At 38.0% G+C, this 58,216-nt stretch overlaps 1 protein-coding gene across 1 annotated transcript; it reads right to left on the bottom strand.

Annotated features, from left to right (window-relative positions):
* Positions 1-19,439: 19,439 nt before the first annotated feature.
* On the bottom strand, positions 19,440-57,528 carry LOC104073230 (chitinase domain-containing protein 1-like; the record flags this gene model as incomplete). Its single annotated transcript, XM_009572930.1, has 5 exons — positions 19,440-19,599; positions 21,970-22,071; positions 46,623-46,715; positions 55,920-55,981; positions 57,422-57,528. Coding segments are annotated over 5 exons (524 nt in total), but the record flags the coding sequence as incomplete, so codon positions are not given.
* Between the last annotated feature and the right edge of the window lie 688 nt (positions 57,529-58,216).

The following is a 58,216-nucleotide window of genomic DNA, read 5'->3' as shown; positions in this document are numbered from 1 at the left end:
CCCAATACGGACACCTGAGGGACACCACTCATCACTGATCTCGATCTGGCATTGAGCCGTTGATCACTACTCTCTGGATGCAACCATCTAGCCAATTCTTTATCCACCAAAAAGTCCATCAAATCCATCTCTCTCCAATTTAGAGAGAATGATGTTGTGGGGGACTGGGTCAAAGGCCTTACAGAAGTCCAGATAGACGACATCCATAGCTCTTCCCATGTCGACTGGTGTAGTCACTCCCTCATAGAAGGCCACTAGGTTGGTCAGCCAAGACTTAACCTTGGTGAAGCCATGCTGGCTGTCTTGAATCACCTCCCCGTCCTCCATGTGCCTTAGCACAGCTTCTAGGAGGATCTGTTCCATGATCTTCCCAGACAGGTCGGTACTTCCCAGGGTCCTCCTTTCTACCCTTTTTAAAAATGGGTGCAATGTTTCCCTTTCCCCAGTCACCGGGGACTTGACCTGACTGCCATGACTTTTCAAGTATCATGGAGAGTGGCTTGGCAACTACATCAGCCAGTTCCCTCAGGACCCCTGGGATGCATCTCGTCGGGTCCCATAGACTTACGTATGTTCAGGTTCCTCAGGTGGTCTTGAATCTGATCTTCTCTTACAGTGGGAGGGACCCTGTTCCCCCAGTCCCTTCCTTGAGGTCCATCCACTGGAGAGGTGTGGGAAGAGAGATTGCCAGTGAAGACTGAGGCAAAAAAAGTTGTTGAGTACTTCAGCCTTCTCCTTGTCCGTTGTTACCAGTTTGCCAGTCATGTTCACCAAGGAGGGCAGATTTTCTTTGACCTTCCTTTTCTGGCTGACATACCTATAGAAGCCCTTCTTATTATTCTTTGCATCCCTTGCCAAGTTCAGCTCCAGCCTCACCTTGGCCTTCCTGATCCCATCCCTACACAACCGAGCAACTCTTCCCAGGATACCTGTCCCTGCTTCCACTGCCTGTGCATTTCCGTCTTGCCCTTTAGTTTGACCAGCAGGTCTTGACTCATCCATGCTGGTATCTTGTATCCTTTCCTCATTTCTTACACGTGGGGATCGAGAGCTCTTGTGTGCTATGGAAAGTGTCCTTAAAGATCTACCAGCTCTGTTCTGCTCCCTTGTCCTTGAGGGCAGTTTCCCAGGGGGTCCTATTGGCTAAATCCTTGAACAGCTGGAAGTTTGCTTTCCTAAAATTCAGGGTCCTGACTTTACTCTTTGCCTGACTCATAGCCCTCAGGACTGCAAACTCCACCAGTGCATGACCACTGCAGCCCAGGCTGCCTCCGGTCTTGACGTCACCAATTACCTCACTTGCGTTGGTCACCAACAGGTCCAGTAACGCACCCCCTCTGGCAGGGCTGTCTATTACCTGGTTTAAGAAGTTATCCTCAATGCACTCCAGGAGTCTCCTGGATTGCCTACAGTTCGCTGTGCTACTTTTCCAGCAGATGTCAGGGTAAGAGCCTGTAAGCATGATGCCTCCTGTAGCTGGAGTAAGAAGGCTTCATCAATAGGCTCCCCTTGACCAGGTGGCTTGTAGTAAACACCAATGACAAGGTTCCCTGTTTTGCCTCCGTCTCTGATTCTTACCCATAAGCTTTCAACCTGCTCATGGCTATTCAGAGACAGCTCTTCATAATCTATCCATTTCTTGACATAGAGGGCAATGCCTCTGCCTCTCCTTCCTCGTCTGTCCCTTCTGAACGGCTTGCAGTCATTGACAGCAGTCATGGGATTCATCCCACTAAGTTCCAGTAATGGCAAGTAGGTCGTAGCTTTCTAGCAGCACAGTGGCTTCCAACTCCTCCTGTTTGTTGCCCATGCTGCGTGCATTGGTGCAGAGGCACTTCAGCTGGGCTGTTGGCGGAGTCACCTTTTTAGAGGACCACACCATAATTCCTTTGAGGTATTTCACCGGTGTTTCCCTGTTGGCTCCTATTACCTCAGGAGCCCTTGGTTCATCTCCATAAGTCTTCAAGAGTGCTCCAGTGTACCCAGCATGTCGCAGAGCAACAGGCTGAGGGCCCTCGCTAGCAACCCGTCTCTCTAACCTCGGCGTGTTGTCCCACAGCTTGTCCCCCTCCCCCTTCAAGTCTGGTTTAAAGCTCTGTCCATCAGCCCTGCTAGCTCATGAGCAAAGACCCTCTTCCCCCTTTGAGAAAGGTGAATCCCATCTGACACCAGCAGGCCTGGTGCCGTGTAGACTATCCCATTACCGAAAACCCCAAAACTGTGGTGGTGACACCAGCCACGGAGCCATGTATTAATAGACTGGGTCTGTCTGTTTCTTCCAATATCGCTGCTCACAACTGGAAGGATAGAGGAAAAAACTACCTGTGCTCCTGATTCCCTTACCAACTGTCCCAAGGCCCTTAAGTCTCTTTTGATTGCCCTTGGACTATGTGTTGCGGCTTTATCACCACCCACATGGAAAACCAATAATGGGTAATAGTCTGAGGGCTGTACCAGGCTAGGAAGTTTTTTCTGGCTGTTCCTGTTTCTATCTCAGGGAGGGCAGAACATGGTTCCACCAGTCTAACTCTTTCTCACTTCCTTACTAATGACCCTGTGTTCAACTCTTATGTACTTTGAAATAGCAGCCAAATAGCCTAATAATAGTGGCTGATAAGCATAGCTCTGCATAACAAAGTGCAATGTCTTTGAAAATACTGTTTTCCATTTCAAGCAATGACATTAAATGATTCAAAAACATTATTTCATGCTTCTTCTAATAACCACACAAAATGGAAATTTTTTTTTTTGCTCACAGTAGCAGATGAATACACATGAAAATGTATTGCTAGTAAAGGGTCATTTGCTACTTGTTTTATGGATTTTAACTGGCATTCGCATCAAGCGTGAGCAGAAGCTATATAATATGACTGATGCAGAATAAATTCCATCTTATTCAAATTATTTTGCAGTGCTTATTCTCATTAGAGGAGAAAGCTCCTTAGGTCAAAAGGCAATGGAAAAGATCTTTCATTCCACCTCGTATTCTGAACTCTACCTGGAATTAAACACATGCTTTAATATCTGGACGCATTTGGATCTGCTCAAATAGGATTTAATATCCTTCTATAAATAGCAAGTTCTGTCTAAGTTAAGACATTACTGGTACAGAGATAACTCTTGCAAGTGTTATTATATTTATAGCTAAAATATATACCATATTCTATACATGCAACACTCTCTATATACATATGTATAAAATGTAATAATGAAATAACATTTTTATACTGCAAGTACTTGTATTTCCACTATGATAAAAGCTTTTTTATCAAACAGTTCTGTCTGGATTAATAAAATTTCTGCTAATTCTAAAGGAAAAAGCACCTAACAAGTTACCATATCAATTAAATGGAACGGAGCCAAATGAAGAACCTACTATTCTGGAATAAATAATGTTAATTCTTTTACGGTAACTGGCCTTTTGGGATTTCTAGTAGGCTGAATCTAGCATACTGTGGGATTTTAGCATCGACATGTTTCTAATGAGAGGTTAATGAATCTAATCTCTCATACCATGGTAAAACACAAAACTGGGATTCAGGGAGCCAGTTCTGACAGTGTTTGGCTGTGTTCCAGTAGAGTTCACTTATTCATGAAGAAGTTTCCATCAGATGCTCCACTTCTTACTGAAACATCAAGTGAGTTGGAAAAGAAAGGTCCCTGTGGTGTAGAAGGAACTGTCAGCAACCCAAGGAAAAGGCCAAATTAAAATTAAAATTCATTAACCTTAGCATCTCAGTTTTGAAAGGAAGAAGGAAAAAAGAAAAAAAGAAGGGTGAATACAGTAGCCTGAGACAAACAGAATTACCACTTTTTACCTGTTTCCCAGAAAACTACCTACTACATCAATAGCCTTAGTTCTCCGAGAACAGTATCTTTGATAAATAGAAATGATGTAACCTAGCTAAGTACCATTCTTCACTGACAACTCCCTTCATCTACCTGGCATTTGAATGTGACAAGAATATCTTTTTCAGTCTTCCTTTTCTTGTTTTTTTTTTTTCCCCCAAAAAACCTCTACTTTTTCCAAATTCTTTCCTTAAGGAATGTAAAATCCAGTAACAGTTTGCAGTCCTGTAAGGTAGGGACCTTGTGGGAAAAAAACATGAAAAAAAGTTGAAGATTACTTAGGGTTAATGAAGCATCTATACAGGACCAAAACCACTAAGGGTGAGACAGTGCCTTTTTAATTTGTACTGTGCTTATGGAGTGCACATCTGGGTTCCCTACATGCTGTTGCAGTGCAAATAAAGTATGATAGAGGTCTGGCAAAAAATCTTTTGCTCTATTCAGAAATTATTTTTTTAAGTTTTTGGTGGGATTTGAAGATGAAAGACATAAGGAGAAAAGCAAGACTTAGTGCTTGTTGAGAGAAAAATTAAATAAGACCAGCACTACCAATGCAAGAGAAAAACAAAAAGCAGGCATAAACTTAAAATGTTTCCTCTGAAATATACCGATTATTAGATATCTACCTAATATTACATCTGTATCTAACAAATACATCTACATCTATGAAATAAGCTATTTTAAAGACGTAGTTCCCAAACATGAGAGTAATAGTACATTAACAACAAGCTTTATAATTTCAAATCAGCTTTGTAAAATAACATGGCTTGTTTTGAGCAGGATTGTTAATACTGAACAAAATTTTATTTTTATTTACTGTTGAAACTTTCATGTGGATAAACTACTTCTGCTCGGCTTGAGTACCAGGAAGAGCTGACAGAAGTAACATAAGGACTCTCTTCCTCAGGAGACAGAACAAGTTAGTGATAGCCATTGAAAGATGAAGTCTGTATCTGATAAGCAGCTAATAAAGGAGGTTTCTGAGGTCAAGACAAATAACTTGGAATCTCCTCAAAGTCATTTCAAAGTAGGTGAAAATATTATAACATCCCCAGACTACCCTTGAACATATAGTTTTGCGACAATCTTCTCCTGCTACTGCAAAGAGGACACTATAAAATGACCTTCCTTGTTCAGCTATAATGGAGGAAAATGCTGCCAATTAATATTGTGAAGGAAGAGAAAGTATCAGATGTCAACATTTTCAAAATCCAAACCAAGATCCCTCGTTGCTCAATAATCCAGGATTATTCTTAATAAAGGCCAAAAAAACCTCACAATAAAGCAACACATTTGCCAAACTCTAAAGTTATTTCTTTCTTTTAAAGGCTATAAAAATTGGTCAAAAAAGCTCCCCTTCAGCAGGCTATCAAATAAGCCAGAATATTCTATGACTTCCCTTTATTTATTCTCTCCCAGTAGCTCTGGCAACCATAAAGAGAAGGGAACAGAGGACAGAATTGTTATCTACTGGAGGGCTGGAGAAAGGCTGAGTTCTCTGGCTCATTTCATGAGATGATTCTTGCACGGTCACTTGCACGATAAAAATTATCTACCTGAACCACTGTTAGTATGAAACATGTTTAGGAAGCAAAAGTTCAGTTTATTTCCCATGAGAGTGAATTTCTCTCCCTCCGCCCCCCCACAACTTTACAGCAATCCTGGGTGGAGGTTTTGCTTGTTTAATAGACTCCACATTTGCCATTTTTTCTCCCTGTGAAAAACCCATCCTCCAGACAAATTGTCTGCAGAGAAAAGGCAAAGCGACTCCATTCATGAAGATTATATATATATGCGTATATATTATATATATGCTATATGCATATAGCAATAACCTAAGACAAACAACTAGCAGGAGTCTGAAGGTGCAGGATACAAGGCAATAAGTGAGGGTAACAGGAAGAGCCTTTAAGAGAAATCAGAGGAATTGGGAGTGAAGAACAACAGGAGAGAATGCCTAGGACTCATTAAATAACTGATTAAATGTATATGATTAAAGTAATTCAAGAAACTGGAAAACATGAAAAGCTATTACTGGGTAAGGCAAACCACATCTTTGCTTTCAGTGAAGAGATCAGATGTTCCTCCTAACACCTCAAAAAAAAACCCCAAACAAAACACAAGCATAGCCCAGTTAAGGTCTCCAGCTGACACCCAAATATTTCTTATACTATCACCGCCCAGTGTTCTTGAATTTTGCATTACCTATATTCACCTACATTGCTCTGAACAATGTACCACAGTCTTTTTATGTTAAGTGATACCTTTCCAATTTTGGATACAGAATCGCTACAAAAGCACAAACTGCATATTGAAATTAATTCCAAGTTGTTTCATCTATACTAAAAACCTCAATATTTGCCAAAATTCAAATGCAGATCTCTTACCAGCATTACTCCTAGAACTGAAATACATACACGTTTGCTTTTCTGATAGTTCAAATAAAGGGGAAGAGGTTAAATAAACTGCTAAGGTTTCACAGTGAAGTCAAGAGCAGAACTGAGAAAGAAAATGAAAAAGAGCAGTTTTAGTTCTATTAAAAATTCTGCCTTTTCACCATCATATTCCTTTCCTTTCCCTTCAGAAACATAACCTTGAATTTCATCTTGCTAGCCAGAAGAACAAGGGTCTCTCTCCACAGGTGCCTGACTGTTTTGAATAAGCTTTTCCTATAATTTGCTTTCCAAACTCCAGAACGGTTCTAGTCTTATATTACAGTTTGCTTTGGAGAGGATGGGGGGCTTTGTTCCCCCCTGGCATAGCACCACTAGTTACCAGGCACGTTGACTGGAAATACAGATTTAGCAAAAATACAGACAAAGGAAAGGAAAACATTTACACAGCACTGTTCTCCTCAGATACCATGCTGGCAGTAGGCAGCGGTCAAAGATGGGAGCCTCAGTCTGACAGTCCCAGCAAAAAAACATTCTGAAGGTGGAAAGTCTTATGTCACAAGGTCAGGTTGTTTAAATGACAGCTTCAACTTAGAATAATAAAAGCTGTATTTAAACATAAATAGAAACTGTTCAATGGAGGTGCAAAGGGCAAGGCAGGTCATCTATTAAAAAGCATAGCTTCAGGCAAAGGGATTCGAAAGTTCTGGTCAAAGGTCACAAATGCATCCCTTAAATTAGATGGCTACTTCAGGACAAACTGACTATTTGAAGCTGTTCATTTTTGTTAAAATAGTGGAACAATAATTCCAGATAAAGATTCCATTGATCAATGATTGCTTTATTATTCTACTGAACTTGAAAACACAACTACAGAATAGTAGTACATTGCAATGATTAAAATGGCAAAACACTAAAGGAAAGAGAACAAGGGAGACAGGACATTTTGTGCCATTGCACTAGAGCATTGTAACATGGTCATCCACATGGTCATCCACAATGTACATTACACCTAATATCCTAATACTAAAACTACTTGGGTTTTATGCATCCTTAAAAAGATAATCGTATTAAATGCTCCAACCTTTAACAGCTATGAAAGAGATTACATACAGAGAATCATTCCTCCACATACTGAAATGAGCAGCTTTATAAAGAAGTTAAAATTGGAATTTGAGCATTTTGCAGTAAATAAGTATATAATTCTATCACTTACGCCACAATTTTATATTTTTTATGTCTTTCTTCAATGCCCAGCACCTGCATAGAAACAGTCAACTTTTTTTTTTTTAAATATGACTTGGACTTACTTCTGCAAGGATTTTTTTCCCATATTTCTATAAATATTGCTAGTTCAACTTACCTATTACTGGCTACCAGAGAATACAATTAGAACGCGGAAAGTAAAATCAGCTTTAAAACTGACGTAATAATATTGAATAAATAAATATACCAGCATTTTCCACATTATGCACTTATATAAATGAGGGAAGGTTAATTTCAAACGCCTTCTCTCTCCCACTATTCTTCTTGCCTTTATGTCTGATTTTGTGCTGGCTGAGGACCCATTTTCATGAACCAGTAGTTTTTCAATGGATGTGGATTATCTGAGCTGCCGGCTTTATGTGTAAAATATGCTAAAATAGATAAATGTTAAAATGTGTTTCTCGTTCCTAATAACAACCAAAACAAAGATTTCAAGCTGAAAAATTTAATGTGAAAATGAGCTCTGAAAATAAACTACTTATCCTGTGAACAAGAAGTTTTTATTGCATAAATCAGCAGCTTTTTAAACATTTTCAGCTCAAGAAACATCCTATTACTAAAATTCAGATACCAAAGAAATTAAAGCTGCCAAAATATTTTAATTACAGAGATTTCCAAACTCATGCAAGGAGGAGCAGAGACATTTAAACAGCAGATAAATAAATGTCAGAATCCAAGAAAGATTCAGAACAGTGGTTGAAATATAAACAGCCAAGCAGAAAATACGACCTAGATTAGCTAGTACTACTCTAGTGGTCTGTGAGCGCGTTTTGGAATATAGGATACTTAGGAGGTAAGAAAAAAAAGATTGTGGAAACAACCCATTCTTAAAATTTTAAATGCTCTATAGGTGTCAGAGTGAATTACACTAGACTGCTTCAGTGGTTTTTCTACACAGAATGTACAGAAATAACAGTGTTAAAACTCCAAAGATAACTTCCCATCAGATCCATGCGAACAGAAACATTCTAATTTCAAATGAGAAGCTGTCAACACGTAGCAGAGCAGAGAGGGTGATCTTAACTTGTGTCCATTGATAAGAAGGGAATTCTAGTAACTGCAGTGAACTTGGAGAAAGTGAATGGAAAAGAAATTATTTAGAATGTAATTCTGAACAGCACATGTCAAAATATGCACATTAATTTCATTGGAAACAAATGGTTCCATGTCACCTCTAGAAAACAAAATTTCTTCCATGCTTCAAAACTACCACTATTTTTGAAGACATTTCCTTACTGCAGCTAAAAGATCACTTCTTTTCCTATTCAAATACAAGATTACTGAGGAGTCCTTCAGAACAAATTGTTTCACCTGTTGCCACAGACTCCCTACTGCTTGAATCTATCTACTGATGCACTTAAGATTTTAAGTTTATGTTCCTACTACACTCCTATTTATACATCTCTTTCTCACGGTACTATAAAACAGATTCTAACAAAATATTACTTATCCTGGAAGATCTTACATAGTAATGCACGCCATCACTCCTTTATTATGCACATTGATAATGACCATTTCACAAAAGACTAACGGCAAATGGTTTATTTGCAAATTATCCGTGTTTTACTTTAGGCAAGCTCATGATTCAATATCAGATTTTTGCTTTAAAAACCCACAGATTCTCAATTATTCTTAATACATTTGCTAAATAAATGCTCCCAGTCAACTATAGGGTTCCAGGCATATCTTAGGCTTAATATTCCCTTTATGGATTTTCTCAAGGAAGACTCTAGGGGTAAGGGGCAGGAAGAAAACTCTTCATTTTTGAAGAGGTTTTCATATCTGATTGAAATTTATTGCTGGGGCTCTCTGTAAGCTTGACATATTACCACCGGTAAGGTACAGGGCTTTTTTTTTTTTTTTTAATCTGGGGAGAGGCTAAATTTACTTTACACTTATCAAGCACCTCAGTTTCTCCTGACTTAAATTTTAATTGATTTTCTTAAGACAAAGCTGGCTTTGGTTGACAGTTTCCATCACCAGACTGATCAGTTTTCTTTCATGATTAGATTTGCGTGGAAGAATAAGAAGAACAGCTAAAACATTCTTTAGTAGAATTGTTTCTAAATCAGAAAAAGTATCACAAAGATACTTGGCTATGCTTTTAAATGGAAGCACCGTGTCTGCTGCCCTTATCGACTCTTAGTTCTAAAAATCTTGTAATTGGCATCTTCAAGTAAGGCTTACGGAGACACTGACACTTAAGATTTAAACCTTTGCAACATGATATCCACTTTACACATACAGATGCTTATAGTATTGGTTTCCAGGGTCAAATGTAAGAGCAATTACAAATGACAGACAATTTACCATTCATCTTTAACTATTCTATCCATTCCCCGTCTTCTAATTAATTTTCCCAAAGATACGTCCATCAGCAAAAAGAGAATTGTTCAGGAGGCCTTCAATATGCAAACTCAAGAACAGAAACAAAACCAGGGTAAACTAAACACTTCAGAACGCCGGACTCAGCTAAGACAATGTCAAAAAAAAAAAAAGAAAAATTGTTGAAAACAGTGCAATCCCAATACAGAAGAAACTAGATTTTTAATTTGTAAGTAAGCAGGAATCAAGGTGATATGAGACACCCACATCATATTTATAACTCAAAATTTCTGTCTTAACTGCAGAGACACTATGCTCCCCATGATGTTTTCATTGTGTATTCACTGGGTAATGAGGGCTCAGCAATGCCAGTTTGCAATGATCATATTAGTTTCCCAGGTTTGGTACATAAAGGTCTCCCTAAGGATGCACGTCTCATCGATTTCTCTCCATATGCTCATAATCCACAAATGCTAAAATCTAGGACCAGTTCTATAGATTATTATTCCCAATGGCAATCACAACTTCACTTGCACTGTCAATACCAAAATATATTCCACTTCTATACTGAGTTTTCTCAAACTGTCTAGTGCCTTATTACTATAAAATATAGAATCCAATGAAATGTAACTATATCTAAATCCATTAAAACTAATTCAAAGCAGTGCAAGAATATGGAAAGTGACAGCTTCATTGACTTTTACCTTTCCACGTTTATGGCTCCAAGTGATCAGCATATTAAGCACAGACCTCTAACCCACAACTACTCCTCAGCTGGAAACACCTTAAGAAAATAAGTTACTGGGACTCAAAGCCCAGGACTCACGGAAATTTTGCTTTCACTCAAACAGGAAAAAATTAATCTTGTAAAACACTGATGTCTCTAAATTTTGGTAAATACAAGGAAACTCTAATGATACAACAACCTCCTCTGGGTTTTAACCATTATAGTAAATAATTTTATATTCAAGATTGCAAGCACCACCTGCCATCTACACCACCACCCTATTTGAGGTTGGCAGTAGGACTATCCCCAATCTCACAGACACTGGGTCACAGAACTTACAGACTCCACTGTAACTCTCTCGCCTGATCAACGTCCTCACTTACAAACAGGGAAGTGCACATACCTGCTCTAAGCCTGGCAATACAGCTACCTTGAACTTTATACGAAATACCATTCTAGAGGAATTTTCTTTCCCTTCCCCAACCTTAAGGGCAGGTAAATAACAAAAGGCAGAAGCTACTTGCAAAAGATTTACAAAGATGTGGTATATGGAGAGATTTTTAGTTTTTCAGAGACAGTTTCTTTCTAAAATAGGGTAACAAAACCAACGTTTGATTTAAACACGGAAATGACATACAAAAAACGATCAGAAAGAGGTAAATATTTAGGATATATAGATATATTTTGGGCATAATCCTGTAAATTTCATTGAGTTTCCAAATAACTAATTTGTAATAATTTTCATAATACCGTATTTTTTTCCTGAAAGTAGATTAAGTATCAGAGTCTGCCTTGATTTCCATTTTAGCCATGAACAACACTACGTTCCAGTAACATTCTGAAATGCAGCTGTCCTATTTTTAGAGCACAAAATCCAAACCTATTTTAGCTAAAATTCATTACTCAAGATTTCTAGATCCATTTTCCTAAAATAGGTATGAACTAATTTAAGGGGGGAAACCCCAGCTCCCTTTACTTCCTGGTGTTAATAATATGCTGAAATATCTCATGAAAATGTAAAGAAAAAATTTATTGGACTTTATACTGCTACTGAATGTTATCAGCAGAAACGTCATTCAACCACCTGCTGTATAACTCTTAAGTGTAAGCAAGCTGTTTGCACAAATCAAAAGCTATTAACGCTGTGGAACATATTTGCACTTCTATTACTTCAAAGACTCTGTAGCTATACGCTCCATTACTATTTTCTGTAAGTATTACTTCAAGGCTTCAAACCTATTCCTAAGTCTTACCTACATCCACGCTGGCTCTTGACTCGGTTATCAAGTCCTTCGATCAGGAATTAGATCACTCTGCATACTTCATTGCTGTGATTGCTACTTTCCTCTAGAGTTGTAATAAACATGCACGTTTATTCTTGCCCTCTGAAACGACCATGCACAAAAAACAGCCCTGAGAAATGTTAAAAGATTTTTACAGAAATTTTTCACTGCCTTATGCAAAGAGTAATCAATGTGTTTTGTAACTTAAGTTTTTTTTTTTTTTTTTAATTGTACTGTTTAAAAGCATCGTGTGGAAAGGAGGCATTTAGATTGTATGATTCTGCCTACATCAAACCTAGTTCACATCAGGATTGAGCTTTTAAAGAAAAACTAACACCATACTTTAGTCTGCATCATGGAGCAGTCTCAGAGTGCATGAAACAGATGCTTTTTTTTTTGATGAAACAACAGCAGAAGAGGCACTCTAACTGCTAATGAGTTTCAGTCCATAGGACCAGACTAGAGTCATCCCAAAGAAAAAAGCCCAAAGACTCATTGTGTAAGCACTGGGTCCCCAGCACCACTTTTGTGCCAGCCTGCTTGACAGCATACACGTAGCCAAGTAATGAAGACATTACTTTAGCAGATCAGAAAAAAAAGCAAAGAACTCTGCTTTATCAGGATTTACCCTAAGTTTCAGAGCTTGCTAAATAAAGCTTTGAAAGTGGTGCTCTTTAGCAAATGAAGGAGTATATAATTGTCTTCTTATAAATTCAACAAACTGAAATTATATTTGAGTTACCAAGAAAGTTCAATCCAACTTTTAAATCTATACTGATGACATTCATATTAGTTTCAACAGGCCTATAAAAAGTCGTACCTTGGTTTTAATTCTGACTGCTTCCCCAACAATCATGGCAATTCAATTCACTGAATGGATTAATGTTAAAATTAGGTAATGAGGATTGCAAAATCAGTTTAAGATTAGAAAAATTCCAAGCTGCTTTCTGTTAAGACTTAAAAGAAAAGCCTGTCTGTTAAAAAACCAAGCATACACTGCACATCAAACAATGCCCCTCCTTCAACAAAATACAAATTATCTCATTACTGTCAATTTTCTAGTAAAGAGAATAGACAATCAGAGTCTGGCTCTATTTAAGTTGCAAGATAAACAAGCCCTGTCCTACAGTATCTGTATTCAGAAACATGCATTCCATTATTTTTCAAGTCAGCCCAATTTTTCAGTCAGACAACACACTAATCAACAAAAAAGTAGTCCACCTCGTCTTAGACATAAAATAGTTGGGGGGGGGGGCGCAAAAAAAAGTTGGGGGGGGGGGGGCGCGGGGAGGGCAACAGCCTAAAAAACCAAAACAAAAACAGAAACAAAGAAACACTCCAAAACCCCAGGATGTATTTTTCTCAGGAAAAGGTAAAAAACTCTTCCAAATTAGAAATAAGAGAAAAATACCCCGCTGCCTGGAGCCAACACTTTAGTCCATGCATCCCTGTCACTGGTGGCTAGGTCCCAGGGTGACTGATAAACTTCATCCAGGCTGCTGTCTTTTGGCTCAAAAAGAGGACGACTTCATGCCTTCAGAATCAGAAGCATCCCAGAGGAATCTATACTGCACACGATCCAAGAAGTCAGCACAGCGCACTTAGCCAGCTCTAGGCTAACTCATATACACGAAGCATTTTCAGGAGGCCCTTTTCACACTCATCCCCAATTGATTTGCAATGGAACCGAACACAATGAGTATCTTGTGAGGGACAGTCAACACCAGGCAAAAATTAATCATTATCCTTTCAGCACTGAGGATGGGGCAATGGGAGCTAAGGGACTGATAATGAAGGAATCTGGATACACACATAGCGTTACCTGTTCTATGTTGTTTGTTAATAACCATATATTCGAAGAGATTCCGTCAGGGCTAGTAGTGGTTTTAGATCCACCACTAGTGATCTCACTAGCCCAAATAAGGCTTCCAAAGCAATGAGTTTCTTTCACTTTACTTTACATTGGGTGCAGACACTCACATGCAAATCTATGAACATGAGTAAATTTAACTTACAGTAAAGGTTTCTGGCTCTTCCCTTTGTTTTAAACCACAGAAGTGTTTTTTCCCAATTCCATCATGCTATCTTCTAATGGTTAGAGTACAACAATGAGACAGTAAAGAACTATGTCATTATTATTTTGTCAACGTGACTGCCTAAATATTGCCTGTAGCAAACTTACTATTAAAAAAGATCCTGAGAGACAGAGAAGAGCACATTTCACAGCAATATGCCCACCATTTAAAATGTACATCACAACTGACTACATTTTTTTTTAAAACAGATGCACTGAAATATACACACTCACCCACAGCCAGTATGCTATTTTACAACTGAACTGCAGAACCAATCATTTGCCTAATAAACACAAGCCACCTTTCCCTCATTTCAAAAGAAATAAGGAATGTGTTTTACATAAAAAACAGTTGTAACAGCTTTTGTATTTAACATCATATTTACAACTTGGACAAGCTGAAATATGATAATAATTTTACTTCATAAGATGTTCTATCTACTTTATATGAATTAACTAGTCTTTCACTTTCAGCTAACAGCTCATGCTCACCTTCCATTCCTAAAGGGAGGGAGGGACAGATACACCATGGAAGCCACACATAACAGAATATCCCAGAGGGAATTTAACAGAAAAAACCTCTTGAAACACTCCTGAATTATTTAGACATTTGTAATATAGAAGCAACTTCTTTCTGATTCCAGGCCCAATTGTAACTTCCTCCTATCACTGCCATGATTTTATGATCTGACCCAGCAGTACAATTTAAGAAGAAAGCTTAACAGTTTCTCCAATGAAGTGGAGAGGTGGACAGATCAAGAGGATATTCGATCCTACACAACTAATTGGTCCATTGGTTTATTTGAAATATTAGTATCTCCCCAGTGTTACATAAACTATGGGCAAAATGGATTAAATCAGGAGACAGAATCCTGGTATGCAGGGAAGTAATGGAAATCCCGGGAGAATTACAGCATGAACAGAAATGTTGTAAAAGCCTTGAAGCTTGAAGAGCAAAAGCATCTATTGCACAAATTTTTTTGCTACCTTCTGTAAGACAAAAATCACAAGTCACTGCTGGCCCAAATCTTCTTAAATTGCTGCTAATAAAGACACCGCCATGGTAATTCAGGGGAAAAAGCTCACATCGAACTGTTTCTAAGTACTACTTTTTATTACCTGCTATTTACAAAATGGCAGGCAGCCAAGAAAATTCTCAGTAGAACTCTACATCCTCACATAGCTTGCAAATCATCTTCTTTTCTATCTCTGAATAGCACAATGCATTGTCAAATTAGTTTCTCCCTTGCTTCAACTGGCAATTTATTATATCAATCTTCTTAAGTGTTTAAAAATTAACATAAAAATCCCTATTCAGATTCCTTTAAATAAAAGGTAAGCACACACAGCATTGTCTCACAACAATGGAGTTATTCACATATCTATTTTCAACAGCTACATTTGGAACAAAAGCAGCTTGGATGCAGAATATATTGAAAAGTTATATACAGCCAGGTGGAACATCAGAGATGTATCTTCCCTCTTTCAGCACTACACAAAAAAAAAAGGACAAAATGTCTTTAACACATTAAATTTAGCAGGGATGTGCTCAAAAAAGGCGGCTGATTTATTAAACGTAAGTGGCACCATAGCCACATGATAGCCTTTGATTTACACTGCTTTTAATTCACAGCTAGCAATGAAGTTTATCAGTTCCTTTTAGCCCAGGTCATAAAGGCGACAGATTTTAGATGGCATAAAATGGAAAACACCACTGCACTGCTGCCTAACCTCCCATGAGAAGGCAAAAGAAAACAATGAGTATTACTGCAACTGAAATATAATGTGCCAATGATTAAGAGAGATTGTGAAGAGCAGCTAGCTAAAGGCAAAAAAAGTACATCGGAAGTAAGAAGCTCGTGAGATTGAGGGGCTTGCTGACCTACTACAGGTCTCAAAAAGGACTCAAAGGTAAAGATTCTGCAGAAAGGCTAAACAATTTCTTAAGCTTCAGGGTATACTGAAAAATTATTTACCCAAGACATACACTATTGAGGTGAAGAAGAAACACTGTCAGGTTGCGGTACCAATAGAGGACATGCTGGAACAAACATCATTAGAGCAGCAAGTCAGCAACACCAGATCGTTATGTTCTGACAGGATTTTAATACAGTGGTAAGTTTTAATGACTGCATCTTAGCAGTTCAGACACCTGATTCTTGACAGCCAGAGGGCAGAAAACATTGCCAGAAGCACTAGAGGTGATTTGGGGAATCACAGGCACAACACCCTTATTTCAGGCTTAGTATTTCATACAAATTATGTCAGAACGAAATATATACAGGAATGTAGCTTCCCTGCAGCTAAACAACAATGGTACTTCATTGATTAAAGCACGAGAATATGCTACAATCTCTGAGATTGACTCAATGAATTAACAAGTAATACTTGTGACCGAACTGCAAGACGAACACATTGTTACTGCAGATATAAGCTATAGTTCATACTGTAACAACACCCAAAGACAAACTACATTGTGCTGTAAAAGAAAAATCGTTTTCATTTCATTTAATCCTGATATATATACCTACACCAGCACACACATATACATATTACTTTTTATGGCATGTATGAAGGAAAAAGGTATTACATGGAAAGGTTGCATATCTTTTCAGCAGAATGGTAACCAAGTACTTCTACCTTTAGATTACATTCTGCAATTAAAAAACACTGCCAGATAATATTTTATGCAAATAGTAATTCTATTGCAAGTTATTTTATGAACTTCTGGACTGAAAAAATATTCAGTGAATGAAATCTACCTATGTTCAGAGCCTCTTTCCATCACATAATTCCTATCCTAAAGAAAAACACAAACATGAGACCAGCAAAGGTTTCTGCACTCTGCATGTAATCCTACGTATAAGATACAGTAATAATCAATTTAAGGGCATATTACATTTACATCAAACAACTTGAGAATATACAGTTTGCCACTGAAGCTTACAATTCTCCAGCTCTCTTATTAAAGATTATCAGATTCCGATGAATATGCTTCAACAAGACAGTGTGCACCTTACAGTGTGCCAAGGAGCACTGGCATGTTGGAGACCCGTATTGCATGTACACATGCAATGAATTTCAGATGCAAAAACCTGAAGAGAAACCTACAACAAAAAAGTTGATACCCACCATGCTGCACTTAACTGAATAGATTTTTAATTTTAATACCAGTACTTTACCTTAACATCACTATCACTACAACATATGGAGGGTGCCTTAAAGGAGCCATGACTCAAACCTTCAACACTTTTTACAGGTCATGACTAACACTGGATTACAACCACCAAGAAACTGGAAGCTCAAATTCACTAAGGAGCCAAGGTGAGAAAAATAAATACAAGCCATCCACTTCTACGCTGGACACAGCTTCTAAGCAGCCTTTTTATGTAGTATGAAGCAGATACAAAAATGAGAAGGAATAGGATCAGCCTCAGCCATGTGTCTTATTAGAGAACAGAAAAAACATGATGTAGCCAGAGTATTAATAAAGGAATAGGACGGAACCTTTTTGGAGGGAGGGGGGAAGAGCATCTCTGAACAAGCTGTGCCCATTCTGGGATTCAATTGGATGCGATAGTGAAAGTTTTCAAAGACTCACAGATGCTAGAAACTAGGACTTCCTTACAAACAGCCTGTTACCAATTAAGTGGCAGAAAGCTTATTTTACACCAATAACCTTTTTTCTGTTTTCTTATGTCAGAAGCTTGGCCTATTTTGAATCTGGTTTACCTTGAACCTATTTTACTATTACTTTACTACACATGACATATACAGCAAAGACTAATACATAACTGTGCATGCTCAAAAATATATTTCTGCAAAAATAAACTTAACCATTGACCGACACTTAATAGGTAAAGTGAAAATTAATGTGTTTTATGTATAAACTCAAAGTCTCTTAAAGACTTTGTCCAGAACCTTGCTTCTCGTAGATATCTGAAAAATTACAATATCATGGTCTGTCAATGAAGAATATGTTAACAGGACCATTCTCTGTATAAAACATACTGTCCCATACTGTGCGCCAGTGCCCTACATACAGGTAGACATAGCCTCTTTCGGTAAAAGTTAGATTAATCATACATGACTGTTAGCTAGGATATTTTTGCCATTAATTAAAAAGCAACATGAATTAATACTATAACATAGTCCAGAAGAATCTATAAAAAGTAAAAGTAGATGCCATCCTCGTGTGCAGTATGTTTTCAAGTGGAAACTTCATTCCAAAAGTTGCAGTTCAGAAAAAAGCAAGATCCTTTTATTCTGCTAGAGAGTGCTATACTCCTATCTGCAAAAGGAACTGTAAATATTACAGTGAAGCCACATTAATCGTGCTGAGCTTGTATAATTAGGCTTGTAAATGAACAATGCTTTGATTATTGAGTATTTTTCCTGCCTAACCATTACAACTAACTTCACAGAACCCATATTCTGATATACTCACTATATACCTTTCACTGTAGACAATGGCTTTATTTTCCCCACCTTGTAGTCATTTTCTGTTATTCAGCCAGATTCAGACACAATTCAGCACTAGGAGAAGACTGTGTCTACCAAGGTGAAGCAGGAAGACAGCAGAGGCGAGTGCAATGATCACAAAGTGTTTGTGTAACTGAAGGCATGGACATAAAAAATTCAGGCCTTTACCTTATACAATCCACCTCAGATAGTATTTCAATGCCTAACAAGCAATCTGTAACTATATTGAAATGTCCTGGTGTAATGAATTTAGTAACCTGTGAAAGTGAGAACAGTCATCTCTTGTGCTTTAGGTTTGTTTCCACTTGGCTTGGTTCTATTTTATAAATTAATAACAAACTTCTGAACAAACCTGATTTTCCTGCCAAATTCACACTGTTTTTCTTGCTTTTTCTTCTGGCTTGATGTACTATACCCTGACAGTATTTCTACAAAGCTCACTGTTATTATAGGTGGTTATTACCAAAAACTAAAACAAACATTTTCCTCTGAGAATCAATATAAAATTTCAGGCTGGCCTTGGAATACTTCCCTTTATCTTGTTATAGATTTTTGTCTCCAGGTGAGCTTATTGCAGCTTTTTCTACTCAAAAGAAACTTGGTGGCATATTGCTCTTTGAAACCAGTATCAAATTTCAAAGTAACAGCTAACAACTTCAGCAGCTGAGAGAAAGAATCTTTAGGTCAACTGCATGAACCCCCAAAATGACACAGAGCATAAGAGAATACTGCAGAACATTTTAACACAAAGATGGCAAACTGCATGTACAAACATGAATAGAGGAAAGAGGGAAAACTACACAAATCATTTTTCCACAGGAGTTCTGACAAGATAACTGTGCCATCTATCTGCACTTCTGTACAGGGAAGAGAAGTTACAGGTCTTGCTCTAACTGGTGAGCTACTATTTCATGTGCAGATTTATCACTTTTGCCATTTCTATGTTACTAACACATCCATATTTCTAAACAAGAATACTTGTGAATTTCTGAGTTTTGCAAGAATATATCATACATAAGTACTTACTATCCAGAGAAGTCTTACCTGCTACCAAGGATTGGCTCCCCAGAAGCTCCCAAAGCAGAATAGTCCATGCCATAGAAGTTCAGCCCTAGAAGTATTTTATTCCTCCATTTTGAATCAGGATCCAGCACTTGAACACAGGCTCGTACCCAGGGAAGAGGGGAATTTGGACCAGGTCTGTCAAGTTAGTAAAAATCAAACAGGTTGTCAGAAAAAGTACACATTCATTCTCAGCCTTCTCTTTTTGACTAGTGTAATTGTAAAGAGCAAACTATGGCACACAAAAATCAGTCAAGGTTAACCTACAATCCTATGAAGGTTTAATGCACATTCTTCAGTGGCTTGAAGTACTGATGCACAAAATATGCTTGCCCCACTCTTGACTTTGTGATTCATTTCTAAGGTGAAGGGACACAAAACTTCTTACAGTGGGTAAGAAAAGGTTTCCACCTAACACATTGTCTTTGTCACTGGGCCTGGCACAATGCCCACACAATAATTCAAAACTCTGTACGACTTCACTTGTTTTCCAATACCACCCTCAATGTTTTTACTGTAAACCGGCACAACATACTGGGACAAAATCCACCATTTACTTACAGAAAGAACTATAAAAATCAGTGACTGGTAAGCAAGACAGGTTTCAATGATTGTTTAACACTTATTTATGGATAAAACCCTAAATAGGCAATTACCTAACAAAAAGCTACATTAAGAAAAAGAGTAGAGTCTTAATACACAGAGTAATTGAATTGTCATACATCTAGCACCAGGATATCGTGCTCATTCCATTCCTATCTCATCAGAGAGCAGAGCAGGCTTTATTGCAAACATTCACTAACATGATAAAAGGCACTCACTAACATGATAAAAGGAAAAGCATATTCTAGTCTTACAAATATCAACATCTTCTACTCCCTACTAATTATCTGCCTCAAAGCCTTCATGATATCTGTGCCATTAAAACTCAATGTGCTAACACAGTACAGGAATGTTGCTGGAAATTGTGTTCATATTTAAAGGCAAAAAAATTGTGAGAAAACATATGTATTATACTGTATTTCATATACTCAGACCAATCAAAGCAAATTCAAGCAAAGAAGATTGAATCTGTTTTATCAAATCCTTTCTCAGACTAAAAGCGTTACATCTCAGAAACTACATTTATTTCAAATACAATGGGTGTGCACTGAAGAATGCTTCCTTCCTCCTTTCAAGTAAAAAAGATTAGCAGCTTCAAGTCAAGTTTAAGTAACTTAGAGCGCCAGTAAAAGCATAAAGATGTGCCTGTACTATAACAGAACCTGTGATTTTAACATGGCATAAAGCATGGTGCAGCTTCGCCACACAGGAAAGATGCAGCCTATAGCACAGTATTTCAAAATGCATTCAGGGTTCCAGATGGGTTTGTATAGCCTGTACAAAAGCCCTTAGCACCTCACCTTCACAGATGACAGATTTACCTAGAGGAAAGCTAAACTGGATATATCTATGCTGCATATTCCAGCAGGAGAGTAACAAAAAACTCTTCTAATTTCAGTACACATTACTGCCTATGTTTGTTCTCCCCTAGGTCGCTAGGCTTGAAGATGTAGAGACAGGCCTGGGGAGAGAGAGGAAGGAGGTATATAAATTCTTTTCAGAAGAGACAAAAGTTCCTTTCTGTTAAACCTGCCTAGACATTATCAAAATGCTAATATAGTACAGGTGACAAAGGTTTTAGTGATGTAATAAACACAAAAATGATGGCATTTCTAAATCTGCCAGTTTACCAGAAATATTAACTCTGGACAGCCACCCTGAAGCAAGATATACAGAATCTCCCAGGAATTCCAAAAGCATATCTCACCTGCAATTTGAAGGGGAAATGAACCATGCTTCTGGAGAACAGTAACATAAAAAGTCTCTGTAGAGTTTAAGGACCTCTCAACTACATTGCTGTTCCACTTTCACACAGTTAAAATTAATATTCATGTACAAGAGTGGGGGTTTGTTTTTCAGTTAGATCAGCTCCCTGATCTGGTTTGATGAACTGCTGCACGAGCAGCTGTATCAGTACAAGGGAGGGACTAGTGGAAGAATGGAAAAACATATTCAAGCATGTCCACATTAGCAGTGCTGCCAAAAGGCAGTCTGCTGCCTCAGGATGAAGCAAATGAGTTATCAATTGTGTTTTAAAGCTAATTTTTTCAACAATGACATGTACTAGATTATTCTTGTACCTATCCTGCAGAACTGTGCTAAATAACTAAAAACAAAAGAACCTGGCCTGGAAAAGAGTGTTATGGAACTCGTAAAAGGATAATTTTTCAACTAGACTACAAAGCCTTTCACAATATCTGGGTGCCAAATACACACTGCTATTAAACAATGTCCTGAGTTATTCGCTTGTTCAAAAATCACCTATCCTAATTACTAATCCAAAACTTTAGTATCTGATCTAGTTAAAACACACTATCCACTGAACTCATACTGTAGATTTAATAGTGACTTAACTGGGAATCAGTTCCTTCAGCAATCTTTTTCTAATGTTAGATGGAGTCTTACCGTTGTGGTATTGAATAGTCGTATGTCATGAGACTGAAGCTGTCTATTGCTGAGGCCAACTGATCAAATTCTTTCTTTGTGAACATTCCCGGCTGGTTAGTCCTTTTAAAACAAAGCAAAACAAAAACAACAGGAAGAGATAAATTACTAAAATAACCTGGCTTATTCTCTCCTTTGGGTTTCATACCGTTTGATCAGGTAAGAAAAAGCTTTCATTCTGAGGTGGCAAAAAAAGATATTTCAGTGCCATTCTTATAATAAATGTCTAAGAAAAAAAAATATTCGATGTTACTTATGTTGCCCTTGGGAAGAATCAGACTTCCACAGCATACTTACCAAACAAGCATTTCCAGCATGGCTACGATAGTGATTATAAGGGCTGTGGACTAATCAAATTGCCTTAGGTAACCATCAACCGAACTCTAAAAGCTTCTACAAAACCTTTAATTGCTTGGCCTGTCAAACTGTTTTTGATACTTACAAAACTAAGTTATCTGATCCATACTTAAATAAATGGATGGGTGCAGCTGTTGATACAAAAAAGATAAACCAAAGGTAATTTTTTTATTAATCTCAAAAAGAACGATAATTTCAGCTTGTACTGTACTTAAGAAATTTTCTCTCACCGATGAAAAACACTTTCGTTTCTCTTCATTCCCTTCCAAAAGAGTCCTAAAAAGCAGAAGGCCAATACAACTGCCTGCTTTTAGCAAAAGACTATACAAACCTCTTTAGACAAAACCACGTCCATTTCTTTCTTCTTTTGGGGCAGGGGAGTGAAGATGAAATTCATTCTATGACCTTCTCTAGACAAACGTCTAGTTATGCTTTCGGCATATCTTTGTATGAAATATGGAACACAATTCTTACTTCCCCCTTTTTTTGCTTATCCTTGATTTACAAAATCTAGCACTGGTTTAATATCTATTTTAGCTTCATGGGTGAGGGGGTGTGTCTTTGACAGTTCTGGACTCAGAGCCTACTAACTTCCTTTAACCATTCAACTCAGAAACAATTAATGCACACAAGTTGCCTGAGAACATTGAATCTGTTTCAAAGAGAATTCGTAACTTCAAACTAGCAGCACACATAGCACAGCTGGGAACATAAGGCAGCCTTAATCACATTGCAAAGATGGGACTGAACTAAAAAGGAGAAGCTCCTGCCAGGAGAATGATGTCCTCAGCCAGGGGGCTATGAAGCATGTTAAGATGAGACAGACAGGTAGAGAAGTAGCATATTGTCCTAAATAGCCTGCGAGAGCAGGGTTCATAGGGGAACATTATAAAAGAAAAGAAAAAGAAAAAAAGGTGGTTTAACAGCTACAAACTCTGTGGCGCAAGTCTGCCATTCGAGAAGCAGACTTAGAGGATTGTACAAGATTCCTCTAGAGAGTAGAGGAGAGAGACTGAAGAATCCAGACCTTCCCAGTAATATCAGAAACCGCTACTTGATCTAGAAATTAGTAGGCAACCCCTATCTAGACAAAGTACACATTAAAACCACTCACGTTCCATCCTAAATGTAAAAACCAAAAAGATGCTCAGTGACACATGCAAGTAATAAACTGAAAAATCACTTATTTTGACCCTTATCACTTTTGGATCAGTGTGCAAATTCTCCACCCAGCAATATGTGCTGAGTGGATCACTAGAGCATAACAGCGTTCATTTATCCTTTTACAAGGACACTTTCTGTTCCATCACATTAGGAAAGAGGTTAACACAGTACAGGTTACAAAGTGGGGCAGATTAAATCATTTAACATGCCTGTCATGTTATGAGGCAGCAAAGCACGAATGATATTTGCAAGTCAGGTCAATGAACTTGACCAAACATACACTGGATTATGTAGCTGTAATTTGTATGAAGCATAGTGGTGTTCTGGAAGTCTCAAGTTTTCAGAACCAATGATATACTTGTTATATTAAGGAGAAATCCCATCCCTGTCCTTCCAGGGTTTTAACAAATTAAAACAAATCTTCACTTCGGGAACCTATTGGTGGACCTCAGTTTTTTGGATAGTTATCTGCTTGTCACTTACTGCAATTGCAAACTACAGTTGTTCTACAAGAATAAAGAAAATGAAAGACATCTTTGAAACAATGTCATGGCAACTTGGATGTCTGTAGGCAAAGCAATTCCCCAACGCAAACTCCAGCAAAACACATTTTCAGTAAATTGATTGTGATTACTCATGAAGGGAAAAGCATAAAAAGTAATTATAATGTGTATTAGATATTAGGGCAAGTTGGATTGCTTTATAGATTAAGCTGGGCAGTACTTTAATGAAATTTGTATATGTAACTTGCCCTCTACATCCATTTTTCATATATACTGTCAAGAAATATTGAAAAAAAAAACCCCAAACACTAACAAAAAAACTCAGGTTAAAACGGATATTGTCATTGTTTTCTCCAAAGCAAGCTTGTAACTGAACTACTTCCACTATAAAGGAAGTAGTTTGCTCTGAGGAGCAAGGTCATACATTTCCAACTTGGAACAACCCCAGCAGCAATGAATACGCTTTGTCCATTCATGGATAGGGATAAAACACCACCACTCTTCACAGAAAGCAAGCACCACTCACCAGCTCAATCAGCACCACCAGTCAATTCTGCTCTAGTCAAGCACTTCGGGAAACTGTCCACTGGAGCAAAACCAAGACTATTTGATTCATGCCTTGAGAATTGTTCTGAGTCAAGAAAATTGGCACTCAAGGATAAAAACTAAGTATTTTTCAACAGCTATTCTGCTTCTCATTTGAGGTTTTCCAATCATTCTGATATTTAATTGTAAACTTAACTCAAGGGCAGGTATGTTCTACTGACTACATCGTTGCAAAAACCAGCACAGAGAAAGTCAAGAGACTTGACACAGAATATGCAAAGTCCATGAGAATAAAAGTTTCCAAGTCTAAGCCAAAAGCCTGTCATTTTTCTAAGCCTTGAATACCATTTCCAAAATATTCAGTGAAGTGGCAGAAACTTCATCATCATTTATCAGCACTGTACAATATACATACTAAAGACAGCTTGTTATTGAATTGTCAGATGACTAAAACCTTGGTGATTTTATCTGCTCACTATCAACAGCACAAATGTGAAGGAGCAGAAGTCAGGTGTATGAACATGAATAATAGGAAAAGCAAATGATTGAATATATCTGAAAAGTCTCTTTGCATGGAATTAACCCTAACCTCTGAACTGCTTCATTTGCTTTATCTTTGAGTTCACCATAAGACAAAGTTCAAAAATTACATCTCATTTGGAGTCTAACAAATGTACTTGTTAAAAGAATGAAGTTGAACACTGAATGCAAGAGAAATCTGCTGTTTAAAGAAAACTGCTCCTACTGGCCTAAAAATATACTGAAATTATGCAACATGCACTATAAATACAAAACAATTTGGATTCAAGAAGTAAATTTAAGCAGAAAAGGGTATACTTTTTATGTTAGCTTACACTAAATCTTTTTTACTGCTGTTCTAAGAGCCAGACACTTCATATGATATTTGCATTTGTATTTTTCTAACTCAATACCTTAAGCAAATGTCATTCAGTTTCCTTAACATTCTGCTCAAATGCACTAATGCTCTTCCGTGATTCTTACATCATTGTTCAACATAGTTAACTCTGAAACTTATCAAACACTACCAAAAATCCCAACTATTCAGGTTTGGAAATGGTCATCTAATCTTGGCAAAATTTGCATCTATATGGGCTGTAAAAGTTGCTCCATGAGGAGAAATTCACCACAGAGATGAAATTTACGGCACTTTAACTGCAGTAAAAACCATCTCTGATACCGTATATTCAACAAATCATTCGTTTCAGCTGAGGTCTGGATATAATGTCCATCATGATGTGTACAGGAATTATCCCAGGTGCTTGTGCAGGCTCAGTAAGAGTCAGCAGTGTGCCCTGGCAGCCAAGAGGGCAAACCGTGTCCTGGGGTACACCAAACAGTCGAGAGGTGATTATCCCTCTGTATTCAGCATTGGTGCGGCCTCACCTGGAGTACAGTGTGCAGTTCTGGGCCCCACAATTTGAGAAGGATGTGAATGCGCCCAGAGGAGGGCAACAAAGCTGGTGACAGGGCTGGAAGGTATGTCCTGCGAGGAGCGGCTAAGGACTTTGCGTTTGTCCAGTCTGGAGAACAGGAGGCTGAGGGGCAACCTCATTGTGCTCTGCAGCTTCCTGAGGACGGACATGGAGAGGGAGGTGCTGAGCTCTTCTCCCTGGGATCCAGTGATAGGACGCATTGGAATGGTTCAAAGCTGCGCCAGGGGAGGTTTAGACTGGACATTAGGGAACACTTCTTTACTGAGAAGGTGGTCAAACACTGGAACAGACTTCCTAGAGAGGTGGTCGATGCCCCAAGCCTGTCAGTGTTTAAGAGGCATTTGGACAGTGCCCTTAGGAATATGCTTTAACTTTTGGTCAGCCCTGAAGTGATCACGCAGTTGGACTAGATGATCACTGTAGGTCCCTTCCAATGGAAAATATTCTATTCCATCTTTCCTGTCCCTTTGTAAAGAACCACTGAGTTACTGAGAGAAAAAGCACTCTACTTTTTGAGCATAATGTTTAAGACACAGAAATATTTCTAATAAGTGACACAGTCCTTTTCTTGTACAGAGAACAGCTGTCCCTGAGACACATCAACACTTTTGCTTTAGACCAGCCCATTTCCTTGAGAGGCGATGAAGCTTCCACCAACACGCTTTTAAGAGATGCATTTTCTTGGATAAAATACTGACTTCCCTGATGAAACCTTGTTTACATGGCCCAGTATTAATTTCTTCCCATTCTTAGCTATGTCACTTTTGACTTGACTAAGAAGCTCCTTTACTTTCTTGAGAGATTCACCGTTCCCATTTGTAGGCTCCTGACCCAAATTTCTGTTAGACAACACAGCAAGAGAGGAACAACTATTCCCCTGAGAGCATAGGTGTTATTTGCACACATTCCAGACAATTTGTCAGTATTTTCTGATGGCATGCTGCTATATGTATATACAGAAACTATTACAGGGACAACATCACAGACTTAGAAGAAGAAATCACCTGTTTTCCCTTGGTATTTCTGTATACACAGCTTAGAATTTCACAGTCCCTTTTTACCATTCTATCCTTTCACATCTAAAGTAAGTGCAGTGGAGTTTGTTTCATAGCCTAGAATGTCTATTACCTGAATCTTCCAAATAGCATATGGTCATATGTATCAAAATTCCCATTAGTGCTTTACTGGTAAGTATTTCTACAAGGTTTTGACTTCGTAGTCTTTCATATTGAAAGACTGGGAAAAAATACTTCAACCATGCAAGCCACTTTCATTTACTTTCAAATGAATCTACATTCTCAATTACTTCTTGTCTCACTATGATTACTCTCAAAATGAAATGAGATAAGGAAAAAAAAGGTCTTGTAACTGACTGCTATTCCCTGCAAGTTTGAACTGCAGTCTTGTTTGGTTACCTCATCTTCTCCCTCCCTTATAAAAGAGAAGTTTTCTGTATCCTCACGTCTCTGAATAGTCCTTCATAATGGAAAACTGATTGTTTTTCTGTTTCCTGTATATATCTATTTCAGAAGTCATCTTCTCAGTAATGACTTAATTTTCTTGTTGTGTATAATTCTCTGTTTTCTCTGTAAAGCAACTGTTTGCAAATCTTCCCTTCTCCCATCTTTCTTCACCACCAGATATTACTGGTTTTCATAGCTCCTTGCAGTTAGCTGCACTAAAGTATAATGCTATTGCATTTTATGAATACAGACCACTGAATTCAGTTAATGCACAATCACGAACAAAAACTCACCATTTCTTCCTGCATCCAGTCTGTTCTACAGCAAATAGGAGAAAGAGCTAAAATCTCTACCCTGTGCATCACACAATTATAAGCATTGAAAATGAAGTAGTCAAATGCATAAACAAGTTAAATCTGAAACCATTTTCTTTTCAGGAAAAATCTTCTTGGAAGTTTTGCAACTACCCTATCTCTTTTTAGGTTCTCCAAAACTCTGCAAGGGTGACAGCTCATGGAAGTAATTCTCCACTATCAGTATTAAGAAACAGTTCTATGTGGATCCTGGTTTCCATGGATGTTTTGCGACTAGATTCTCTGGTGTCTTATAGAACGTTCCATTTACCATGTCCTCTCACTGCTGGGTCTTGGGAAAAAAGATGGGTCATCTTCATCTGTCCAGCTGCCTATTTTCATGAAGTGGCAGGGACCTGACTATTAAAACTCTATGTCTATGTCAATTTTGTTTGAAACTGGTCAAATGCTAAAAAAAGCTTTTGCTGAGAGACAAAAAATGGAAGAGATAAAGCTTGCAGACACCTTATTTCCTCAGAAATCATGCTAAAAATAGAATTAAGTCTGTCTGCAATAGTATTGGATAAAGCAGGCAAGTCAACAACAGGACCTTGACACGATACCACTGGTCAAAGCCATGAACAATAATTACAGATCTAATCCTTGCTGTCAAAAAAAGAACGTGACCATAGTGAATGATTAACCAAAAAAGAGAGATTCTCAGACAGATGAAAATAGATTTAATACATAGTGGGGGCTGAATTCCATGCAGTTGATTGGAGATTTTAAAAAGCACAGCATGATGTCCATCTCTGACCTCTCTCCCTCAGTGAGCACATCCTTGCAGACAATGTATCAAGGCTTTTACAGAGATGCATGTTACTCATTAAGCATTGCGGAAAATGCGCATACTTAGTATTCAAATACATTCACAAGCATTTGTAATACAGCATTCTTTTTCTCTGTTTCCTTTCTAAGGACAAAAATTTGCAAGAGCTGAAGAATTGCATGCAATGATATGATCCAAATGTCAGTTAAATCAGAGCTTAAACACAGTATCTGATTTTTTGGCCTACAAACCCAGATCAATATGACAAATCAGGGACTGTACATTGCAAAACCAAAAATGTTAGTCCATTGAACCATAGTGTTGAGTTCAGTCCGTTGCGGGAGAAATAAATAACACAAATTCCAAGTTAGTATAAATTTCTTCCTTTTTTTACAAACTGTATGAAAGTCCCATTCCTCTTAAAATAGAAATAAAAATCAAACTGAAAGGTAACTCCATAAAACCAGTGCAATCGCCACTGCTCACATACACTCTTCCAGTCATGGCTTTTCATCTGGTTCTACTCTTAGAACACTCTCCCAATTTCACACACTGAAAGTATTGGGACAGATGAAGGCAGAGACAAAAGCAGGAGGTTCCTTCCCCTCCCAACTAACCCCCATCCTCTTAACATCTGCAAATCACGTTTTGCTCACGTAATATGAAAGACTACCTTATTGTTAATAAGTCAGAGAAACATCATCCCAAGAGATAAAAATTATGAATGAATGGGCAAATGAAAAAAAGGGGAATTTTAATGGAAACATGACAATTTAGCAGTTCATTTCTAATGAGTTGGAACAGCCTGAATATCCCAAGATAATTACTTTCGCAAGTCTGGGCTAGACATCAGGGAGAACTTCTAATGGTGCAGGTAGTCTGGGAGCACTGTAATAACATTCATTCATTGGTAGACTTTAAGAGCTTGTTAGATAAACTTCTATCAAAAGTCACGTAGTGATAGGGTTTTTTTGCCTTAGGATAATGCACCTTCCAATACTATTATCGACTGTTCAGAATAGTAGATTAAACTCAGAAATAAAAACCTGCAACCCTGTGCACTGCCTCTGGCTGCTGCACCAATTTCATGATAGGAACAGTAAAATTCAGATGCCTTCAAAGGGCACAAGGGCTATCAGTCAGTTGTTCACAGAAAAGATCACAATTTAAAACAAAAAAAAAATCTCTACCAAGTGCATCCTAAAGACATAAACCTGACTGATTTTATTAGCATTACTGACCATGTTCAAGTTTTCTTAACGGCAAGAATCTCTTTACCAAATTCTCTGATTAGATTAGGATAGGCACTTAAACAACAACAACAAAACCCAGCCAGTTTGACAAGCAAGAAAATTGTAACCGAGTGCTACAGATTCACAATACAGAAGAGCTGGGAGTGGTTACTACACACAATATGAGTGCTTCACATCACTAGGGGACTGTAAATGATAACAGACTGACAAGTAAAAACTTGCTGTATTTTCATCAGGAATTTATAAATGGTATTTATGTACCAAATGAAATTTTTGCAGAACATTGAGAGCTGGCACTCTTCCTTAATATACATATCCCACCCCAGCTGTTGCCTTTGCAGTACTTGCTCTCCAAATAGGGAGAAACACGGGATCTGTTCTTGTCATGGAGTAGCCTACGCAGTTTTCATGAAGCCAAACTAATTACCTGTGGCCCATCTGGTTTAAACCAGTAACAGAAATCAAGAAGGAGAAACATGCCAACAATTATATGTCCGGAAAAGAAAGCATGAAATCCCAGCAGACACCTAGGGACAAATGAGCCTGAAAACTGCTGTCCTCAGAGCTGAGGCATGCTGGCAGACCAGTCGGCATCACTTACACTGTATTTTTCAAGTAACTTAAGCATTTGTACCTCAAACTCTTAAGCCAATGTAAGAAATTCACCTGTTTGACAAAAACAGACAATTTGAATACCAAAGAAGAAAAAGTTTCTTTCGGTACTTGTCATTGTATTTACTGTTTCCATTTTTGGGGAGATTAACTGTTCTCCATTAATGCTGTTTCTGTTATGTTGCTTCAGCCTCTTCAGAGAAGTCATTTAAGCAAGACTATGCATAAATGAACATCCACTGTGTCACCATTTGGTTCTCCTAATTTCCAAACTATTCTAGTGCCTTTCATGCCAGGGCTTAATGCCCAGGCAAGCCATGCTCCACTAGCAGAACATCATGCAAAACAAGCTTGTACCCTGGAGCATATGAGCCTAATTTAAAAACTCTAACACACCAAATGTAGGCTTAATTCCTCCTTGCAAAGATGAAAATGCTCATCGTTTTTCTTTTTTTCTTTTTTTTGGAAAGTTTTCCAACTTCACACTGAAACTTATGCAGTAATTGCTCTACAGCATCTGGCTCGGAATTGGTAGAGCTACAAATGCCAGACATGTTGAGGAATACATTCCACTCTTTCTTCTCTTTGACTGTTGTTAGTTGACCTACAGATTATTTTAATTATTTTCCCCAGTGGGAATACAAAAACTGATGTGTACACCTGCTTCAGCATGTGTCAGTGCAGTCAGACCTTGGCTGCATTAATTTCATAGTGAGGCATAGTCATTGAAAAGCTACTTCTAAGAATATATTTGCTCCTCTCAAGTCCTTTCTGAATCTATACAAAATGCATTGAACCTTTCATGGCTGCAGTCAGAGCCATGCTGTACTGAGCTGGCAGCCCAACAAACAGCAGCAAAAACAGGGTAGTCAGCAAGGGAAACAGATGTAGTTTAGAGCAGTTAACAAGCATCCAGATTTACTGTAGCTAACAGAATTCAGTTTAAAGAGAGACGTGACTGACAGACCTCTACTTTAAGTCTCTATATAGGGAAGAAACAAAATCCATGAGCCCAAAAGCATGACTCTGAGTATGATTTGATAGTATTACTACAATTTGAAGAGGTTATTAAACCTTCTCCAATAACTGTTACTCACAAGTAGTCAGTAGTCATTTCCTACCCAGTTTTCTTCTCCCCTCAATATGAACTTGTATCTCAAGCTGTTATCTTGTGATCCAAGTCACACGTATTTCACAGGTTCTCTAATATGCAATAAAAACTATTATGCCAGTCAGCTAGACAGCCCGCTTAAGAGTAATTTCTATGCCTTCTTGAGTGCTGAATTTTACACACAGAGCCTGATTTCAAAATCTCTTGATATGTAATTGTACTCTCCATATTCCTGACAGTGCCTTTTTTTTAGGATGCTCACAGGAAGATTGACGACTATGGGAACAATGGAGGGCAATGTGTTATTATCAGCTAGGCACAACAAATAGGAAACTGTGCATAGTTATAGTTTTCAGATTTTCCTTCCCAAGTCCCATTTTCTGTATATTGCTTGCCCAAAGAGATTGTCTTCCAGATTCAAATTTCTTTATTAGCAACAGCAAGCATGGGAGAGCACACTTGGAGTATATACTAGCTAACTCTACAATGAATACATACTGATCATTTTTAGAATTGCTTGCTTTTATGTGACCTCTTTTGTCAAATTGGAAGGAAAAGTAAGAAAGATAATCAGACATGTAAAAAGATAGAAAAGTGCAGCAAGAGTATTATTGATTCCAACAAAATAAGGTTATTATGGCCAAGTTTCTCACAAACATTTTAACCTTCCATAATGTTAAGTGTAGGTATTGGTAAAACAGAATCCTACTTAATAAACACTTCTCTACAAAGTTGTTTTTCTAGTATGCTGTTATTTGACATAATCTCATAATTTAAAACTCCATCTGAAACAAGCAATAGCTTTCTTGCTGTTTTGATCCCTAGCATTACTTCAAGGCTTTACATTCTGGCCCGCATAGTCCTGCCTGAGAATGATGTTAAAACTAAGTGACAGTTCCCATTTCACTCCAAAACAGAGACATCTTAGAAGCTGTCTATAACATAATTGAATTTGTTTACCATACATTATCATAAAAATTACCCTGTTGTTTACTTGCATATTCTGCATCAGAATTACTACTTGCTAGAAACGCTTCTAAGGAAACAGTGCATATATATATACTGGAATAGTGAACCCACAAACATATCATTCTGTATACACAAAGTTATGGCAAGGCAATTGAATCTGCAGCAATTTCTAAAGATGACAGACTCCTGGTGAAAAACACAGATTACTTTAATAATTACAAGTATCCGTTCATAATCAACTTCCAAGAGACTAAACCACCTGTTTCCTTTATCACATGTGCAAAACACTGGTCAACTGTGACATCCATTGAGCTGGGCAACTGTGAGGTCAACGAGCAATTTTCATCCTGTACTCTTCTTACTTTTCAGCCAAGTATGTATGTATATTTACAGGAAAGGAAGAGAAGAGCATGACAGTACAACGTAAAAGGAGGGACAAATTGTCTGTCCTGCTGCCAGTCTTTCCCAAGAGGCAGGGTAGCAAAACTGAGCTGATACCCACTGCTACTGGATAGCAGTAATGGAAGACTGCATAGATTCTGGTAATTTTCATTGCACAGCAGCTCTGGAAGAAGAGCTGAAGCTACTTAAGACAGTCCTTCATGTCGCAATGTTTTTGCGGCAAGAATAAAGAATAAACTGAGTGCTAAAATCTTAATTTTGGAGAAGTGGAAGTTTAGAGGTGGAAAATACTGACAGTACATACCTAGAGAAGCTTTAACGAACAGGGTGAGAGGCTGTAGATTTTTTTTTTCCTACTTTTACATATGCAGATATAAATATCCGAAGTTAGAGGTGCTTTCTGTATTTTGAATGAGGAGCATACATTATGTTCAAATCTTCCAAGAGAGAAAGTGGTTTGGGTTCCTGTGGCTTTCAAATGAAAGCAGCTGCACTACTGCTGTGCATCTCAAGAAGACAACAAAGAGACAAATTTGATATGGATTATTTGCCAAGACTGCAATAGCTTTAATATGCTCTTTTCAAAGCCTAGAATCTAAAAAAGTGAAAAACGAAAAGACATGCTCAACTACAGATTTAACTGCACGTGTTTCATGAACAAGTAACAAGTTGTGAGCAAGACTGCTGCATAGCAGAGAAGTATTTTGCAAACTCTCTAGAGAACAAACAGGTGTTAAAACAGCATTACAGTGGAGTAAGCTGAAGAACCTGAATATCAAAACTTCTGGTTTGCAGGATGTTTTGGCACAAACTGGAAATCCTGCTTTTCAGCCATCTCTGGTTCCAGCTGCTTAACAAGTGACTTTCATTAATTCAGTTGTCTGGCTTTCTTTTAAAGTTCAGAGAGCAAATGTGTATTGTTTGAGCATTTTCTTCTTGTGTTTATTTTAAGAGATTATACTAAATTTAGCATAACAAAGGTATTAATAACTTGAACTTTAGCAAGAACACTTTAAAAAGATAAATCACTTCAAAATGCTGGGGGGTGTCCGTCCCCGAACTCCATTGTTACCTTGCTGACAGCATACAGAACAATTCTAGGATACCCCCTAATACAAAGGTGGATCTTGACCATAAAACTTATAGTGAGGTCTAAGAGACAGCTGATTCTCACAACAAATGTAAAACACAAAGAAACATCCACCTATTCTTAACAGTCAGCTAGTGGTCTAAAGGAGGAAAACCCTGTTACATAAATATCTCTTCAAAACCAGCAGACACACTAGAAAAAGCTTCCCAATTTCTCCAGAAAAGTTTTCTTTTCACTTTCTACTCCACCAAAAGAACTGTTTTTAACAAGATAACATCTTGTTTTCCTGGAAATACAATTTCTTCCTTCCCAAAGAAAGGTTTAGTGTACTCTAACCTTTACAGCCCCCATACAGACATGGAAGGATTTCAGCTATATGTTTTTACAAAAGACTAAATATTTGTCCAGATTACTATAATCTTGGACTAATTCTGCCTAAACAGCATGACACTAAATAGGAATCTCTGTTAACTGCCCCTTTTTTTCCCCCAGGAACCTCCTGAAAGAAGCTAAGTTAACTCCATATATTCACATCTCACCATAGCAAACCTTACTATTCAATGAATGAAGAATGCCGTTTCAAAGCTACCAAACAAGACACTTAGTCTTTTCATGACAAAAATACAGGAATTCAGAATCAGTCTTGTCTACCCTCTGCCCCCACTACTACAAAACTAAAGCAAAACCAGTACAGAACATTTCTCCTGACCTTGTTCAGGAATGTCAACAGATCCAGCTCCTAGAACAATGAGTATGCTATAATGAAGATTTTCAAAATAGTACTAAGCGCCATTTGAACATTCTCTTTAATGGCTTAAATCAAAAACAGTTTGAGGTGGAAAAGAGGAAAATTGCTGAATCACAGTAAAACACTGTCAAGGCTTTATAATCTCCCTACTCTAAAAACAGTGATACAGTAACGGCTCTTGAGATATTTTCAGTTTTTCTCAAAGTCTCTTGTCTCATAATGCATACGTAAACCAAAAATATCCTCTGCCAGCAAATTCTCATTGCTTTTAAAAAAATGTAGTGTCAAGAACACTTAACCTCAGCATAATCCAAATCAGTTACCAAATCTTAAGACTTCAGACTGTTTGAAATGTAAGAAGTGCTATGATTTTCAACTTCTTTTTCCAATCAAACAAGAGATCAGCCACAGTAAGAAGCAGCAGTTAAAAATGATGGCTGGGATATGACTGCCCTTAGCTGAGAATGGACGGGAAGCAGAAACACACTTTGAGATGTTGTGCTTCACATACAGATGTGGCAAACTTTTCAGAGCAAGGAGAAAACAGCCAGCACAGTATCTGACAGAAAATGTTTTGTCATAGGCCTGTTTTGTTAATTTTAGACAACTCATGAAAATTCATATAAGGTTATAAATTTAACAGTATGGGCCTTTTCAGTGTTTTAGACATTATTTAGGAAATGTTCACCTGTCATTTTAATTCACTGAGGCTAAAAGCAAGCCTATAAAGTCTCAATTTAAGAACAGAATGCCAAAAACCTGATGTAGGTATTTTCAGCTCTCTCCATTCCTTTGCTGTGTCTGCCCCACCCACCCTTTTTTAATCACAACTAAAAGAAAAACTTCTCTAGATTTCTAGCTTACCTAAAACTTTAGTAGGAAGGCTTAACAAAGAAACTCTTCAAAATTATCTATTAAAAAAAAAGAATAAGGCTAGCTTGAGTCCTAGGTGTATCCTCTGCACAAGGAGCTGCCCACAGCTCTTCAAGAGAAACAGGGGGAAGGTGTGTTTGTATGCTTTGTTCCTTGGACGGAGGAAGAAAGTTTCACAACAGAGCATACTCTTTTTCTTCTTCCTCCCACTGCTTCCTTGCACTCTTCTGCCAAACAGGCATTTATGGAGCATTAATTCTGCCACCCAAAGAAATTAATAAAGGTGCTGCTCTCCCTTTTCTCCTCGCCCAGCTTACATCACCTGCTACCTAGATGTGTACCATCAAGTTCAAAAGGCATATAGAGATTCCAAAATTTTCCTAGGTGTTTCTACAGTGTTTTGCCATCCACCATTATTCTTTTTCTAGTGTTCAACCTAAGAATTCTTTACCATGAACTAAGAGTATTTTTATCCTATTCTTCCAAGCTGATGTAAAGACCAATGTATCACTGTCACTTATACAGCCCCTGTTGACACAATTGGAGACTTAATTATGTCTCCTGACACTTGTTTTCCTCTTTTTAATATACTAAATACAGTTCTTCAAACTTTCCTCAAAGACATTATCTATACTTCTAGCCATTTTTCTTGCTTTCCTCTAAACACACTCATTTTTCTACATTCTCCTATAAATATAGCACCCCAGACTCAGTTTTCCATGAGAACTGCCTACCACTAAGAGCAGGATAATTACTTTTTGTCACCCTGAAAGCTCCCTGCCAATCGTCTCAAAATGAAAAGTGTTTTTTTTTTTCCCTACATCTCACAGCCCTGTTGCATCGGCATTTTGAAATTGTCTGATCTTTTCCCAGCACAGGTCTACCCAAAAAGTTTCCATGCATTTCCATGTTTTACTGCTCCCTCCTAAAAACAGTGTTTTATATCCATCTTTACTTAATCTCATGGCATTAATCCCAGGTAATTTTTAATGTTTCTGGAATAACTTCAAGATCTGATCACCTCCTGTTAAATGTTTACTTACCAATCTGGTATCTTCCACAAACTTAAAAACAATCCACCAGCCTTACCGTTTTAGGAAAATGCTTTAGGTCACTTTCATATGAGATATATTGCCCGCCCTACCACTTCTTTGGCCCAGATTTTACAGAGGTCCAGCAAAGATTGATTTTAATACCACATATACAACAGGTCTAATGTATCCAGAATATACTAGACTTGCTAGGCATGTGCCACACAGTTGATCTGAACTGTCCTATATATTCTGCTCTATACCATACGGACACATATTTCTTCTTGGGAAATCTAAGGGCCATGACTTAAAATACATGGTTCGGGCAACCATATATTAAGCAAGATGTAGGAGATTTAGAGAGAGTCCAGAGAAGAACGATCCAAGGTCTAGAAAACATTACCCATACTAAAACATTAACAGACTTTGGTTTATTTATTCCATACAAGGTTTGCTGATGGGTCCCACCTGAAATGTCATCCCAGTCCAACAGTTGCACATCTGCAGACTGGACTACTTTAAGAAAGCTGGCACTTACATCAAATTCATACTGACAGCTTTTGTTTTAGAGATAGGAACCATACTTCATATTTCCACTAATGCTTCCCAGTCCTTTTGCCAGGTGCAAAACTGTGAGGTTAAGTGCACCTTTTATCAGAGACAAACATGCTTGTTTTTAATTTAAATACTACTTTGATATATACTGTCAGAAACTGGCCAGGAGATAACAATTTATTCTAGCTAAACTATATGCAATTTACCAGTAGTAGTATTTTTGAGAACTTCGTAAGGACAGTGATAGCTCCAATGATTTGTTTACAATGTGCTTCATTCTTGCTAATAATCCCAAACACCATGTCCCATAAGGTTAAATGAAAACATACTGCTCAATGACCTCTGCTTTGTACTGGTAAGCATGTTATTAAGACACAGGTAAGAACAGCAGCTATTTTGCATACTATTACTCGGATCAAGGTCTGATATACATCTAGTACTATCATGCTAGACTTGATAAAATTACTAAAGTATAAAGCTGCCTTGTGTTACCTGGGGCTTCTTAAAACATTGAAACAATCTGTTTTTAAAACTGTCTTCCATGTATTTTAATTATGATTGATAAATACAAAACTCCAAAGTTTTGGAGGTTTCCAGCAGATTTTTTTTTTTTTCCCAGAAATGCAGCAATCGCTACTTTAACAGGTTTTACATCTGTAATTCTAAAACTCTTAACAGTGACAAAGTAACCAGTGCTTTTCATAGCTTCATCATATACTCAGGGTATGACAAAACAAGCTTTTAGTATCTTAAATGTGATCTTCCTTAAAAAAGACCCCAAAAAAGTTCTCAATTGCATGTCAAATAAGTCAAGATATTTCATAGAATCATAGAATCATGTAGGTTGGAAAAGACCTTTAAGATCATCAGGTCCAACTGTAAACCTAGCACTTCCAAGTCCACCACTAAACCATGTTCCTAAGCATCTTTTAAATACTTCCAGGGATGGTGACTCAACCACTTCCCTGGGCAGCCTGTTCCAGTGCTTGACAACCCTTGCGGTGAAGAAATTTTTCCTAATGTCCAGTCTAAACCTCCCTTGGCGCCACTTGAGGCCATTTCTTCTTGTCCTATTGCTTGTTACTTGGGAGAAGAGACCAACACCCACCCCACTACACCCTCCCTTCAGGTAGTTGTAGAGCACGATGAGGTCTCCCCTCAGCCTCCTCTTCTCCAGGCTAAACAACCCCAGTTCCTTCAGCCGCTCCTCATCAGACTTGACCTTGCTAACAAATACTATAGCTGTTATTTACAGTTGAGCTGTCAGCAGGTCATCATAATCATGAATACTTTTACACCTGGCTAAAAAAATTTAATTTCCCTTTTCAACCTTCCTTTTTCTAACCAAAAGCATTTTAAAAAACAACAGCCTGAGCTTTTCTGCCTCCCAGCTGTTGAAAAATGAGGAGCAACTAAAGTCAGCAACTGAGTTTACTTGTTTACTTGAGATTTTAGTTTTTCTCATTTACAGATTCCATACAACTTCAAGAGATAAAGAGCCATCTGCTATTCAAGGAGCAGCTACTGTCTTGTAACCTAAAGACAGGTGTTTTAAAAGGATATCCATCATACAGGACAAACTGCTTACTGCATATCCTAATCATCAAAATGCAAGTAAAGAGCACAGTGTTATGTTAGGAAGTTACACAGCCAAAGCCATTTTTTATTGCTACTTTGTGCAAAGGATTATACTTCAGGGGACAATAAAAGTCCAAGAAAAGTGACCACTAACAACCTGACTGTAAATACGGAATTACTTAACACTGTGTTTAGCAAAACGAACAGCTTTTAATGACTTAGTGTATACCAAGCTGATCCTGAACACAGTTACACCATATGTCTAATGTCTCTAATAAACTACAAATGCCAGAAAGGCCACGGTTATGCAGCCATGGCTAGATTCAGAATCCCTGTGAAGACAACATCCTATCCATGGCTCCTGAGAGCTCTTTGTCTGCCTTTGCTCTTTCTCAGGACAGCAGGAAACAGGAGTATTACTGATGCTATTTCCGATGATAGCTCATCTGAATAAAGTCAAGAATTTTCTTTACTCATTGTTTTCTTTACAGTAACTGGGAAACACCACGGATAAAATGGTTGCTGAACCTGGACAAAATATGTAATAATCTAATCAGATTAAATTCAATTTACTTGCAGACAGGAAAGAGTTACTATTCAAATTCAAAGCCTCACTTTTTGCCTTTGAAAAAGCATCCCTAACACATTATAAAGCATGTAAGTTTAGAGAAACAAATAAAATAACCAACTCAATCCCCGTGATTTACAGACTTAAGAGAACAGGTGCAACCAAATTTCAAGTCCCATTTGCCATCTTTTTTTTTTTTTTTCTACAGCATATTCAGACATAGAGATAGTTCACTCCAGCACAGCTATCCTATTCAGAAAGGAGCTTGTGATATCTGTATAAAAACATCCACGCAGCTTTCACCAAAGTACAATAATCACTGAAGTGCACATATTTAAGCCAGGAATTTAATCAAGCCCAGGATTAGTCAGCACAAATGGCGTTACCCACCACCAATGGGCAGAATATGCCTGGCTACCCATTGCCGTTTTAGAAATGGTACTCGTATAGTTTATACATGCATCCATATCCATGCATTAAAGAGTGTTAGAAGCAGTAACACTCTAACATTTTGAGACTGTTGAAAGACAGGCTGAAAGTCTTCAGCAAACCATCTGCTCTAGCAACCATTTACATAACCCAGCAATCCTAGCACCTCTCAAGACATACGCAACCACAAGTCTTCCATCCCAAAGGAGAGTCACAGTATAACACACACACTTTTTAGAGCATAGCTTTGGCTCCTGCTGTTCCTCTCTCTTGCAAATCACTTATGGTTTGCAGAAAAATCATGCAATCCCTGGACATCAGGTGGATGGAAATACTAACTATCTCAGTCTGTGTTTGCCACCATGGTAACTCTACATGCATTCTCTGTGACAGCAAAGCTTGCGAGAGAGATTCCTGCCTCCCGATCAGCCTCCACACACATTCCCACCCCTTGATTATGCCAGTGCAACTGTTTTTGGACAATGTTGTAAACAGATACACAAAAAATGTTGTAAAGGAATATATAAAATGTCTGGATTTAAAAAAAAAAAAAAATTCTTTTTCGAGTGAAGTTTTCTTTTAGCCCAGAACATTTCACAAGCAAACCAAAAACCAAAGGCTTCACCAGATCCTTTAGTTATGAAAGCAAGCTTCAGCTAGAGGATCAGTCTCACTTAGTTTTTGTTTGCAAAAGTGGAATTCGAGAAGTTAAACAGATGACCTAATATGTTTCCTTCCTGCATCATGCACTTGATCTCACATACAATGCTGCATTTTCTAGACTGTTTTTCCCTAAGCAAACCAGTATTTTTAGCTCTTAAAAGTGTCTCCTTTCAGATAGCATTTGCTGCCAGACTGCTTTGATCTTAATGCATATCAAAGGAGTCTAAATTACAAATTCCTAAATAAACTGCTTACATTTAACTATGCTCTCTCTTTAAATTTTAATCAGGGTAGAACACAAAAGGAACAATGTTTCAGCTCCTAGTATCCCAGGTGGTTAGGGTATTCCACACACAGCTCATGTCTCCTTTATCAGTCTTTTGCCAGCTGCTGAACTCTAAAATATTATTTGATTCTTGATGGTACTTATTTCCACGCCTTTTGCTGTATTTTTGATTATCAGTCTACAGTGATTCCAACAAATAAAGAATATAAGATGCATTAAAGCACACTTTCAACCATGTGTAAGTGTTAAAACCCAAAGCGTGTTTCAAGACACGAGATATTTAATACAAAATGGGAAGCACTTTTCAGTTGAAGCTTGTTATCCTATAAATCAAAAATTTTCAAGTACAGTTACTATCTAAAAAGTCAAGTAAGGCAGAAAGAAAATTTCATGATTCTGCTTATTGATATCATTAACTCCAATGTACTTCTAAGCTTTAAAGCATGCAGAGACATTGTGAACGTTTTAGGATGTCTGCGTAACTGATAAACGTACTTTCAGCTACCTATCTACTCAAGAAGTGCTTTTTCTAGCTTATGCAATAGGAAGACATACATGGAAGACACAGACGGGTGGCTTATATAACAGTATTAATTGAAAAGACTGTGACTAATGCACTCTCATGTTTATGAATAAATCCCAGAAACTTTAGGAATGTGTAAAGAAACAAAATAATTGGTTTAGAGGAATGAGACTTTCGGATTCTTTCATATAAACTACGGGTGTTATTTCCCACAGCTAGAAAACAGGAATACTTCACGACTCCTCTACAGATAAGGCCATTTAGTGACAGGCATGTAATACATATTTCAGGTTAAAAATTGCACTTTAGATAGACAGCTCTTCCCAGATCTAATAGGGCATCTCTAAATGCCAGTTCAGTAAGGTTTTGGAACTGTGAACCCACTATCCTGCCAATATGCAGGACAGCAGCAGGAGGAGCAATGACAACACAAGGTCCAAACCTCAGTGTGGTGTTCGACTGTGAAATAGTCCTGAAAGATACAGTCACCATAACAATGCAAATTCTGGTCAAGGCAAAGTGTGTTTAAGAATCCAGAGGGCTTACAGTGGCTTCAACTCTTGTTTTGGGATTTAGAAAAACTAGACTGTAGAGCCCCATGTGACTGTATATGAACAAAACAGATTTACGTCCCTTTGGCTATGAGACTGAATCTGGTAGTGTCAACAGGCATCACAACGAACAGGAATCTTAAGGTTTGTCCTATTCTGCACTTTCTCCCTACCACCAAAAGGAGCAAATGCACTTCAATGTGAACATTGTTTACAGCAATTACTGAAATTCTACCAGAGATGCATTAGCATTTTAAAAAGCATCTGTGTGATGAAGTGACTGATAAAGCATTTTAGAAAAATGTTTTAAAGTGTTCTCCTTTGCTTTATCTGTAATAGACTACAATTAATAGCAACAGAAAATTGCTTTAAAAAGGAACTATCAATTGGGATGAAATGTAGATCATAAGAGGGCAGGATGAAAGACTGGAATAAATGACAGACAGGAGAGAAGACATAGAAATTCCTCATTACTTTTGACTTAACCAAAGCACAAGAATCTCAAAGTATTTGTTATCACCATTGAACATCCATGTGACGCAAAGGCATACCAGCTCACAATTTTCCAGAGAAATCTGCAAGAAATGAGAGTATTAATGGTCTGTGAATGTTGCAAAGGTTATCTCATGAGCCAGGAACAGATTTTTAAGGACTTAGTTCCCATGTCTTTATTTTCAAAGAAGTATTGCAGTTATTGCTCTGTGGCGCAATGAGTTAATACAATAAGGCATATAACACTTTGGTTTACTGGGAGCCATGCTAGCATTTCAGAGGACAATAGCCAAAAGCATGGTTCAGTTCCTGGAACCTTCCCTACAGTAGAAAGTTTTACCAGCAAAGCCACCCATGCTTCAGAAGAAGCTCCTAAGCATTTATATTCTGAAGCAAATCTGAATGACTCTCAACCTTCTCTTGACAGAGAAAGCTGGCTTCCTAAGACTCAAGTATTACCAGTCACAAAAAAGGCTCTCAACAGCCACACAAAGACATCCATGACAGTAGGGAACAACATACCCGCCCTCCAGATCTGGTTACTTCCAACACACGTGATGCCTCATCCTGAGAAACAGTGTTGATTAAAAGCTTCCCCCTTTTTAAAATCTTCTGCATCTTATGGCCTGAACTTTCTTTCAAATAATTGTGTGGTGGTCAAGTGACTACTGCCTCCAGCTCTGGGAATACCACATACGGAAAAGGTCTGACTGACCTGAGGAGTTTGCACAAACTTCAAACTTCAGCTGAGAGCCAATGAAGAGGAAGCAGATTGTGATAAGAGAACATGTGAAATAGCCCCAAGTGAAACCCAAGGCTGACAAAGAAGAAACTTCCAGCATGAATATCAGATTGCTCCTGAGAAAGACCTCACCATGCTGATGACTCAACTTTCTGCTCAAGGAATACTGAGTGTCAACCTCAGGACCCACAGGAACAGTGGAAGGGTGAGCATACCACCATAGGAAAGGGGTAGAAAGTGTGAAGGCTCTGCATAATTCCAGCTGTAAAGTTAATGAGGCTTTTCTGTATTAACTAGATAACTTGGACTATCAGACCATTAAAACATTAAGTGGACGAACAATAAATTCTTGACCCCATTTATATAATGCATTCCTTTTTGCGCATTACAAGATTTGGAGTGTAGCAGGCGTGCCAAACTGCCTCAGGATTACAGGTGTGTATTCTGACATGGGAAGACCATGGAAAATACAGAGCACAGGGAGGAAAAGGGAAGAAGCCACACCATGTCCAGAGAAAAAGAAACAACAGCACAAGCCTAGCGTTGTCCTGAGACTTGGATCTACTCTCTTAATGCCATAAGGCACTAGAAACTAATACTGTTCTACGAATACAGTGTCTCACAAAACATGATGCAAAAAAAACCAGAACTGAGGTAGAAACAGAGGGGCTTGAGTGATAGGAAGGAATCTCCTCAAAATGCAGCTAGGCTGTCAGAGCCCTTCAGTCCCTAAAGAAAAGGGCTCTGCACAGGTATTATTTTACAGGACTGTCTACCAATTTACATGGAATTTATTTTGTTTGCTTTTGCTATAGTCTTCAGGACATTGCTTCTCCCTCTCTGCCTATCAAAATTTGGTGGCCAGCCACACATGGAAGCAAAGGGATTTTTGCACTAAACTAGCTACTTCATTTTGAGGATATAAAATGGTTATACCATGCAATAGAGGAAAACATAAAGCAACAAAAACCATCCTGAAGTACATAGTTTTACAGAAAATAAACTGCAATCAGATTTCATGCAGCTACTGAAGAACAAAATTAGAGGTAGTTATTATTCTGGGCTTACAGTCTTAAGATGGTAGAAAGTACATATCCCATATTGAGGAACTGGTTTGGATGGGGTTACATCACTAACCTACAGAAGAGGTGACATCACAGTTATAGTGCAGACGCTAACTGATCTCAGCACATAGACAACTTTTTAGTCACCTACTACAGGGTCCCTGAATCTTTTCAGCAGGCAGCATTTAAGGTCTGCACCGATATCTGTAAGCAGAAATGCTTTGTTTCCCCCTCGTGCTATCAGACCTCCCCACAAAACTCAACAAAAACTTGAAAACATTGCAGAGAAAAGTCCAGCCGCAGAAGAGACATTTATAAGCCTGCTCAGGCACTCCATTTTCTCAGCCTTTTTGGCACCTTGAGAATGAATGTACACTGAAAGATTGTGACAGCCTACAAGAAATTTAGGAGGTTGTACAACACCATCCTGAAACTGTGCTGTTAAATTGTCATAAACTGTAGTGGCTGTGAGCCTGTCCATACTGTTATACAGCCCAAGGTGAGAAAAGTAAGACATTGTAATATTTTTCTTTAGCTGTCTACTAACTCTCATCTGAAAAACACCTAATAATGGCTCTCTATTTAAGATTGAGTTACATCATTGAATTTTCATGTGCCGGCATAAGGTTGCTGAACAGCTTGAAGGAAAAAGGAAACTTGGAAAAAAAAAAATCTTGCATTGCTGACTATGCAAATATTACGAGCCTTCCGCAGTTACCATTATCAGCAAGTCAAGCCCAGTAAGCCAAAAATATCTGCATAACCAGGAGGAGGTAGCTATTCCTTTAGGTAAAATTCAGAGATAAGGAATAAGCACAACATAGGATTAGCACGCGTGTCCCATCTGTCACCTATTCTGCAGTTAGCATAACCCACTGCAACATACTCAATTACTTTATGAAGACTTTTTCGTGTATGTAATCCTCTACAACAGGTTATGCTTCATTATTCTGCAGTCCCATATGACAAGAGCCCCCACCAAACCTTTTAAAAACAACTAATGGGGATTTGGAGCTCCTCACTCTGACAGTAAAAGGCCATCACCCATGACATATACATAACTTTAACATTAGGCCTATCCACAGTGTAACAGGGACACTCATTACCTTTGAGAAGCAAGGAAAGAGGAGAGTGGAATACAGAGATTCAGAACCTGGTAGTGTTTGGGATAAGATAACCCTTATTACCACAGTTCTCTGAAAGGCATGATGTATTCCTTGTATATCCTTGTAGCAGTATTGCATACCATAAACACTTTTCCACAAGGTAGCACAACAGATAGCTTATGCTCACAATGCAAGAACACCATGCATCTTTTGATCTGGAAGGGCATCCAAATGTGAGCAAATGTTACCAAATGGCAGATGGATACTGGCAAAACTCTTGCTAATAAAGCTGTATAGCATTGGCATAGCCCACATTTCAATTTGAAATGACGATAATGAAGTCACATCACTCTGCTGGCATTCTGAATCACCTTCCACCCTTGTCTTCAGTTTTATCTGCTCACTCTCACATGGATGTAATCACTGATTGATCATACAAAACCCTGAAGGACTAGACACAATCTCCCTGACATACCGAAATACTGGAGTGCCATTTTCTTTCCAGAAAAAGACTAGAGATATAGTAAAACTGTGATTTTTTTTCAGTTTTACTATACATCACTTAAAGACAATGTAGAATCTTTTCCTAAAAATGTAAAAACTTAAAGAAGATTCAAATTCCTTCTACATATAATGAAATTACATTCTCATTTTCCACATGGATTTTGTTTTTTCAACAAATACAATCTTAGGAAGTAAATATCTCTCTGCTATAAACACTGAAAGATAAGAACTGCTTACTGCTGTTGAGCCAGAAGAGCATACAAACTGGTACATCCATCAGATTCAAATCACTGCACAAATAAATAGAATTATTAACAATTCTAAACATTATCCTCTTACTAATTTTCTGTACTTATGAACTATCAAGTCAAAATAAATAATCTAAAAACCCCACAGCCCTATTATAGCTATAATTCCATGCTGTAGCTCTGTTTTTCTTACTTAAAGAATAACTATTATCTATCATAGCTGAGATTGTGCCTAGAGGCTCAGAAAGTTCTTTTATATGCTACCTTTATGACACCCTTTTCACTCCTTGGCAACAAGTCATTAAGTTCCACAACTGTTTCTGCTCTTGTTCTCCTAGAAGTTCTTACCAGACATTTTGGGTTAACACCACAATAGGAGGCCCCTCTGCAAGTTATTTTGACACCAGAAGTTATGAGGTGTATATCAATGCAAATGGTTACTAAGACTATTCAGTGCAACACGCATGAAGACAGGACTACCAATCAAACTCAAATAACTTCTTATTCATTTAAGCTGCATAGCTACAAACAAAGCTTTGAATTTATTGTATATCAGACAAGAAAGTATTTCTCATCTGGAACCTGCCATCTAAATAGGAATACTCACCCTGCTGCAACTGCAGGAGGGATGACCAGTATGAGTTTAAGTTGTGCTTCATGCAGAGCTTCAGAAAGATGAATGAGCAAGTGAATCAACTCCCTGAAATATAAATATATTGTTAGAGGGAAAGCCAGTAAAACTGGTGCTATACGTTGGCAAGAACAAGTTAACAAGTAACAGTAGAAATAATTGAAAAGATGCAGCTGGCAAGAAAGCCAAACACAGTTTGTAGTGAATGACCATAGCAGAAAAAAAAATTAGGAAGACTGGTCAGAGGTTTACCCTCTTCCAGGACTAAGAACACTGAACTCCTGGAGACAGTCTTAGTTTTATTGGAACTGGTGATCACCTTGGGGCTAAAATGTTTCCTAGTTTTATTTTAATCTAATTATGCATTGTTAGCATGTAAAACCAGCATATCTTATCAGAGCAGCTCACCTCTTGAGGTCATATTCAGTAAAAAGAATTAGATCAACAGAAGAACCAAACATTGTTCTGAAACAAGCAGCTGTTGAACAGATTCAAGTTGCCACTGTATTACTACACATGAGGGCTGAGAATTTGTAGAGATGCTTTCACAGCAAGATACGCAATCTTCAACGGATATTTTTGAGGCCTGTATTTAGAAGCATTTCTGCTGCTGTTTTTTTCTGTATAAATAATCCTTTTGTTTCTCAATACATTACTGTACAGCTACAAAATAAATGTTTGACAATGTCATATCTGGAGGTATCACCTTCCATATGCATCATTTAAAGACTTTCACAAAAGCTGATTTTCATATCCATATTCTAAACATTTCAATAGGAAAATAAACTCCAAAATTCTCATGTAAACCATTTTTAGTTTTCCTGATTTGAAGGGTGATGTTAATAGAAAAATTATTCAGAGACAGACTGCAGAAGTAAAAAAGTTTAATGGCTATTGTTATCTTAAGAGAAGTCCAATATTACCTTCAATTTGCACTATAAATATGGCCCTTCTGTGTGCCTTCCTTAAGTCACTGGATTTTTCAGAACAAAGTCAACTTTCACATTTACCCACTGGCATCGTGGATCCACAAAGGCAGTCAGATGATATTAGTACAGAATTCTAGATCAGTTCAGAACTATGCTTAAACCTGAACCAAGTAGAAAGCATCTTCAAGACCCACTCCAGTAGGCTAAAAGTACTAAAGCAGGAAAGGCAGGATATACATAAGCAATCATCCAAGTTGTTTGCTACACTTAAACTGGATTAGACCTGAACTCTCAGAAACAACTTTTGGTACTGTCATGCCTTTCAAGGCAGTATCATCGTAGAGATATTTTTCTGAAATCCTTGATCATCCAACATGATTATCCATCACAGTAATGATGCTTGACTTGCACAATGTAGACACTATCCAAAGGTAACCAAGTATTTTCATTTTCCCTGAAATGGTTTGATGCCTGATGAAAACTTCCTAAGGATGCTACAAAAGCCATTACTCTCAAAATCCTGGCAAACAAACAAAGCAAGTTTTATTACTTTCCCAATACCATCAGTATTTTGTGCTTACAATTTGAGGGCTGGCTGTGCTGAACAGCTCTTGACAATGAACTGTCACATTGCCACCTGTATTTCTCTTCCAGGGGGAGACATGAGATTACAGGAATCAGCTTTTGGTCTGTCTGCACCATGTACTTCTACTATTCTTGCTCTGGGAAAGTAACAGCTTTCCCTCCCATTTCCTTATCATAGGCATCCCACATTAAGAGTATCGCTATTCATACATTAATTATAGCAAAGAAGAATCCTTTTCCATAGGAACGCATTAAAAAATTACAACACTAAACTGAACAAGCATTTATTGACTCCAACATAAACATCATGGCTCCCACATGACATAATCTTATCAAAAACTATAATCAGTATTAAAACTAGCTAAGCCTTCTTTCCCACTGATTTGTGTCTCATGGCTAAGTGACCTTTTTAACTAATTATGCCCAAACTGCAATATGAGTGCACCCTTTATTATATGTCAGAGATGCTACATATAAGATAAATTTGAGCAAAGAATCAATTCCTCTGGCATTGAGATCATTCTACACTGTTCATCAGCAGGGATCTCTCCTCTCTGCCTGGCTGCCTTTATTAGCTGTAGGAACTTTGAAACCTCTACACCATGCAAAACATTTGCTGACTTTAAATTTAATTATTTAGAAGGTGAAGGGATAGAAGGAGGGGCAGAATAGGACAAAAGAACCTAACATAAGTGCAGAGCAAGATAACGTATTTTTCTTTTTCATTTAGAAACAAGGCTAACACCCTCACTCCCACTCTGCATCTCCACATATTTGTTTCAACTCCTAAAATTTTGCTATCCAGATAGCAAAGCATAAGAAGAAGAGCAGTTGGGATTATTTTGAACTGGATGCAGAGAAAAAAAAATTCAAGTGAATATTAAATTCAAGGTTTCCCCCTTCCTCAGCAATGTCAGACGCTAGTTAGCCAGCAGAAGTAAAAATGTATCCACAAAAACAGTGACTGCACAAAAGCAGTCACATTTTAAAACTAGAAAGGCATACAGCATAGAACCACAACCTACAACTGTAAATGAAGGACAGAGATTTGTGGCCTGATAAAGGGGCAGGAGTGCAGTTTGGATTGCTAGCTTTATTTTGTAGCTAGCAGACAGGACTCTAACTAAAACCAGACTCCATCAAAACAGCCACTTCCTCTCCTCCTGCCACCAAATCCAAGCAGTATAGCTCTGGCCAAAAAATAATTTGCTTCAACTTGGAGGCGGTCAGGAAGAAAAGGGGTAGCTGGACAACTGCAGATTCTTGCTCAAGAAACTCAGACTAACATCTGCCCACTAACCTGTCAAGCCAGGTCTCTGGGCCCTGAAAACTATCTAGGAAATCAGACAGGATTAATGGTTAAAGAGTTAATTTAAGCTCATTTCCATTTGTCAGCCAAGAGAGATTATGTAAATCAAATACGCACTCTTCCCCTCTCGCCCAAACAGCAATAGCAGAATGCTCATTTATTGTGTGCTATAAATTAAAACTTTACTGTGTCTCAGCAGTGCTTTCCAGAGTTTTAAACACAATATTCTCCCATATTACCACTGGTGATTTTGAAAGAAAAGCGACTGACATTTTAAACATTATAATGAGGTGCAGGAAAGTAGGAATAGAATCAGTCTTCCTGAAAAGGCTTCATTAAATATTTACCAGAGACTTCACCATTGTCAAATTTAACTTCAGAGTAGCTACTAAAACATTGGCAGCTTTAAGACTCTATCTTGAGCTAATTAAGGTCTACTTCATTCCTACTGTTTTAGGTCTTCTATTATCACTACCATTTGGTAGGTCAATTTTCCAAGTGTTCACGATTTCAAAGTGTCTTGCCCCCTATAAAGTATGCAGACCTCCAAATTTCCATCACCCAAAGTTTGAGGGAAGCTTACTTTTTCAGAACTCCCTTTTGCCAGCATTGCTAGTCTGTTGTGTTTGGGACACTTCGTAGTACAGTTTACTTCAGTGGAGGACAGTGGGCTGTAGGTGTATTTGAAAAGTCTTGCAGAAGACACATAAGGCTGTTATTTCCTTCCCTTCAGTTACATGACCCTTCAGAACTCTGCAACTTTCCAACTTCAGCCACTTTTTTGCACAAGTTGGTAGCCAGTACTCCCTGAAATTTATGCCTTGTCAAGAAAATTGGACAGAATAAAGCTGTCTACTTCAAGAAGAAATTGTGCTTTTGTGCCATTTCATTGCCTAGTTAATACCAAGAAACTGGAGTGAATTATGGCAAATCTTTGATTAATAGATTAATTTTTCAGGGACTAACATGAAGGATAGAACTGCCAGAAGAGCTTTTTGCTACTATACTCCTACCAACATTAATAAGATGTCTGAAGGTCATCTTCCGCATGATACCAAGTGCCTGCAGCACGTGGTGACAAAAAATCACGTTTTTCAGATTGATTCTGTGTGATGGCAGTGCCATCTGTCAGCTAATGCCAGACTGATCAGAATAATGTATGCACTTTTATGTATGCTGTGAGATTCTGACGGGTACATTCATGCCTTTTTCACAACATGACCCAGGTCTCTGGCAAAAAAAAACACCCAATAAACCCACAAGTGAGATTAGCAAGAGAGACATCGTCCTGTCTAGCTGTTAACTAAATAAGCAGGAGAACCTTTGCTTGCTCAGTTATCTCAGTATTTCTGCCATGTACATTTCTAAACTTAAATGACACAGCATGAATAACTTTGAATATTTTATTGCAAAATCAGTCAAGAAAGTTTTAGATAAAAGACAGTTATTTAATTAAGAAGCAGGTTTAAACTATAAGAAGCAGCAAAAGACATTAGAACTGAGGTATCACCTGCATAGGATATCTTGGCTGATTTAGATTTTTGTTAGGAGACTAATTTCCTGTGTTAGAATAAAAGATGGGAAGCTGAAAACTTTTTCACTGTGCAATGATTGTCAGCATGAGAGGAGGCAGCATCTGTTAGATGCAGTCTTTCATCTCACATTAAATTTGATCTCACTGTGATTTGTATATCAGTAATTCTAGTCCCAGAAATCACAGGGAAGAAGTAGGTACCAGTACTATAGAGGGTACTTCGAAGTATCTCTATTAGACATCTACAGGAGCCTGAACTGGTCAGTATAAACCCCCTAAAACTTAGGTCCACGCACACGTGCGGACACAAATCATGTTCTTCAGATAGAACAGGTGGTATTTCGGCGTCTGAATATAAGAACCTAATGCCATTTTATACATCCAAAGGTATACAAAGCATGCATACAGGATTCCTGTGTAAGACTCGAGGCATCTAGAACCCTACATGAATAGCCAGAGACCAGGCTGCTTAGGATATCTAACATGAAACCAGGCAGCTATATTTAGGCACATAATTCCCTTATATAAAATTTATACTGTTGGTAAAATCAACATTTAAATGAATACGCAAAAGAAAGCAGCACAAAGTATTGATATAATTTAAGACTTTAGTCTGCTGAGCATTACAGAGCAATTCTAACCCCAAACCAGAATGATTAGAAAATTTTTTGTTCTTGAAAACAAACAAAACCAGATTGTTAGTTTTGCTTAAGATGTAGAACAGAAGATACATGGTGAGCCTGAAGCCACAGAATTTCATGTCTTAGTGGATGCCAGCAACGTAACTTGTTAGCAACATTTCACCTCATCTGTAATGCCAGCTAGGATAAACAGGAGACGGAAGGCTCTTTTTAGATAACTCCTCAGGCCTTGCAGGAAGAATTTTCATTCGTTTCTGATGTTGAAGTGAGTACCCAAAAAAATCAAGATTTTCTAGAAACGTGCAAAGGGCTGACAGAGAAGTGTCTAAATTTGCCTCATTTTAAAAATGCTTAGTGTTCACAGGTTCTTAAAGAGGCTGGTCACAGGATTTATGGGTTACAGAAGCTTTGCACGGAGCTAACACTGTTACCCTGTTATATGGAGATACTTAGAAAATTTGTCACAAGGTCTTTACGCAATTCAGTGTTTCAAGCCCCAACATCAAGACAATGGCGAGAGCATGTGTTATGAAGATGTCATCATGCCTCTTTAATCCAACCAAAATTCATGTTCAGCTAAAAAAAGGTACCTAAACAAAGGTATTTCATGGGGACACTTGCTCAGCTGAAGTGTACTGAGAAGAGAGCTTCAGCTGCAATTAATCCAGCTTTCTGATACATGAAGTAGTGCTTAAATCATAACCCAATTTCTTAGTGAGTTAGGACAGTAATTTGCAGGTTTTCAGATTCTTTTGCAGACTCACCTGCCTCAAGAAATATTGGTGCACTCCGCTAAAAAGTATCACTGCACATTGTCTTTAGAGAGTGGATGCTGATTTTGAAGCTGAAACACCATATCAAGCACAAATGTTCCATAAGCAAATCCCACTCTCTAGGCATTTTAAGTCTCATAAAGAAACCTGTGCTATATTAAGTGTTCCTGCACCACTAAGGTAGTGCACTAGATAGGATCATGGCTCTTTTCCAGAATAGTACTAAAAAAATAACAGGAATCATTTCCACAGCTTTCCCCTCAACACAGATACACAAAAGGATACACTAGAATAACTGAGTGCCATTTTATTATTTATTAATTTAATAGCTAGGTATCCACTTACTTTAGGTTTTGAAAAATGAAAACCATAATGATTCTAAGTGAAATACTTTTTACTCAGATCCACACCACCGCTCTGTCATTTCATAAGGCAAGCTGGCAGCTGCAGCATATCCCCATATATTTTCACGCACCTGTGTTGAGTCTCAACAACCTGATGCTAACTGCTTATGTGAGACATTTCTTGTATTTCAGAAAAAAACACATCTGATTTTTTATTTTCTTTTTAAACTAAAACATGTTCACACTAAATAATACAAATAAATTGTATTAGCTAGGCAGGTCTCCTTGTATTGTCAGACAGCTCTGAAAGTAATTTGAAGGCAAACTATCTGTTCCCAGGAGGATCATTATGATCTTTTGTTGCTTTACCTAGAAGTAGGTTAAGCTACTTTCAGGTGTTTGACCTTGGAGGATCTGAATCAGGAAAGCCTACACTATGTACCTAACAGTTAATACAGATGCTTTATATGGAGCATACACAATTGCTGTTCTATGAACGCTTCACATCTCCAAAGGATTAGGAGTCATCTCTGTGTTGACACCTACCTGTCAACTGACCCCCCACCCTTCCAAGGGTGCTTCACTACTGGTGTTTGTCACTTTTGAAAGACACAATCTGACAAGGAAGATCAGGTATGAATCATGTTACAATACTGCCACTCTGTGGGGTAAAGATGTCATGGGCTGCTCCAATTCTTTTCTGGCAGGGACAAGCGAAGAAGAATACCATCCGTGCTTACCCATTCATCAGGAATATTCAAAAAGAAATTAACAGACCCCAAGGTAACAGCACTTAATGTGCAAAAAAAATACAGGCTTGCCAAGGTGCTAAGTTCACTTAATTCTGCCCCTTAAGATCTGTTCAAAGCACCTGTGCACTCCAAAAAACATTGATAGGGCAAACCCCCGGGGCACTGGATATTCAAGCCATCCAGTTTTAGAGCAAGTGATAGACAAATTGACTTAATCTTAAAATAAAGACACTGGCCCCATGACTTACAAGCATCATGAGACAAAATTTTAATGTAATGATGCGCTTCTGTTTTCACAAAACAACTATTACTCCACACACAAGCCTAGCTTCAGCTTGCTGCCTCCATTAGCCTTACTCAGAATGCTTGTCTCTGAGGTGGCAAGCCCAACACAAGGTATTTTGTAACTTAAACACCCTAATCATTTCTAGGGGAGTGGCAATAAAGGGAGGAAAAAAAACTACAGATGAGTTTACAATTAAGTACTTAAATCAAAACTGGTCTTGAAGAGGAGGAAAATCTGCAGTTCATAACTTTTGTTTCTATTCATGTTTTTCTGCCAAACATCATCTTTCACATTTTTAGTTAGGATAATCCTAGTCTTGTTCACAGGTGGCCACATACGATCAAACATTACTGACGGAGGCAATTACCATTCTACTCCATGAGAATAACCCTTTCCTTCTCCGAAGTTATGGAAAATACTTCCCCCTCCTGTCTTTCAATAACAGACAGAGAATATGTAAGTAGTGCTTCTACACTTCACCTAAATAACACTCAGGTACTGAAGACTAAAGCTTTGTGGTGCTTACAGCAGTACCTCCTCTAGTGCAAACAGTTCTTATCACACAAGATGGGACAAGCAATGCCATTTTGAACCAGCATTACTCCTGGCAAAGAGTAACATTTTTACCATGCCACAAGTAAACTCACTCTGGAGCTAATAAAAAACTATGCTTTGTTCATGTGTGTCATTTGCAACACAGCACTTTGATGCTAGTGTGCTTAAACTGGTCTTCAGTGAGTCTTAAAATGACAGTAATAGTCTGTCTTACATTTGTGTAAGTTAACTAATAGGAAAAACATCAATTTTACTGAAATACAGCAAGTACAGTAGATAAACTGACCACTACACCCAACTTCTGGCTGGCAGTTACTAATTGCTTAAATCACCTTATTGGTTGTCTTATTAAGACATTGCCATAGGTTCAGAGCTCAGTATAGAGATCAACTCTTAGGACAACCTGGCAAATTACCTAATTATGAGCAAGAGCATCTAGCTTAAGGATTATTCGTTCCAATGCAAATAGTGGAGCCCCTGACAAGGCTACAAAGATTCTGCAGTTTCAATTCTTTGTTCCCAAGTGTTGATTTTACAGGAAAAAGGTAGGACTCCTGTTAATAGCACACTCAGTTCCAGAAGTAACTATTATATGCCATCAGTCAGTAACATTTGCCCTAAACAGAATAACCTTAAGTAACCATTTTTGAAAGGTGAAAGTCTTCCATAATGAAGTCTGCATTCTGCAGAGCTTTCTTTTAAGCTATTTTCCCCCAGACATTTTAGGCAATAAAGAGCTGGTAGGAATACTGTGCTTTAGGGAATGGATGCCTAAATTTCCTGAGGGAACTAACACAAAATCTTCAGATTGCTGCACTGAATCATTCATTTCACCACACGTTCTGCCTTTTCCTCCTGAAGCAGCAGTTTGGAGCTTGCCTTACCTTGACTCTGTCCAAGGTGTAAAGACAGCCAAGGGGCTTTTGCTCAAGGAAAACTGATCAGAATATGTCAGGAAACAGCTTAATATGGATAAGCCCTTTAGTTTTAGCAGCTACAATAAATGCAGACTCACTGAAACTTCATAGTGGAGCTACCAGAAGGTAGATCAACTACTCCAAAGTTTAAAATATACTGTACTTGCAAGAACTGGAAACCAGTTTCTCCCTAGATTTGCTTCAGGGAATCTAAAAGATCTCTATATAAAGGTTTGGAAGGTTTCCTAATCAACTCAAATTTGGTGGTCTTGAAAGCATCCCACACTTCCAAGCTTCACACAGTAACCCAAACCAATCAATGTTATATTAAAGGCCAGTGCCAGCATCTGAGTAAGCACACAACTGAGGTACCTTCTTCACCCTTGTACAACAGTAACATCTTGCAGAACTCAAGTGTGAAAGGCTAATGTGGTCTGCTAGGTCCACTGTGAAGATTATTATGTAATCTTCGAGCTCATGTAGAGTCGAGTAGACTCTTCTATTTCATTCTAAGTGGAACAATCTTCAGTTGTCCTAGAATGAAGTGTATTTATTTATAGTGACAAATTCAAATCAACATGGAGAAACTAAAAAGATGCTTTAAAAGAGCCAATTTTTAGGAATTGCATCCTAGAGACTTATACTCACGTTTGCTTTTGATTTCCTAGCTGACTCCAAACTTCAACTACAAAACCATCAAAATTTTCATTCTAAACAAAGGAAATCGACAACAATATACAGTTAATCACCATGCTTATTCATTATGGTTGTATCAGAGATGATAATACAGTATCAAAGCACACAACTACTGTAGTTTTTCTTGTACTATTACAGATTGAACATGCTTTAGATTCTTATACCAGCTTCGTCTTTAATGCAGCATTTCATGAAGAAGTCAAAGAGAAGCACGAATTATTTAACAAACATGCAAAAGTTGAGAATCTCTTAGTTATCCATGACTTCTACTCTTACAGGATAAACCAGTACCATTAATGAAAGATGGTTGTTAAGCAAATCATTTGACACACATTTACATGTATATTGGGAAAAAAGTCTAAAGATGTAAATGCTAACTTGGCATATGCATGATTCCAAACATCTTCCACAATTAATCTCACTTGTGATAATTTTTGCTTAGCATGATCAAGGATACTGTTGTACTTGAGTACCCTTTCCTTAAGAAGCTAACTGTTACTGAGGACCTAAAATTGATGTATCAGTTACAAATCTTAAGAAACTATTCAGTTTACCTCTACATCCATCTTCCTCTAGAGCACATTAAGATTTCTTTACATAGTGTAGCAAGTGAGAAAACTTATTATGACAGTAATTAAGCCAGCTGTCATGAATCAACCACTAAAGCTGAATGTCTTTTGGGTGCAACTTGTCTAGTCCTACACATGCATAGTTCTAAAGCCATTAGCTAAGGGGCTGCCCAGAAAACAGTAGCAAACAGTAACCATTCCTTACACGAAATCCTCTTCTCCTCTGCCTAGCCTCTTAACATTTCAAGGAAACTGGTCTATCAGACCTGAGCAAAACTGTACCGTAACAGATATCCAGTGAGTTATTCTTGGTATTAAAAGTGGCTCATTAGCTCTAGCACACTGAGCCTGAATGTACTCCTGTAACACAGAAAACAGCACTCATTGCAACCATGACACTTTTTCTGCCTATCAAAAAACACCACTAACCAGTTTAGCCCCTGCTTAACAGATTTATTTTTTAATAGAAATTTAAAGGAAAGCAGTCTGCTCCCTAGGCAACCTCCATGAGAAGTTTATCAGGCATCCACTACTGCCTTAGTAACGTTCAGTCTGTCAGCTGTTTGGAACAGGTTTTATCAATCACAATTTATAGCAGGCAAAAGCCACCAGTGCAGCTGCCAACAATAACTTAACAAGGTTATGTTGATCAGACTTATGTAGTCTCACTTTAGACTTGTAGTTAACTGCACTTAAGTGTTGCTATACTCCGTATTTACAGGAATTGGACACATACTAGGACACACTATCCTGCCTCATTATTGTTTTGAGCAGAATTTTATTTTGTATAATATAAAATTACTGGAAATGAGAAAATACCCATTACAAAAGGAATCAAATATCATCTCACACTATTTTATAAGCATTAGCAAAAAGTCTTTTTACCTTGGCTAGCAGAACCATGCTCTTGGAAAGCTCCTCTATCTCATCCTCGCTGGAAAAAACACTCTCGAAGTCCTGATAAGTCCAGCCATCAAACAAAATTCGAGGTACTGTCAAGCAAAGTCGACAACCAGTAGTGAAAATTAAGAATTTATTATCTACACTGGAGTATTTCTGCAGAACGAGAATACAGCAGATGCCAGCAGAGATGCCACTAAACAACATATCCCATGACTAAGATCATTACTCTTTTACTCTGGGCAACCACAAAGGTGGTCCTCCAGTACCCAGACCCAGGTCAGACAGGGATGAGGTGGGGGCTTGGAAGAACTGCGCTGCTCCTTTCCTGACACAGGGTGAGGAAAAGATGTTCCTGCTGGCTTTTGTCCTTGTTAAATCTGGTGGGTGACATTGCTACTGACCTTGTGTGTGTATTGGGATGGTTTTAATTCAGGAATGGTTGAAGAGAGATGCAAGAAGCAACTGAAAGAGTTAGCAGTGATGTTCACTGGCATTAAGATCATCTGACCTTTCAGACAAGGATGGAAAAGAAACGTGATTCTTTTTTTTTTATATCTACCTCTTTTAATGAAGTAGGCATGGAAGAATTAAGAATATCAAAGTATGCACTCAACCTTCATTTTCATAGCTGGAGTGGACCAAATTTCATCTCTTGTACACTGAATTAAGATCATCTGAATCTGACCAGGCTCCAAATCCAGTATAACAGTTTTCACAGCTGATCTGTGCAGCACTATATGAATATAGTTGATTTGTATATTTTGAGCAAGAGGAAAG

The sequence above is a fragment of the Fulmarus glacialis genome, unplaced genomic scaffold (assembly GCF_000690835.1).
Source record: "Fulmarus glacialis isolate BGI_N327 unplaced genomic scaffold, ASM69083v1 scaffold12002, whole genome shotgun sequence".
Taxonomy (NCBI): Eukaryota; Metazoa; Chordata; class Aves; order Procellariiformes; family Procellariidae; genus Fulmarus; species Fulmarus glacialis.
Note: the sequence above shows the minus strand (reverse complement) of the source record. Positions and strands in the feature narration are given on the sequence as shown.